At 36.2% G+C, this 72089-nt stretch overlaps 2 non-coding genes and 3 pseudogenes across 2 annotated transcripts; 4 read left to right on the top strand and 1 right to left on the bottom strand.

Annotated features, from left to right (window-relative positions):
• Positions 1 to 8604: 8604 nt before the first annotated feature.
• On the bottom strand, positions 8605 to 8711 carry LOC148555452 (small nucleolar RNA R71). Its single transcript, XR_015888303.1, has one exon. It is a non-coding gene; the product is annotated as a small nucleolar RNA R71 (small nucleolar RNA).
• Positions 8712 to 34605: 25894 nt separating this feature from the next.
• On the top strand, positions 34606 to 34712 carry LOC148555451 (small nucleolar RNA R71). Its single transcript, XR_015887006.1, has one exon. It is a non-coding gene; the product is annotated as a small nucleolar RNA R71 (small nucleolar RNA).
• A 3673-nt stretch (positions 34713 to 38385) lies between these two features.
• On the top strand, positions 38386 to 39070 carry LOC148555450 (uncharacterized; annotated as a pseudogene).
• A 6746-nt stretch (positions 39071 to 45816) lies between these two features.
• Positions 45817 to 49404, top strand: LOC148555449 (uncharacterized; annotated as a pseudogene).
• A 166-nt stretch (positions 49405 to 49570) lies between these two features.
• Positions 49571 to 53415, top strand: LOC110262465 (uncharacterized; annotated as a pseudogene).
• The last annotated feature ends 18674 nt before the right edge of the window (positions 53416 to 72089 follow it).

Here is a 72089-nt window from a genome sequence, read left to right as displayed (position 1 = left end):
TGCCAAAACTATTCAGAAACAAAAAAGCCACTAGCCCCGCTCATCTAATTGGAACTGAGCTTCATTGATATTTGGAATTTATTGTATTTTCTCTTCTTTTTATCCTATTTTGTTTTTAGTTGCTTGGGGACAAGCAACAATTTAAGTTTGGTGTTGTGATGAGCGGATAATTTATACCCTTTTTGGCATTATTTTTACATAGTTTTTAGTATGTTTTAGTTACTTTTTATTATATTTTTATTAGTTTTTATTCAAAAACCACATTTTTGGACTTTACTATGAGTTTGTGTGTTTTTCTATGATTTCAGGTATTTTCTACCTGAAATTGAGGGACCTGAGCAAAAATCTGATTCAGAGGCTGAAAAAGGACTGCAGATGCTGTTGGATTCTAACCCTCCTGCACTCGAAGTGGATTTTCAGGAGCTACAGAAGCCCAATTGACGCGCTCTTACTTGTGTTGGAAAGTAGATATCTTGGGCTTTCAAGAAGTATATAATAGTCCATACTTTACTCGAGATTTGATGGCCCAAACTGGTGTTCAAAGCCAGCCTAAAACTTTCTGGCGTAAAACGCCAGAATTGGCACCAAAACTGGAGTTAAACGCCCAAACTGGCACCCAAGATGGCGTTTCACTCCAAGAACAGCCTATGCACGTGAAAGCTTCAATGCTCAGCCCAAGCACACACCAAGTGGGCCCCGAAAGTGGATTTCTGCACTATCTGCACTTAGTTACTCATTTTCTGTAAACCTATGTTACTAGTCTAGTATAAAAACAACTTTTAGATATTTATTTTATATCTTTGGATCACTTTTGATCTTTGATCATCTTATGTAACTTTGACACTTTGGAACCTCCATTGGAGGCTGGCCTCACGGCCATGCCTAAACCTTTTTCACTTATGTATTTTCTACGGTAGAGTTTCTATACCTCATAGATTAAGGTGAGGAGCTCTGCTGTTCTTCAAAAATTAATGGAAGTACTATTGTTTTTCTTTCAATTCACGCCTACTTCTTCTCCAAGATATACTCTTGTACTTAATTCAGTTAAGTCAGAATGAAGGGGTGACCTGTGACAATCACCCACTATCTTCGTTACTCGCTTAGCCAAGATCCGCGTGCCTGACAACCACAAGCGGTCTACATGATGTTCAACGTAGTCATTGGACGACAGCCGGAGTATATTCTCTTGGATATCTAATACACGGACCGAGTCCGTGAGATTAGTATCTTCATAGTATAGGCTAGAACCATTGGCAGCATTCCTGAGATCTGGAAAGTCTAAACCTTGTCTGTGGTATTCCAAGTAGGATCTGGGAAGGGATGACTGTGAAGAGCTTCAAACCTGCGAATGTTGGGCGCAGTGACAGTGTGCAAAAGGACAAGGGTCCTATTCCGACGCTAGCAGGAACCGACAGATGATTAGCCGTGCGGTATCTGTACCTGGTATTTTTCATCCGAGACGAGAAATCCGATAGTTGATTAGCCGTGCAGAGATCGTACCTGGTATTTTTCATCCAAGAGGATCATACAGCTTGCCATGGAAGGGAGCACGCATGGTTGGAAGAAGATACTAGGAAAGCAGAGGTTCAGAAGCAACAAAGCATCTCCAAACGCTTATCTGAAATTCTCATCAATGAATTACATAAGTACCTTTATCTTATTTTCTGTTTTATTTATCTTTTAATTATCAAAACCTCATAACCATTTGAATCCGCCTGACTGAGATTTACAAGATGACCATAGCTTGCTTCAAGCCGACAGTCTCCGTGGGATCGACCCTTACTCACGTAAGGTATTACTTGGACGACCCAGTGCACTTGCTGGTTAGTTGTGCGGAGTTGTGAAAAGTGTGAATCACAATTTCGTCCACCAAGTTTTTGGCGCCGTTGTCGGGGATTGTTCGAGTTTGGACAACTGACGGTTCATCTTGTTGCTTAGATTAGGTAATTTTATTTTATGTTTAAGCCTTGTAATTTTATTTTTGAAAAAATTCAAAACAAAAAAAAAGGGGTTTGTTCTTCAGAATTTTTAAGAATGAATTCTAGAGTTTCATGAGATATGTTGAAGCCTGGCTGGCTGTTAAGCCATGTCTAATCTTTTGGACTGAGGTTTTCACTTATCTTTGCAGGAGCCTTTTGGTTCCATCAATTTGGCTGTTGTATGTAATGCTCTGCTAAAGCTTGGCTGGCCATTTGGCCATGTCTAATTCTTTTGGACCGAAGCTTTAGACTAACATTGCATGATTCCTGGAATTCTTATTAAAAATTTTGTATTTCTTTATTTTCTTTTTCCAAAATAATTTCGAAAAATACAAAAAAATTTAATAAAACCATAAAAACCAAAAATTTTGTGTTTCTTGTTTGAATCTAGTGTCAAATTTTAAGTTTGGTGTCAATTGCATGTTTTAACTTTTCTTAAAATTTTCGAAAATATATGCATTGTGTTCTTTCTTGATCTTCAAGTTGTTCTTAATGATTTTCTTTGTTTGATCTTTAATTTTTCTTGTTTGTGTCTTTTCTTGTTTTTCATATGCATTTTCAAATTCATAGTGTCTAAACATTAAAAATTTATGAGTTTGGTGTCTTGCATGTCTTTCTTTTCTTAAAAATTTTCAAAAACATGTTCTTGATGTTCATCATGATCTTCAAAGTGTTCTTGGTGTTCATCTTGACATTCAAAGTGTTCTTGCATGCATTTTTTGTTTTGATCTTAAATTCTTATGTTTTGTGTCATTTTGTTTTTTTATCTCTCCTCATTAAAAATTCAAAAATAAAAAATAATATCTTTCCCTTATTTCACTCATAAAATTCGAATTTTGGGTTGATTTAGTCAAAAAAAAGTTTTAAAATTTAGTTGTTTCTTGTTAGTCAAGTCAAAATTTCAATTTAAAAATTCTATCTTTTCAAATCTTTTTCAAAAATAAAATCTTTTTCAAAAATAAAATCTTTTTCATTTTCCTTCTTAATATTTTGAAAAAATTTAAAATTGATTTTCAAAATTTTTTTCTTATTTTTATTTCATATTTTCAAAATTATTGCTAACAATTAATGTTTTGAGTCAAAAATTTCAAGTTGTTACTTGCCTATTAAGAAAGGTTCAATCTTTAACTTCTAGAATCATATCTTTTAGTTTCTTGTTAGTCAAGTCATCAACTTTAATTTCAAAAACCAAATCTTTTTAATTTCCTTTTCAATCTTTTTCAAAATAAATTTCAAATCATATCTTTTTAAAATTTCAATTTCAAAATCTTTCTCTAACCTCTTATCCTTTCAAAAATTGATTTTCAAATATTTTTTAATTAACTACTTGACTTTTTGTTTGATTTTAAAAGTTTACTATTTCTTATCTTTTTCAAAACCACCTAACTACTTTTCTCTCTCATTAATTTCGAAAACTAACTAACAACTTTTTCAAAAATCTCTTTAATTAATTAATTTATTTAGTTTTCATGTTACTTTTTTTTCTTTTCTTAATTTTCGAATTCTAACTTAATTAATTAAAGAAAAATAAAAATATTTTTCTTCTCCCTCTTTTTAAAATTCGAAATTCTTCTCTCTCATCTCTCTATTTATTTTATTTATTTACTAACACTTCTCTTCTTCTTATAATTCGAACCATCTCCCTCTCTCTGTGTTCGAATTCTTCTCATTCTATCTCTACCTCATTCTTCTATTCTTCTACTCACATAAAGGAATCTCTATACTGTGACATAGAGGATTCCTCTTCTTCTCTATTCTCTTCTTTTTCATATGAGCAGGAACAAGGATAAGAACATTCTTGTTGAAGCTGATCCTGAACCTGAAAGGACTCTAAAGAGGAAGCTAAGAGAAGCTAAAGCACAACACTCTGGAGAGGACCTAACAGAAATTTTCAAAAAAGAAGAAGTTATGGCACCCGAAAATAACAACAATGGTGGAGATGCAAGGAAGGTGCTTGGTGACTTTACTGCACCAACTTCTGACTTCTATAGAAGAAGCATCTCAATTCCTGCAATTGGAGCAAACAACTTTAAGCTTAAGCCTCAATTAGTTTCTCTAATGCAGCAGAATTGCAAGTTTCATGGACTTCCATTGGAAGATCCTCATCAGTTCTTAGCTGAATTCTTGCAAATCTGTGACAATGTTAAGACCAATGGGGTTAATCCTGAGGTTTACAGACTTATGCTTTTCTCCTTTGCTGTAAGAGACAGAGCTAGGACATGGTTGGACTCACAACCTAAAGAAAGCCTGAACTCTTGGGAAAAGTTGGTCAATGCTTTCTTGGCCAAATTCTTTCCACCTCAAAAGTTGAGCAAGCTTAGAGTGGAAGTCCAAACCTTCAGACAGAAGGAAAGTGAATCCCTCTATGAAGCTTGGGAAAGATACAAGCAATTGATCAGAAGGTGTCCTTCTGAAATGCTTTCAAAATGGAGCATCCTATGTATATTCTATGATGGTCTGTCTGAATTGTCCAAGATGTCATTAGACCACTCTGCTGGTGGATCTCTTCATCTGAAGAAGACGCCTGCAGAAGCCCAGGAACTCATTGAAATGGTTGCAAATAACCAGTTTATGTACACTTCTGAAAGAAATCCTGTGAATAATGGGATGACTCAGAAGAAAGGAGTTCTTGAGATTGATACTCTGAATGCTATATTGGCTCAGAATAAAATATTGATTCAGCAAGTCAACATGATTTCTCAGAGTCTAACTAGAATGCAAGCTGCATCCAGCAGTACTAAAGAAGCTTCCTCTGAAGGAGGAGCTTATGACCCTGAGAATCCTGGAATGGAAGAGGTGAATTACATGGGAGAATCCTATGGAAACACCTATAATCCTTCATGGAGAAATCATCCAAATTTCTCATGGAAGGATCAACAGAAGCCTCAACAAGGCTTCAATAATAATAATGGTGGATGAAATAGGTTTGGCAATAGCAAGCCTTTTCCATCATCTGCTGAGCAACAGACAGAGAATTCTAAGCAGAGCCTCTCTGACTTAGCAACAATAGTCTCTGATCTAACCAAGACCACTCACAGTTTCATGATTGAAACAAGATGTCACTGGACAACTCTGCTGGTGGTTCCTTACATATGAAGACAACGCCTGAAGAGGCTAATGAGCTTATAGAGATGGTTGCTAATAACTAATATCTATACACTTCTGAGAGAAAACCTGTGAACACCGGGACTACTCAGAAGAAAGGAGTCTTGGAGGTGGACACATTGGACACCATTTTGGCTCAAAACAAGATCCTACCCCAGCAGATTAGTGGTGAACCAATTCGAATTTCCCACAGCTTAACCGGCAACTGCACCGGGTCATCCAAGTAATACCTCAGGTGAGTGAGGGTTGATCCCACGAGGATTGTCGGACTGAGCAAGCAATGGTTGTCAAGTTAGACTTAGTGATTCCAGGGCATTTTGGCCAGTTTCACTGACCTTTTCTTTATTGTTTTTAGGGTAGTTTCATGCATTTTCTTAGGGAATAAGCAAGTTTTGGGTAGAATTTCACTTACATCTTGATTCAAGCATACATTGTGCACTTTACATGATTTCATGAGGATTTTACATGAATTGTATGACAAATTGGATGATGCATTTCCCATGACTTGGACTAGAGCTTTGATGCACTTTATTACTTGATTTCAGGACAAAGGAAGCAAGGAAGAACCACATTAGTATCCACGTTAGTCTAACTAACGTGACCTCTAACGTGGAATGGGAGCTAACTTGCAAAGTTAATGAGAAAAGTAATCGCCAATAACGCCCTCGAAGCCATAATAGCCCACGTTAAGAGTCACGTTAACTAAGTTAACGTGAACTCTAACGTGGAAGAAAGAAATGAAGTCAACGTTAGTGACACTTACCTTTGTCACTAACGTTGGACCAAGCTCACAATTGGCCACGTTAAGAGCCACGTTAACTTAGTTAACGTGGACTCTAACGTTGAGAAGCAAAAGAGAAGCCAACGTTAGTGACACTTACCTTTGTCACTAACGTTGAGCTAAGCCACAATGAGCCACGTTAACTCCCACGTTAACTTAGTTAACGTGGAAGCTAACGTGGAGGGAGCAAGAATCGCCAACGTTAGTGACACTCACCTTTGTCACTAACGTTGGAATGAGCCAATGTGAGCAACGTTAACTCCCACGTTGACTTAGTTAACGTGGAAGCTAACATGGATAAGGGAATAATGAGCCAACGTTAGTGACACTCACCTTTGTTACTAACGTTGGAAATGGCTATCATTGCTACGTTAGAAGCCACGTTAACCTAGTTAACGTGGACTCTAACGTGGGAAGTAGGGGCACATTGGAACGTTAGTGACAAAGGTAAGTGTCACTAACGTTCTCGAAGGATTGGCAAGCTTACGTTAAGAGCCACGTTAACCTAGTTAACGTGGACTCTAACGTAGGGGGAAGGGAAGACTCTCAACGTTATTGGGAAAGGTGAGTCCCAATAACGTGTGCGAAGGACCAAGAGGCAACGTTAGTGGTCACGTTAGTGCCACCAACGTTGAAGTTGATGTGGACCATCCCTGGGTGAGGAACGTTAGTGAAAAAGGTGATTGTCACTAACGTTCTCGAACCCACACTCTCACTTAACGTTAACGCCACTAACGTCCTGAGCTAAACACCCTGCCTACTTCACACTTTCTCTCTGCAAGTAAAGCTAAGCCCACTGCAGAAGATAACTGCTTCAAACTCAAGATCCAAAGGCCCATATCCAAGACTTGAAGAATCAACTAGAAGATCAGAAGAGTAGTATATATAGGGGTAGTTTTGAATTAGAGAAGGAGCTTTTTGGGGGATTGGAAATTGGGAACTACTCTCTGTATAATTTACTTTCTCTGCACTTCTAGTTCTAATTTTTCATGATGTATTCTCCATCTTTATTTTCTATTTCCAGAGCTATGAACAACTAAACCCCTTTCATTGGGTTAGGGAGCTCTGTTGTAATTTGATGGATCAATACTAGTTTTCATTACTCTTCTTTTATCTTTTCTCTTTATTTTACTAGAAAGCTTTCAATCTTCATCCAATTGGGTAGTTATCTTGGAAAAGAAGCTATTCATACTTGGATCTCTTCTAGAAGAGGAATGAAGAGATCATGCTAGAAATGCTTTCTCATGTTGGACCAAATTGGGTTTGGTTGGATATGGTGACTATAATCCTACTAACACTTGATTTGGAAATGCATGTGGTATAAGCAGTGACCATACTTCATCTATTCTCATGAGCAATTGACCAAGGAATTGGCTATTGATCAAGATTTGAGAAATTGAATTGCCAAGGAATTGGAATTCGATCACTTAAGATTGCCAAGGAGATCAATGAATGCATTGATTGAGGAAGAGATGAAAATGAACTTGATCCAGAGAATGCAACATCTTCTAAGCCCAATGAATCCCCATCTCTGATCTTACCCATTCTCTTTAAATTCTGCAATTTACTTTTATGAGCATCTTCCCCATTCCCATTTACAATTCTGCAATTTACTTTCCGTCATTTACTTTGAGCTCTTTACTTTCTGCATTTACATTTTCTACTATTTACTTTCCCGCCATTTAATTTCCTGCAACACTCAAAGCAAATTCTGCTACGCTCATCTAGAACATTCCTCTAATTAAAGTTGCTTGACCAATCAATCCCTGTGGGATTCGACCTCACTCTATTGTGAGTTTTTACTTGACGACAATTCGGTACACTTGCCGAGGGAGATTTCTTGAGAGACAAGTTTCCGTGTGCATCAAGTTTATGGCGCCGTTACCGGGGATTGATTTTGTATCAACAATGATTAAATTGGAGGATAACTAGATTGAGCATTTTTTTTTCTTTTGTTTGATTTAAGTTCATTTGAGTAATTTACTTTCTGTTCAGTTATTTTCTTCCCTTCCCACTACCTATTTTCTTAGTTGTTTACGATTCAGTCCACTAACCCACTAACTGTTTGATATATTGCATCACTCACACTAACAGCATTTCTAACAAGAATAGTCTCTGCCTCTAGTTCCTTGCTTGTGCCTTGTTGGTTGTATGACAGGGAGAAGAAGCAGGGATTCAACTTCATTTGATTCTGAACTTGAGAGGACCTTCCTTAGATTAAGGAGGGAAGCAAGAGGAAAGAGAGTAGTTGGTGCTGAAGAAGAGGAAGAGTACTCTGAAACAGACATGGATGAAAACATGGAGAACCATCATGAAGACGAGGCTCACAACCATGGCAGAGAGGGTCTAGCAAATCATGCTGGGCAAGAGAGAAGAGTTCTGGGTTCTTACATCAACCCAAACCCAGGAAACTGTGGGAGTAGCATCCAAAGGCCAACCATACATGCCAACAACTTTGAACTAAAGCCACAGCTCATCACCCTTGTTCAGAACAACTGTTCATTCGGAGGGAGTATCCAAGAAGACCCCAATCAACATCTAACCACCTTCCTGAGGATATGTGATACTGTGAAGTCTAATGGTGTTCATCCTGACACCTATAGACTACTTCTGTTCCCTTTCTCACTCAAGGACAAGGCATCTAAATGGTTGGAATCCTTCCCAAAGGAGAGTTTAGCAACCTGGGAAGATGTGGTAAACAAATTCTTGGCAAGATTCTATCCTCCTCAACGGATTAACAGGCTGAGAGCTGAGGTGCAAACATTCAGGCAGCAGGATGGTGAGATTCTATATGAAGCATGGGAGAGGTTTAAGGACCTGACAAGAAGGTGTCCACCAGATATGTTCAATGAATGGGTGCATCTACATATTTTCTATGAAGGCTTTTCTTATGAATCAAAGAAGGCAGTAGACCATTCATCCGGGGGATCTCTGAACAAGAAGAAGACCATTGAAGAAGCCATAGATGTCATTGAAACTGTAGCTGAGAATGACTACTTCTATGCTTCTGAAAGAGGCAACACTAGAGGAGTGATAGAGCTGAACAATGTGGATGCACTGTTGGCCAAAAATAAGTTTATTACCAAGCAGCTGGCTGACCTCACCAAGAAGATGGAGAGGAACCAAGTGGCAGTAATCACCACCTCATCAGCAACCCAAGAGGGAGTGAATGCTGAGGCAGAGGAGGAGCAAGAACAAGCCAACTACATTGGAAACTCACCCAGGCAAACCCATGATCCGTACTCCAAAACCTACAACCCTGGATGGAGGAATCACCCAAACTTTGGGTGGGGAAATCAACAAGATCAAAACCAAGATCAGAGACATCACTTAGTCATGCAAATCAAAAAGGGGTTTGGTGAATAGAAATTCACGTAAAGTAATAAACAAGAAAGTAAGAAAAGTAATTAAAAGTCTGGTGTGAAAACAATATAAGAAAACAGTTAAAGTTTGGGAGGTGTTTATCTTTCTGGATTAAAATGTCTTACCAACTATTTTAACAATGAATAATTCATTCTATGGAAAACCATAAGTGTCTAAACTTTAATCTCTTAGTGATTTAGCCTCCTCTAACCTTCATTAACCGCCACTCTCGTGGTCACTTAATTCCGATTAGAGTGTTAAGTTCGGAAAACTAGTTTAGCACCACGAAAACCCTAATTACCCAAGACTAACAGGATTATATGTCACGTATCCAAATTAGTTCATGCAATTATCAATTTAAAGGGAATTTTTTTTCAATCTGTAGTTCAAACGAGAATAGCTCTCTCGAAAATCATAAGAACTCATGTAGAAAAGGGTCATACTATCTTTCTACCCAGTTTATAAGATTAAGAACGAAAACAATCCTTAGAATTGAATCAAACATAAATTAAAATAGAATAATAATAATTCTAATCCATAGAAATAAACAGAGCTCCTAACCTTAACCACAAAGTTTAGTTGCTTATGAGTTACAGAAAAACTAGAGTTCTGAAAAGTGCGGAAGGAAGAAGATCCTAGACCTAAGTGATCTTTTCCTTTAAATACTAACCTAATTTGAAATGGAAATAAAATAGAATAATAAATTCTAAACCTAAAAGATATTGTTTGTAACTAAAAATTACAAAAAAAAAATAAAATATAACTAATAGGTGCTAAATCCACTTGAGAGGCCCACATGAGTGTGAATTCAAATAGCTGCTGGTGTTTAACGCTAGATTGGATGTTAAACGCCCCAAGGGGAGTACAACTTGTGCAAGATGAGGTCCCTTGCTGGCGCTAAATGCCAGTTGAGCGTTTAGCGCCCAGGGAGGGTATGGTGTTGATAGCTTTCTTCCTTTTTGCTCCAAACTCTGCCAAATTGTTCCGAATTTTACCTGAAATCATAAAAATACTAAACCAACTCAAAGTAGCATCCAAAAGGAATTTTTACACTAAAATCAAGTGAAACTAAATAAAATCTAACTAAAACCAACTAAAAAATGCTAAGAAAAAGGGTATAAGATACTCACACATCACAACACCAAACTTAAATTGTTGCTTGTCCTCAAGCAACCAAAATAATATAGGACCATGGTTTAGATCTATACTTTGATGAGTTAATTTTTGTGTAAAAATTCTAAATCGACGGTAACCTTATTTCACTAGTTTAGACTAAAAAAGATATGCCATATACAAATATAATCTACAATGCATCCCAGATTAATTGCAATACTGAAATATGTTCTATGGACAAGCCAAAGAAATAACACAGCAAACCATAAGTATAGTATGAACTAACCACAACATAAAACTAACATTAAGGCCATTGAAACCCAAAATTCTAACAAATAACTTGCATCAAATACTCAAGCAACAGTAATAGTATTATCATTTGTATAAATTTCAGAATAATTATTATCTAAATATCCAAACACTAAAATAGATAACCTTTCCAATCCAAAATCCTTTAACATTCTATAATAAATAATATTCAAATATGAGAGACAGATTCAATTTAAAAAAAGACACAAATTACAAAACAGTCGAAGGATGATAAAAATTGTGGAAGGAGGAGTGAATAATTTACCTTCACCACAAGGAGATTTTTTGGTAGTGATGTGAAGAACCTTAGTGGGCATCCTCACGAGTCCCTTCACCTTGAGGTGCTTGTCCTTGGCAGAAGCACGGGCAGAGAAGTCAAGCGGGACAACCAGAAGCGGCAGAAATAGAAGGGGATGCAGGTGGCAATTGAAGCAGCCACAAGCAGAGGAATCAGAGGCAGAGGTGAACCTAAATGGTCGTTCAAAAAGGGGTTAAGGAAAAAAGTGATTAGGGTTTTTTATTTTAAAAAAGGAAATAGGATGGAATAGGGAGAGAGATAAGGACAACCTACCTAGAGGATAGAGGAGAGACACAACTCCGGTGATAGAGGGAGTGGTAGTGGCATCTCTTCCAACGATAGCAGAGACAGATAAAGCAACTTCGTTTGAGACAATGAAACACGATACAGGCAACTTGAGCAGACGTTGGAAGAGAATAGGGGTGGGCAGCACTGCAGAGGGTGGTTGAAGGTAGTTGCAGGGGAGAGAGGAGAGAAAGGAGAATGTGGAAGAGAGAAGGGTGTTCTCGAGAGTGAGGGGAAAGGGCCGCGCATTTTGAATTTAAATAAGGTTTATCTGCCGGTAATTCCGATGGTAATGCTTGCACCAATTTTTCTTTTTTTTTTCTCCAAATATTTCTGGCGGATTTACTCTAAAAAATTCTAATCCAACAATAGCATTTTTACCCGATGAATTTATTGCCATATCCACCGGAAAATTCACCGGTAAACCCGCCGCTAACGTCCGACGCTAAATCCGATGCTATTCATCATTTTTCTTGTAGTAACCCTTGCTAAGTTAAGCATCAGAGTCCCTTGCAGGTACCACCCCCACCTTCACGAAGATGTTGGACGGCGGCACCTCAGCACCAACGAACACCTGACACAACTTTGAAAGGAGCTTGGATCTCACGTTCAGGTCCAAACCACAGTTTCAAGAAACCCTCGAAACAGACACCAAAACCAATGTTTTGCCATTATATATTATTATAGATTAGTTTTTGAATAATCTAATTTATAAAAAGGTCACATCTTTTTATTTATCCTAAAAGTTAAAAATTAAAATTAATATTAGTAATTTTTTATTAACAAAATCAAATATAAAAATAAACCTTGATAAAAAAAATAAAAATGCACAATTTTGAATCCCAAAATATAAAATAGTTATAAGATAAAAAAAATATTTAAATATAATTTTTTAAGGTACTCCAAAAACCTTAAATTTTATGCCTTCTTTTATTACTTATTTTACTTATTCATGGTTGTTTAAATTAGACTTTATAAATATTGAGTCATATTTTTTTAGACAAAAATAAAAAATAATTATCGAATATTTTTTATTTTTTATAAGAGGGAGCATAATTTTAATAATTAATATAAATTTTAAAAAATAGAATAAATTCATATTTATTTTGGTTACATTCAAGAGTGAATCATATGTATTTCTATAGTCAAGAAGTAAACTTAACTTTTTCTGTAATAATTAGTTTTTGAATCATCTAATTTTTAAAATGGTCATTTTTTTATTTATCCTAAAAGTTAAAAATTAAAAAAAAAATATTAGTACTTTTTTATTAATAAAACCAAATAAAATGTTAAAATAAACCTTGAATAAAAATAAAAGTACAAAATTTTGAATTCCAAAATATAAAATAGTTATAAGATAAAAAGATTATTTAAATATAATTTTGTAAAGTACTTCATGAATGAACTTAGATAAATTAATATATATAAAAAATAAACTGTAATATTCTGATGTAAGTCCTGTCCACTACAAAAATAAAATATAACACATAAATATACATGTTTTTCTTTAAAAAAAAAAAAAACAATAAATGATTTACGCAGAACTCTTTATTAAGGTTAATTATCCAAATTCAAATCTATTTTCTCAAATCACTTGTTGATCAAATGAAACTAAATATATTATGAAATTTTACCTTTTTCTTTAAAAGAAAAAAATTCAATAAATGACTTACTCAACATTCTTCATTAAGGTTAATTATTCAAATTCAAACCTATTTTCTCAAATCACTTGTTGATCATATGAAACTAAATATATTCCAAAATGTTACCTTTGTAATCGACAACCTTGAATATGAGACATGGAGTTTTTCTTTCTCTTCAAATTAGTATTATTTTAATATTGAGAAGATTTTGTATCTAGTCTTATTCATATCCAACACTTCAAAATAAATAAATAAATAAAATAAAATAAAATAAATAAAAAAAACTCTATAAAAAAATATTAATAGTTAGAAAAAACATAAAATATATGACAGAAAAAAAAATTAAAACTTATATGATCTAAGTGGTAGCAGAAGACAGAAAAAAAGTAATATATATGTTGACATAATGAAAAATTAAGTGTTAGTTACAGGAGGTTATGAAAACTATTTTTTTAACGTGAGACTAAAGGATTAAGTGAAAGAAAGATAGAGAAAGGGTAGTGAGTTTTTATGTTATGTATTGAGAAAAAAAAAAAGGAAAATTGGTGCGTGAAAGTTTTTTCAATTTGAAATAAGAAATGTATAAACAAAAATGAGGTAGGAGAAGATAAATTGTTTTTATAATAAATTGATTGTAAAATAGGTGAATTTTTTCTTTTAATTTGAAGTAACTGTAGAAAGTTGATGGAAGGAGAGAAATGCAAGTATTTTAAAATGATAATAATAACCACTTTTTATTAAGGAACAATATTAAAAAATAAAATTGAACACCAAAATCCATGTTTTGCTATTATATGTTACTAGCGGCTTAACAGGCATTGTCATGCCTATTTAGCTGCTTTTTTTTATTGGATTTAAAGTTGATTATTTTAATGATTTTTAAAATTTTAAATTTGAATAATATAAAAATAATTATATAGAGTAGTCAATGATAATATAAAAATGATAAAATTAAAATAAACATATATTATCTATCTACAAACAATGACAATATGAAAACGTTTTAATTAAAATAAACATATATCACCTATCTACAAATATCATAATTCATAAAATAGTTATCACAATAGTATCTTATCTTTTTCAATTTAACTCAAAGTCAAAAAAATAAATATAAAAACACGATTGTTTATAAAAGATGAGCAATATTAAAAAATTTTATGTTTTTTCTTTGTTTAGAGACATTTTTTTTTAAGTGGTAAGCTAAAGTATGGATATGTATTTGAATAATCTTTCATGTGCCTACAAAAAGTGCAAAGAAAAAAAAATAATTATGTCTTTTTTTGGGACTATAAATCAAACTATAAGAAAAAACGTTAAGATAATCCTAAAGTAATTTCTGAATTTGTACCGAGTAAAAATCTTTAGCAATTTCTCATACATCTCCTTATCAATAAATTCTTGAGCCTTGAAAAACTACAAAATTTAGACATCAATAAATATATCATATGCCAATACAAATTTCATTAATAGAACATGTAAAATTGAAATTTCTTGTTTGGCATTGGGTTTCCTACATATGCACAACAAAAGAAGTCATTAAACCCTCTATAGAGCATTCAAATCTATTTTTATCCGATATTACCTCTATTTTGTGCAATTTCTTAATTTAATGATAGGTACTTGCAATGTTGTTCTTTACTGACATGAGTTGGTTTCGCTTTTGTCAGTTTATTGCTGGAAAAAGAAAAAAGTTTAATTTATTATCACTGGTATAAAATTATTTTTTGCAACTTTATTCAACATGGGAAACATAATCTTCATTGCAATCTCAGAGCAACTTTTTAACATTTTAGACATAAACTTTTTTCCTTTATATAATAGAAGAAGAAGATAGAAGGGGATAGATAATAGTCATATATATAACATTTTGATTATGATGATTTACCTTATATGTTTTTGGAGCAGTATTTCCTTTTTTATCATCTTCCAGAATTGAGTCTTGTTTGTTTTAACCATACCTTCCCAACCAATAGAATAAATTTGAAGGGAATAAACCTATTAGATAATATATGATTATGATTACTAACATAGAAATAGAAGTATGTATATTTAATGCAATTTTCACAGTAATTAATTAAAAAAATTACTTTATTGTCTATTAGTTCAATTGGTACAATTGATTGCTCATCTTTCCATGCACTCTAGAGACTTTGGAATCCTTCTTCCTATAATTGATATTTGTTAATATATTTCTAGTATATCTAATATATCTCAGTTAATGATAATTAGTACGTACCTGTTGCATAAAACAGATGTTCAAATTCGTTGTCTTTATCTCCTGGTATATATTGACGAGCTTCTTTGAAATCAATTTATCTATTAAAAAATATAAGTCATTAGTCGTCAATAAATTGAAGTTTGTACATAAAAATATTTATAACAATGAAAAAGATTTAAAGATTAAAACTATATGAAGACTAAATTGTACCAAGAAGTAACTACACACACATTTACTAAGAATATAAATTACCTATGGTGAAGGTAACAATATTTCTTTGAAAACCACATTTCTGATAAATTCTCCACTTGTTCCATCTATTTTTTTTTCTTTGACTAATATTTTTGTAGTTGACTGAGAAACACTTTGAGACAAAGCAACATATAATTGGCCATGGCTAAAGACATATTTAGGGAGATAGATCCCTACTTTAGGAATGGTCTATCCTTGTGATTTGTTTATTGTTATTTTAAAACTCAACCTTACAAAAAATTACTTTCTAATAAGTATAAAGGGCAGTCCTGAATTCTCTATTGTTTTGTGCTTTATCCGAGGCAAGAAAGCTCTTTTTCCACAGTGATGACCGGTTAAAATTTCTACATCCAACATATTTTGAAAAGTTCCAGGATGATGATCGAAATTCACTATATCACTATAATGAACCCGTCTTTGGCAAGTATACCAACTGTCATCAAGTAATAACTCACTATGAGTGAGGTCGAATCCCACAGAGATTGATTGAACAGTTTTAGTTACTGGGTAATTTAGTCAAGCAAATCAAGAATAATTGTGAGTGCAGAATTCTAAAATGCAAAATAGTAAATGACTTAAAATAAAAGAAAGCAATAACGTGCAGAAATGTAAATGACAAGAATGTAAAGTGCTGAAAATATAAATGACTGAATTGTAAATGGGGAGGGGGTTGATAGCAGAAATTAAAAGAAGCTATAAAAGAACAGGGAAGATAAGAATAGGGAAGATTCATTGGAGTTGGGAGATATTGCTCTCTTTGGATTAAATTCAGATCATCTCATCTTCAATCATACAACTCATTGACCTCTTGGCAGTCATGATTGATTGAACCCCAATTCCTTGGTGATTCAATCTCTCAAATCTTGATAATCAGCCAATTCCTTGGTCTAATTGCTCATGCAGAGAGATAAGCTTGGTCCCTGATTTTACCACACATCTTCATAGATCCAAATATTTGGGTAGATTTCATGTCACCATATCCAATCCCAAAATCTAGATCTACTCGATGTGAGAAGGGATTTCAAGCATGGTTTTATGATTCCTCTTCCAAGGTTCACATAAAACCCAATTTGTATTCAACCTCTTTGCCAAGATGATTGAACACTAAGCATGAAGAATGAAATTTCATCTAGCAAATCAAAGAGAGATGAATAGAAGAAGAAATTCACTATCAATTAATCCATCAAGTACAATAGAGCTCCCTCCCCCAATGAGAGGGAAGTTAGCTGCTCATAGCTTCAAGTGCAAAAATAGAAATTCAAAACTGGAAAATAAAACTAAGTAAAAAAGTAAAAGAAAGGTAAAAGATCCAAAAGTTCCCAAAAAGGACCTCCTTTCTAAATTCAAAGTACCACTTATTTATCCTAATTCACTGGCTTTTCAAGTGTACTTGCTAGTTTCTTAAAGTGGGCCTTTCACACCTTCAGTTGGTATAACTCTTTTGCCTGGAATATTCTGCTCCCAGGCTAGCGTAGCATTTTTCAGAAAGGCGTAGAGTTCGTGCACTCACGCGTACGGATCATCCACGCGTGCGCGTCATTCAGCTTTATGCACTTGTCACGCGTACGCGTCACCCACGCGTGCGCGTCATCTTCAGCGCTTTTGGAAAAAGCGTAGCGTTCGTGCCAAAGGCGCTCTTCCACGCGTACGCCTCGTCCATACGCACGCGTGGTCTTCCAAAGATATCATTATCCCTCGTACGCTTTGTCCATGCGTATGTGGGACCTTGCAAAAATAGCACTTCACGCGTACGCGTCGCCCATGCTTGCGCATGACCCTTCGAAAATGTAACTTTCACGCACACAAGTCAACCACGCGCACGCGTCAACCACGCATATGAGTCTCCAGCCAAATTTTCCCACTCTGCTATCGCAGACGTCTTTTGGTAAACACAGAGCGCCAAAGGCGCTCTTCCTGGGCTTTGGAGCGCTCTTGGACGAGCGTAGCACCAAAGGCGCTCCCCTGTATCCAAGGCTTTCTCTGTTTTTTTTTTCTTTTTCTTTCCTTCTTCATCCTTTGTTACTCTTTTCACCTGAAATTCAAGCAAGACTCATTTCAAAGTAATATCCCATAAATTCATCTTATAGTTCATATTATTGCGTCACTTGAATGAGAGTTTACCAATTCTATGATCCTTTTTGATAAGAGAAAGAGGTAGATGATGTGAGTCATCACAACACCAAACTTAAATTTTGCTTGTCCCCAAGCAAATCAATGTGAATTGTTCTAATTGATTAAGACTTGAACCTTTGTGGGTAGGGTGCCTTTGGTATATAGGGCTTTAAAACTTGTTTTGGTGGGGCTGGAGCATGTACCTCTTCTTCCTCCTTGATTTCTGAGTCATTTGCAGCCTCTTCTTCTTGTAAGTTGTGACTTGAGGATTCCTCTTTTACCACTTTTTCACTTCTTAATGTGATGGCCTTGCATTCCCCTCTTGGGTTAGTCATGGTATCACTTGGGAATGCATTTGTGGACATTGGTATCTTCTTGGATAAGTATCCAAATTATGTTTCTAGATTTGTGATTGCTGCCCATTGGTTCTTTATGTTGGATCTGGCCTCCTCTTGGATTGCATCTATCTTTTTTTCAGCTTGTACTTGTCTTTCTGCAGTTTGTACTTGTCTCTCTGCAATAGTAGTAATATCCACTGCTAACCGTGTCATCATGGCTTCCAATCTTGCAAAATTGCCACTGTCATCATATGGTTGTGGGATTGAGGTTGATACATTTTGAGAATGGTTGCTGTGTGATTGTTAGTTGGATTGGTAGGGGGTATTATGTGAGTTGTAGTAGGGTCTATGATTGTTAGATTGATGGTTGGGGTTGTTGTACTGGTTGGAGTGGTATAGTTTGTGGTCTTGGGTGTGGTTTTGTTGGTTTTTCCACCCAAAATTTGGGTGATTCTTCTAACTTGGGTTGTATATTTTAGCATTGGGGTCATATGGTTGTCTGGATGAATTGTTCATATAGTTGGCCTGCTCCCATTCACATTCAACTTCTGGATTATCTCCTTCTTGCATAGGTGCTTGAGCATTGATGGCTGAAACTTGAATCTTCTCCATTTGCTTGGTTAGGGCTGTCAATTGAGCTGTTATCACCTTGTTTTGAGCTAGCAGAGCATCCATCTGGTTGAGCTCCATTACTCCCCTTCTTGGGTTTCTATCAGAGGCATAGAAGTAGTCATTATTGGCCACAGTTTCTATAATGTCTATGGCCTCTTCAATTATCTTCTTCTTATTGAGAGAGCCTCCAGAAGAGTGATCTAATGCCTTCTTTGATTCTTGTGACAATCCTTCATAGAAAATGTGTAGCTGTACCCACTCATTGAACATGTCCGGAGGGCACCTTCTTGTCAACTCTTTGTACCTCTCCCATGCTTCATAGAGAGTCTCCCCATCTTGTTGTCTGAATGTTTGTACCTTAGCCCTCAATTTGTTAACTCTTTGAGGAGGGTAAAATCTCGCCAAGAACTTATTCACCACCTCTTCCTAAGTCGTCAAACTCTCCTTTAGGAAGGATTTTAGCCACTTTGATGCTTTATCCCTGAGAGAAAAGGGGAACAAAAGTAGTTTATAGGTGTCAGGGTGAACACCATTAGCCTTCACTGTGTCACAAATTCTCAAGAATGTGGTTAGATGTTGGTTTAGATCTTCTTGAGTATTTCCTCTAAATGAACAGTTGTTCTGAACAAGAGTGATTTGCTGTGGTTTGAGCTCAAAATTGTTGGCATGTATGATGGGTCTCAAGATGCTGCTCCCACAATTCCCAGGATTGGGATTGATATAAAACCATAACACTCTCCTTTTTTGTGGGGGAGCATGGTTGCCCACTACTTCATCCGGGTGATTGTGTGCTTCACCTTCCATATTTTAAGTTGGATTCTCTTCTTCTTCTTCTTCACCAACCACCCTTTTGCCTCTTGCTACTGCCTCTCTTTTCAATCTCAAAAATGTCCTCTTAGGTTCAGAATCGTAGGAGGTTACAACTCCTCTCCTCCCTGTCATACACAACACAGAACACAATCTAAAACAAGGATGAACACCCTCTTGGGAGAAGGGTGGGTGAGTCAAGTTAGTTGATGCAGAGCATCAAACAGTTAACGTGCTTCTTGATAGAATGGATATATAAACAATGAACAATTGGAATTTCAGTTGCAAAGAAACTAAAGAAAATAAGGACTAAAATTAAAGTAATTAACAAGTAAAAAATAAAATGCTTAATCTAAGTACCCATCAACTTAATTATTGTCAATTCAAAATCAATCCCCAGCAACGGCGCCATAAACTTGATGACCAAAATTCACTATATCACATAATGAACCCGTCTTTGGCAAGTATACTAACTGTCGTCAAGTAATAACTCAATATGAGTGAGGTCGAATCCCACAGAGATTGATTGATTGAACAATTTTAGTTACTGGATAATTTAGTCAAGCTAATCAAGAATAATTGTGAGTGGAAAATTCTAAACAGCAAAATAGTAAATGACTTAAAATAAAAGAAAGCAATAACGTGCAGGAATGTAAATGACAAGAATGTAAAGTGCTAAAAATATAAATGATTGAATTGTAAATGGGGAGGGGGTTGATAGCAGAAATTAAAGGAAGCTATAAAAGAACAGGGAAGATAAGAATAGGGAAGATTCATTGGAGTTAGGAGATATTGCTCTCTTTGGATTAAATTCAGATCATCTCATCTTCAATCATGCAACTCATTGACCTCTTGGAAATCATGATTGATTAATTCCTTGGTGATTCAATCTCTCAAATCTTGATAATCAGCTAATTCCATAGTCTAATTGCTCATGAAGAGAGATAAGCTTGGTCCCTGATTTTACCACACATCTTCATAGATCCAAATATTTGGGTAGATTTCATGTCACCGTATCCAATCCCAAAATCCAGATCTACTCGATGTGAGAAGGGATTTCAAGCATGGTTTTATGATTCCTCTTCCAAGGTTCACATAAAACCCAATTTGTATTCAACCTCTTTTCTAAGATGATTGAACACTAAGCATGAAGAACAAAATTTCTTCTAGCAAATCAAAGAGAGATGAAGAGAAGAAGAAATTCACTATCAATTAATCAATCAAGTACAATAGAGCTCCCTCCTCCAATGAGAGGGAAGTTAGCTGCTCATAGCTTCAAGTGCAAAAATAGAAATTCAAAACTGGAAAATAAAACTAAGTACAAAAGTAAAAGAAAGGTAAAAGCTCCAAAAGTTCCCAAAAAGGACCTCCTTTCTAGATTCAAAGTACCACCTATTTATACTAATTCACTAGCTTCTCAGGTGTACTTGCTAGTTTCTCAAAGTGGGCCTTTCACACCTTCAGTTGGTACAGCTCTTTTGCTTGGAATATTCTGCGCCCAAGCTGGCATACCGTTTTTTAGAAAGGCGTAGGTTCGTGCACTCACACGTACGCGTCATCAATTCGCGCACGTCATTCAACTTTTTGCCCTTGTCACGCGTACGTGATGAGTTCATATTTTTCGATATATTTTAGCTTGATTTGAATAAATTTCATCACATAAACTCACACTTAAGTACCAAAATAGCATACATTTGTGTTATCTCCCTAAATTTGGACTTAAATGTGAAAACGTACATTTTTGTGTTTAAATTAGTGATTTTAATTCCACTTTCATGCCATTCGATGCCGTGATATGTTTTGTGAAGTGATTTCAGGTCATTTAGGCAAGAATGGATAGCCAAAAGTGGAAGCAAGCATGTACAAGGGAGAACACATGAAGAAAACAAGGAAAAGGACACATAGACAAGTGTGTGTGCATGCGCACAAGTACACGCACAAGAAGGATTTAGCATGTGTGCGTGCGCAGAACCCTCTGTGCGTATGCACAGGTCCTTGCACGTGGTTTCATTAATGAAACACATGATGCGCGATTTCTGAGGGCTTTTGGCCCAATTTTGGAAGGCTCGATGCTGAATTGGAGTGCTATATGAAGGGGATATCAACACATATGCATGATCATTACTTAGTATGAGGTTTTATTAGGTTTTAGTTTTAGTTAGAATTCATCCTTAGGAGTAGGAGTAGTGTAGATAGCAATTGCTCTCCTAGGATTTTTTATTGTAGCATTTTATAGCAAATTTGATCTTGGATTTTGCTTCTTTAATTGTAAGTACTATTTAATTCCTCTTTAATTACATTATCTTTACTTTCAATTTTCTTTGGTTTAAGCACTTTGTTAATATTTGCAATTTTGAGTTCTTGAAGTTTTAATTGATGAATTTAGTGTTTTATGCTTTCTTTATGTTTGTTTGGATGTTTATTGTTAATTTTGTGAATAGTTGGTTATAGTTTTCCATTTTCCTTTACAATTTCTTATGTTTTGATTTTATGCACACAAGGTGTTTGTGAAAATGCCAACCTTAGAATTTGAGTAGATTTTCACACCTTGGCTTGGGATTTGAGTTCCTAGGATACTAGAGTTATGATGTCCGACATTTAGTGGTAATTCTTGGGTAGTTAGTTGACTCTTGTGTCCATTGAAGCTAGCTCTTTATCAATTAGTTTGGTAAGTTAGCTAGGACTTATGGATTAAGGTCAATTATGCTTGGTTGACTTACTCCTCGATGTTAGGGGTTAACTAAGCGAGATTGACAAATCATAATTATCATAGTTGTGGTTATGGCGATAATAGGATTCCTTGGATCTTCTCATTCTCACGTCAAGTCACTCTTTATTGCATTTATAGCATTTTCACTAAGTTTTGATCTTGTTCTCTTCACTTGCATTAATTCCCAATTTTGATAATCTCTTAGTTCTTTTAATCTTTCGTTCTTTGATTTGGAAACCACTCTGTTAGCCTTAACAACCGAAAGTGTAGCACTTCCAATTGCATTCCAAGGGAGAATGACTCGAGGTTTCATTACTCTCGGTTATTTATGATTTGAAAATCTAAACTTTGATTGATGGTCGATTATTGGGTTAGGACTATACTTACAACGCCAATTCTATTTTGAGATAAAAATTCCTAACCCGCTCTAGGCACTCACCAAGTTTTTGGCGCCGTTGCCGGGGATGCAATCGGTGTTATATTTTTTGTTGTTGTGAATATGTTAATAGTGTAAATAGCACTTTTGGTTCATTGTTTGCTTTTGTTAGTAGGTTTTTTTTTATATTTTCTTTATGACTTTTTCACACCATTACCCCAATGCACCCCAATGGAACCCAAACACTTTCCTTTCTAGTCACCAATTCTATACACCATCGCATCACTACATACAAAACCAAGACCCTCACCCCCATGAGTTTGATTGTCAACCTTCATCACCTCAATTTTCATCTTCATATATGGATCAAGCCACACAAGAAGCGCTTTTCATGCTCATTTGAGAACAACAAGAGTTTCGGAAGAAGCAAGAGCAAATTGTGTCTACTTTGGCGGAAACTCTTGACCGGTTAGCTTCATTGTGTTCATGCCACAACCAAGAAATTTTAGTGGATGAATGTGTAGAATCAAGTGTAAAGTGTGGAATGGATGAAGAATTGCAAAATCAAGTAGAAGAAGATGAAGTTTCCTTAATTGAATTTGAAGGATCGATGTTGATGTGGACTTCACTCAACCTCCAATTTTTGACTTGAGTGATGATGAGGAAGATTTAGAGGAGGTTGAGGAAGATTTTAGCTACCACGAAGTAAAGGTACATACACAAGAGCAAAATGAGTGGGTAAAGATTTCTTCAACAAGCTTCTTAGGGCCACATCAATATGCCATCTTGGAGATGGATTATCAACTTCAAACCCTTCTTGGAGTAGTGAATGGTGGAAAGAAGAATGTTAATTGGCAAGGAAATAGAAAGTTTATCAAGGAAGCCAATTCAACATTTGGAGCTCAATTATAGTGCAAGAGTCAATTTAGTGGATTCCAGAGAGTGTACAAGTGTGTTAATGGTAATCCAAGACAAAGTTCATCTAAGTGCAATAATGAAAATCAACAAGAAGATGAACAAGAGGCTAGAGTATGGGATCCAGGCATTGGTTTCAAGAGTCAACACTTATGGATCCTAGTTGTTAAATCAAGAGCAAACTTGGTTGGAGATTCAAGGAGGAGTGGAAACACAAGCCACCCTAATAAGGATCTCCTCAACAAGTCCAACTTAAGGACTTTAAACTAAAGTGCTAGGTGGGAGACACCCCACCATGGTAATATCCTTCCAACCCTCTCTCTCTTAGCTTTTAATTCTTGAATAAATGGTTACGTTGCTTAATGTATCTTAGTTGCATTTTGATGTTTGTTTGGTAATTTTGATGGAATAATGTGTTTTTGGAGTTTTGGCATGTTTTAGGGCCTGAAAACCTGTTTTGGAAATCAAGTTGGTGCCCTTAAGGCACTAAAAATTTTACAGAAACAGAGTTCTGTGTGTACGCACATACTTGTGCATTCGCACACTTCCCCTGTTTTTCACCATCTGTGCGTACGTACAGCACTGTGTGCGCGCACACTCCTAAACACCCAGTCTGTTCGTAGCACTCGCACTACCTGTGCGTGTGCACCCAACCTTCTTTTCTTTCTGTGCGTACGCACAACTTTATATGCGCACGCACACTCACCGCTATACTACCCTTTCACTTCAAAAAAAAAAAAAGAAAAACCTTACTGTGCGTGCGCACGCACAACCTTTGGCAAACCCTTTGTTCGCAGCACACGCACCCCTTGTGCGTGGGAACAAACCCCCTTCTTTCCCCTTTTGTGCGCCCGCACACGAACTGGTGCATGCGCACAGACCTTAATGTCCCTCTATTCGAAGTGCCCGCACGCTGCTGTGCGCGCGCATAACCCCATTTTCTCTAGTGTGCGTCCGCACACTACATTGTGCGCACGCAGAAACCCCTTTTCGAACGTTAATTCGAAAGGAACCATCGCGCCCTATCAGTTTCCCCAACCCTTTTCTTCCCTTCTTCTCTGAAACTTAGCATACCCTTCTCCAACCCTTCAACCCTAACCACCCAAACCGCCACCCAACTTCCCCCGTCCGATGACAACACCACCGGCGATCACCATCGCGCACACTCTCTCTATTCCTTCTTCTCTTTCTTATCCATTTTCCCATTTTCCCTTTCTTTTACCGCGCTGTCACCCTGTCTCCGCGATAGTAGCCCTAGCCCATGCCATTCCTTAATCGGCGTCCTTCAAGCGCCGGCGAATACCACCAATAGAGGCGAACTTCTGTGCCGCTGCAATCCTTCCGTTCCCCCTCCTTCCTGTTTTTTCTCCCCTTCTCCTTCAAAGTGCAGGTTCCACTCCATTTCCCCTCCCTATTTTCTATTTTCACTTTTATTTTTTGCTGTTTTCCTTTAATTCTGCTTTTTAGTGATTAGGAGGCCTTAGGGTAGATGATTTCTGTGTTTTGGATTGAATGTTGACTGCTGATTGAATTTTCTGGGTTGTTTCATGGTTGAAGTTGAATTGATAATGCTGCTTTAATTTCTGCACACAACCTGCTTGATATATTGCCTGAATGAGTATTTTTGATTTGATTCCCTTATCTGATCAACATGGGCTTAAAATTTTGTTTCCATTTGTCACTTTTATTCATACTTGTGCAGTTTAGGAAGTTTTGGATGATGATTGATCATGAATTCTGATTATGTACTAAATGTTGCCCTAGTTTAAACACTAAACTGACCTTGAACTTACATATTTTGTAATCTGTTTGGTGTATTATGAGTGCATATCATGTTGTGTTAGTGGATTGACTGAATTGCTTACTCATATGTTTTTGAACATAAACGATCATATACCACAACTTGTGATGCACAAAAACTTGTCTCTCAACAATTTTCCCTCGGCAAGTATACCAAATTGTCGTCAAGTAAAAACTCACAATAGAGTGAGGTCGAATCCCACAGGAATTGATTGGTCAAGCAACTTTAATTGGAGGAATGTTTTAGTTGAGCTAAGCAGAATTTGATTGGAGAATTGCAGAAAATTAAAAGGCGGAAAGTAAATGGCAGGAAATGTAATTACTGGAAATAAAGGACTGAATGTAAATGACGGAAAGTAAATTGCAGAATCTTAAATGGGGAATGGGGAGGATGAACATAAAAGTAAATGGCAGAAAGTAAAGAGAATGGGTAAAATCAGAAATGGGGAGTTCATTGGGCTCAGGAGATGTTGTATTCTCCAGATCAAGTTTATTTTCATCTCTTCCTCAATCAATGCATTCATTGATCTCCTTGGCAATCTTAAGTGATTGAATTCCAATTCCTTGGTAATTCAATCTCTCAAATCTTGATCAATAGCCAATTCCTTGGTCTGATTGCTCAGGAGAAGAGATGAAGTGTGGTCACTGATTATACCACATGTATTCCCAAATCAAAATGTTGGTAGGATTATATGTCACTATATCCATCCAAACCCCAATTTGGTCCAACATGAGAAAGCATTTCTAGCATGATCTCTTCATTCCTCTTCCAAGGTTCCGAAGAGATCCAAGTATGAATAGTTTCTTTTCCAAGACAACTACCCAATTGGATGAAGATTGAAAGCTTTCTAGTAAGATCAAGAGAAAAGAAAGAAGAAGAATAATGAAAACTATTATTGATCCATCAAATTACAACAGAGCTCCCTAACCCAATGAAAAGGGTTTAGTTGTTCATAGCTCTGGGAATGAAAAACAAAGATGGAAAATACATTCTTAAAGTAAAATTAAAAGTGCAGAAAAAGTAAAATTATACAGAGAGTAGTTCTCCCAATGGCCAAAAGCTCCTCTCCTCTAGTTCAAAACTACTCCTATATATACTACTCTTCTGATCTTCTAGTTGGCTCTTCAAGTCTTTGGATATGGGCCTTTGGATCTTGAGTTGAAGCAGTTTGGAATCTTCAGTGGGCTCAGCTTTACTTGCAGAGAAAGTGTGAAGTAGGCATGGACTTTAGCTAGGACGTTAGTGGCGTTAACGTTAAGTGAAAATGTGGGTTCGAGAACGTTAGTGACAATCACCTTTTTCACTAACGTCCCTAGCCCAAGATGGTTTACGTTAACTTCAACGTTAGTGGCACTAACGTGACCACTAATGTTGCCTCTTGATGCATCGCAAGCGTTATTGGCGTTCACCTTTGCCAATAACATTGCTCTTAGCCCCCATTTTCTCACGTTAGAGTCCACGTTAGTATAACTAACGTGGCTCTTAACGTGGGCATGCCTTAGCCTCGAGAGCGTGAGTCACACTTACCTTTGTCACTAACGCCCCAAACGCCCCTTCTCACGTTAGTGCCTCATGTTAATTGTCTTAACGTGGCCACTAACGTGGTGGTGATTGCCATCTCCAACGTTAGTAACAAAGGTGAGTGTCACTAACGTTGGCTCATCATTTCTTTCCTCCACGTTAGCTTCCACGTTAATGCAATTAACGTGGCAACTAACGTGGCTCATGGTGGCTTGGTCCAACGTTAGTGACAAAGGTGAGTGTCACTAACGTTGGCGATTCCTTGCTCTTCCCACGTTAGAGTTCACGTTAATGTAGTTAACGTGACTCTCAACGTGGCCAATTGGGCTTAGTCCAACATTAGTGACAAAGGTGAGTGTCACTAACGTTGGCATTGTCTTCCCTTTTCCATGTTAGAGTTTACGTTAACTGAGTTAACGTGACTCTTAATGTGGCCAATCGCCAATTTGGAGCGTTAGTGGTATTCACTTTTACCACTAACGCTTGAGCTCCCTTTCTCTCCACGTTAACTACAACGTTAATGTAGTTAACGTGGCAATCAACGTGGGCCATGATGGTTTCGAAGGCGTTATTGGCAATCACTTTTCTCATTAACATTGCAAGTTTATTCCCATTCCACGTTAGTGGTCACGTTAATTAGATTGACGTGGCTGCTAATATGGCTCTTCCTTGCTTCCTTTGTCCTGAAATCACGCAAATAAAGTGCATCAAAGCTCTAATCCAAGTTATGAGACATGCATTATCCAATTTGTCATTCAATTCATGCATAATTCTCAATAAATCACATGAAATTCACAATGTTTGCTTGAATCAAGATGTAAGTAATTATCTACCCAAAACTTGCTTATTAACTAAGAAAATGCATGAAACTACCCTAAAACAGTAAAGAAAAGGTCAGTGAAACTGGCCAAAATGCCCTGGCATCACAACACCAAACTTAAAGCTTGCTTTTCCCTAAGCAAGTATTGAAACATGAGAATGATGAATGAAATGATAAGGAAATGAGTCATTATTGTGGAAGTCATGTCCTTGGTTTTATGGGGTTTCATGCATAGCAACTTAGGTTCATTCCTTCATTGGCTTTCAGACCTTTACCATGCCCTGGAATACTCACTTGATTGCACCCTATGAGACTTTTATTCATTGATCCCTTTGTCTTTTCAGGGTGTGATTGTGTTCTTTAGACTAGGTGCTCTGTAAGGGGGCGACTCTTTAATATAAGCTTTCAGCCAGCACTCCCGAACCAGTTGGTTCAAGGTGCTAGGTGTTAAGACACCCCTAAGGACTTACTCCCTCAAGTCTCTTTCCCCCATACATTCACACCACAGGCACATGGTTTGTTATTTTTCTTCTTGAGACCTTGGTGTCCAGCACCTCTTTGGGTTACTAAGTGCTCTGTAGCAAGGGTTACTCTTGATAGTGGACTTTCAGCTGATAATCCCAGGTTAGTTAACCCAAGTTACCAAGTGATAAGGCACCCCTGAGAGCTTATTCATCCAAGTATATCCTTTGCACAGGAGCACCACAGACACATGCCTTAAGATTCAACCCTTGGTGCCTAGCCTTATTTCTTACTCTTTTTCTTTATTTCTCAACTTTCATTTTTCTTTCCCATTTTCTTATTAGGATCTTGTTATTTAGCTAGTCTCATGGGGTGTGTTTCAAGCATATGATTCAGGACAGATAGTTGCCTTCCTACCTTGTTGGTGAACCAACTTAGCTAAGTAATTACTACACCACAAGCTTAAGAACTTACTCCACAAATTGAACATCACTCTGGTCTTTCATAACATCTTTTTTATTTGACTTAAAGGACAAGCATACAAGTAGGCAAGGTGAAAATGCAATAGTGACATTAGACTAGCAATCATAGACCCAAGCAATGAAAACTTAAAGGCAGAATTTAAAATCCTTAACTACCATGGAAACATGTTCTATTTCATACATGATTTTCCTTATTTAAGACTTGAAAAAGATGGGACAAAGAGGGAACTCCACAACCTTTTACTCATGGGGGTGCTCATGCTCTCCCTCTTGTTTGTCCTCTTCGTGTCTTTCTTGAGTGCTTGAACCCCCACTTCCCTTGCTTTTTCCAATCAATTTTTTCCAGAAGCCAGCATCTTCTATCTTCTTTTTTAATGTTTCCTTCTGCTGTTTCACCTTCCTTTCCTCTTGTTCTGTTAGATCTTTTTGGACTGTATCATACCTAGGGATTGCAGAGTGCAAATTATGCATATGCCCAGACATATAGTTCAACTTGGCTTGAGTGTTTATGTTGAACTCTTCCCTATGTAGTTATTGTCCTTTATTGAGAACGCTGAACTCATTGAATGCTTTTGTTTGAGCTAGCTGGCGTTGGTTGAGTTCTTGAAGGCGTTTATCTTGACGCTCTTGCCTTTCAGTCACTTGATTGATGGCTTGAGTGAGCTGGGAGTATTGCTCCTATTGCTGCTCCATTTGTTGCTTCTGCCACTCCCTCTGCTGACCCATCCAATTAGAGAGCAGTTCTTCTTAATGATCCATCCTTTGGGCTTGAATGTGCAGTTGTTGTTCTTGTCCCTCCATATAACTCCTTGCTAGCTCCTCAATGGCTCCGTGAATGTGATTCAAGTTTATGTTGGTTGGATCATAGTACTCTTCTTGCTGGTATTCTTCTTGATGAGATTCTTCTCGGTGAGGTCCTTCTTGTGATGTTCTTTTCCCTATTTGAGGCCTTCTTTGTTGTTGGGCGGGTGCCACATAAGTTATATGCTGTAGCATAACTAACCTCCCAGGGTTTACCCAATTTGGATTGATGTCCTCGAAGACTACCTTGGCTTTCGTACACAGTCTATGGATGGTGCTGGGGTACCAAAGTCTAGCACCCGGATTATTCTTCTCGGCTGACTCTTGAATCTCCTCAGCTATAATTTCGTGCACATTGATGCCTCCACCCTTTATTAAGCAATGTACCATAGTAGCTCGAGTAGTGTTAACCTCAGAATTGTTCGCGGCTGGGAGGATAGATCTCCTCACGAGCTCAAACCATCCCTTGGCTTCCGGGATGAGGTCTCCTCTCCGGATGAACCGGGGTCTCCTATCCGAATACCTTTCCCAGTCAGATCCTATAACACACATATCATTCACAATTTCTTCAAGTTCATCATTGTTGGGGCCATTACATATTCTTACATGATAACTGGGCTCATCAAAATGTGGCGATTTTAGCTGAAGAGTCCTTGTTATGGCATTGGGGCTGAAGTCCACCTCTGTTCCTCTCACATAACTTTTGAAGGTGGGAGCCTTGGTTTTGTCTTCTCTGACCACATTTGCATAGAACTCTTTGATGAGGTTTGCATTTATCTTTGCTTCTGGGTTCGTGAGCCTTTGCCAACCCCTTTGTTCAATCTTCTCTCAAATCTATGGGCACTCATCCTCGTTGAACTGGAATGTTAACTCAGGCAATATCTTTTTGAGCTTTATCCGTTCAAATTCGAGTTCATGGAATGCAGTTTTGAATCTCCCTTCATTGAAAGGGATGCTCTCCATCGGTTCCTTCCTCTTTTGCCTCTTGGAGCTCGATGATGCCATGAGTAGGAGTTGATATGTGAAGGTGGGGAGTGTGTCTTTGATGGGGTAAAAGGAGTTGGGTGCCAAAAGTGGGAAGTGTAAAGGATGGAAATTGGAATGTGAAAGGGAGTGTGGAATAAGAACCACTTATATAGAGAGGTGGTGAGTGAATGAAAGGTGTGGATTGATGGAGTACGTGTATGATGAACGGATGGGGTTTAGCGTGGGATAAACACAAGGATCATCAACTTTATGATGAGGTTGGTTCGATTTCCAAGCGTGTCATTCTTTCAATGTTGCATGGCAACATTTCCCAATGCATTCCCCTTGAAGACACGTGTATAGTCCTCTTCTTTTGAAGTGGCCGAACCTTTCCTCCTTCAATTGTCCCATTAATTTTTCTACAAAACAAAAGAAATGTGATTAATGAATTTGTGGATAGTAGTGGCAAAATTTAAAAATGGGATAACTACTTTTTAAAGTTTTTGTTTCTAACTAACTAAGTGCTATTCATGAATGCAAACCAACTGACTATTTAATTGTCCATGTTTGCAACATTGGTGACACCAAACTTAGTTTGTGTCCATGTGGTGTACAAAGTTTTGTTCAAGGTTCTAAGAGTGACATGATATGAATTGCGTTCATGTCCTCTTAGTGTGCCTTGAACACCAAACTTGTTCTTCACTATATGTTGCATAAAAGGATTCATTCAAGTATATGTCAGAGTTTAATTGAAATTCATGAACCTTGCATTATTAACTACTTAAAAGCATATAAAACATGGGTTGCCTCTCATGAAGCACTTCTTTAGCATCACTAGCTTGATGTTCTGACTTTGTCAGGGTGGTTGGTAATGCTTCAAATCTTCCCCCCTCGCAGTAAATCTATCTCCATTGGCTTCATCAAGGATCTCCACATGTTCTAAGGAGAGAAGCCTGTTGATGGTGAAAACTTTAGGTAGCTGAGATGGGATGGTGGGGAGATGAGGTGGGATAACTGGAAAATAAGCTGAGATCACTTTATCCCCTGGAGAGAAGTCTTCTGTAGGGATCTTCTTGTTCCTCTACCTCCTTGGTGCCTTCTTCTTTGTTCCTTTTGATGTTGCCCTGCTCTTTGTGACCTCTTTTTCTAAGGAAATTTTGTTGCTGGTCTCATATGACTCTGGTGGTTTAGGTTCCTCCTGGTTTTCCTTTTGTTGTGACAACTGCTGACTGTCTTGTTCATCAACCAAGGGATTCCCAGGTGTACAGCTTGTGCTTCAATGCTTGTTTCTTCCACCAGTGCTTTGTCGTGCTCTCCCCTTGGTTCCTTGCTTTCCTGATCTGCTTCTTATGAGGGTTTGAAGACATTGAATGCAAGTTGTTCGTCATGTATCCTCATTATTAGCTCTCCTCGCTCCACATCTATGAGTGCTCTGGCTGTAGCTAGGAATGGTCTTCCCAATATGATTGGGTGAAGGTGACTCTCTTCCATTTCCAATATGACAAAGTCTGTGGGAAGGAAGTAGTTCCCAACCTTTACCAACACGTTTTCAACCACTCCTACTGCTTGTTTTTGAGTTTTGTCAGCCAGCCTGATGACTACGTCTGTGGGCATTAGCTCATTAATCTGCAGCTTCTTCATAAGAGATAAAGGCATTAAGTTGATGTTTGCTCCCAGGTCACAGAGTCCTTTGTCAAACATTGTTTCTCCTATGGCACAGGGGATGTGAAAACTCCCTGGGTCCTTCCTTTTTGTAGGCAACTCTGGTTGAATGAGAGCACTGCACTCCTTATTCATCACTATTGTTTGCCCTCCTTTGAGTGAGCTTTTCCTGGTCAGCAGCTCTTTCATATACTTAATGTATGAGGGCATTTGTTGGAGAGCCTTGATGAATGGTATGTTTACATGAAGAGATGCAAACATATCAAGGAAAATTGAGTATATTCTCTTTTCCACACCACCCTTGAGTCTTTGGGGAAAAGGTGCATAGAGTTTCAGCATCTCCTTCTGTGTAATTTTGGTTTCTTGGTGACCCTCTTCCTGCTTCTCTGTTGAAGTATCTCCAGAGTGTTCGAAGGGTTTGTTCAGCTCTTCCTCAGTCCCTGAAAGAACTAGAAGATTGATGGTTTAGAGGTTATAGTAAACTCTCGTCGTAAGTATAGTTACTAAACCAAACAATCAACCTTTCTTACAAACATTTTGGTTGTCACAAGTAACAAACCCCTAAATAAATTGATAACCGAAGTATTCAAACCTCGGGTCGTCTTCTCAAGGAACTACAGGGAAGTATGTTCTTATTATTAGTTATGGAGATTGTAAATTGGGGTTTTGAGAATGAGGAGGGAATGATTTAACTAACAAATAAAGTAAATGAAGAACAAGCAATTTAAATGGCAAGTAAAATAAATAAATGACTGTAAATACTTTTGGCAAGGTATGAGAAATTAGAGGTCCTATCCTAGTTACCCTTATCAATGATGATGAGAATTTAATCTTAATTCCACTTTGTTAACCTTTACTAAGATAAAGGAAGGTCAAGGGATTAATTGGTTGATCTTCGAATCCTATTTATTTCCTAAGGAAAGATTGGGATTATTGAAGTTCAATTCAATTAACAAAGATAACAATTACCATTCATGTTTGAGTTTGATAACTCCTGAATTACTGATTTCTTAACCAAGATCAAAAGAGAGGAAAGTAAATCTACTGGAATAAAAATGTCTTCAGATGGGAATAACAATAATGTAAATAAGAGAAAGCAATATTAAACTGAAATACCTCAAATAACTTTAATTCAAAAGAGTAATCTGTAACATGAATGTAGTATAAGCCAAATAGGCAACATAACTAATATAAGCATTAAAGTATCTAAAAGTAAGAGATAAATATAAAGTAAAAGAACATTAAACCTGGGATCGAAAGTCACTCCTAAAACTAAGAGAAATCCTAAATCCTAATCCTAAGAGAGAAGAGAGAGGAGAGAACCTCTCTCTAAACTAAATCTAAATCATGAAAACTAAGCTAAAGCCGTCTCTCTCCTTGAACGGATGCATTCCCTCACTTCATAACCTCTGGTCTATGCCTTCTGGACTTGGATTTGGGCCAAAAAGGGCTTCAGAATTTGCTGGGAGTGTTTTCTGCAATTTCTGGTGCGTAGCCTATGTCACGCGTCCACGTGGGTCACGCGGTCGCGTCATTCGGAGTTTTCCTTGTCACGCAGTCGCGTTAGTCATGCGACCGCGTCATATGTGTTCTGCTTAAGGCGCGCGGTCGCGTCAGTCATGCGGTCGCGTCGCTGCTTCTTTGCTTTTGGCATGCGTCCACGTCGTCCATGCGATCGCGTGGATGCCAGTTTCTTCATAAACTCCGTTTTATGCTTTCCTTCCATTTTTGTATGTTTTCTTTCCATCGTTTGAGTCATTCATGCCTTAGAAGATCTGAAACTACTCAACACACTAATCACGGCATCGAATGGAAATAAAGTTAATTAAAATAATTAATTTTAAAGCATAGGAAACATGTTTTTCACCTACATCACATAATAAGGAAGGGAAAGTAAAACCATGCAATTAATATGAATAAGTGGGTGAAGGATTGAATAAATCACTCAAACTAAGCACAAAATATATCATGAAATATGGGTTTATCAGTCCCCTTATCACTTATAGTGACCATCTTGCAGTCTTCCCATCTTACTTTCTTTACTTCACCTCTCGGGTTTTGCTCTGTGTCACTTGGGAAGCTGTCAGTAGGTTTGAGAATCTTCTCAGAGAGGTATCCCACTTGAAATTCTAGCCTCTTAATGGTGTCTCCCTGGTTTTTGATATTAGCTCGCACCTGCTCCTTGAACACCTTGTTCTCTTGGAGTTCCTTACATATGCCTTCAAGTAGGGTCTCAATCCTTGAGAGTCTATCTTCGAATGATGGTGAGTTGGAGTTTGAGGGATGAGAATGGCCATTTTGGTTTTGATATGGATGTTGAGAGGTGTTGTTAGGTGGATGCTGATATGATCTCTGTGTGAAATGTTGGTGAGCTGCATTGTTGTTGGGGTTGTGACGTCTCTGATCTTGGCCTTGATCTTGTTGATTTCCCCACCCAAAGTTGGGTGGTTCCTCCAACCAGGATTGTAAGTTTTGGAGTATGGATCATGGGCCTGCCTAGGTGAGTTTCCAATGTAGTTGGCTTGTTCCTGCTCACCCTCTGCTTCTGCATTCACTCCTTCTTGGGTTGCTGATGAGGTGGTGATTGCTACTACTTGGTTCCTCTCCATCTTCTTGGTAAGGTCAGCCAACTGCTTGGTAATCAGCTTGTTTTGGACCAGCAATGCATCCACGTTATTTAGCTCCATTACTCCTCTAGTGTTGCCTCTTTCAGAAGCATAGAAGTAGTCATTCTCCGCAACAGTCTCAATGACATCTGTGGCTTCTTCTATAGTCTTCTTGTTCAGAGATCCCCCAGATGAGTGGTCTACTGCCTTCTTTGATTCATAAGAAAGACCTTCATAGAAAATGTGTAACTGCACCCATTCATTGAACATATCTAGCGGGCACCTTCTTGTCAAGTCCTTAAACCTCTCCCATGCTTCATAGAGAGTTTCACCATCTTGTTGCCTGAAGGTTTGTACCTCAGCTCTTAACCTGTTGATTCTTTGAGGAGGATAGAATCTCGCTAAGAATTTGTTCACCACATCTTCCCAGGTTGTTAAACTCTCCTTCGGGAAGGATTCCAGCCATTTAGATGCTTTGTCCTTGAGTGAGAAGGGAAACAGAAGCAGTCTATAGGTGTCAGGATGAACACCATTAGACTTCACAGTATCACATATCCTCAGGAATATGGTTAGATATTGATTGGGGTCTTCTTGGATACTTCCTCTGAATGAACAGTTGTTCTGAACCAGGGTGATGAGCTGTGGCTTTAGTTCAAAGTTATTGGCATGTATGGTTGGCTTTTGGATGCTACTTCCACAGTTTCCTGGGTTTGGATTGATATAAGAGATTAGAACTCTTCTTTCTTGTCCATCATGATACACTGGACCTTATCTGCCATGGTTGTAAGCCTCTTCTTCATGATGGTTCTCCATATTCTCATCCATGTCTGGTTCAAAGTACTCTTCCTCTTCCTCAGCACCAACAACTCTCTTTCTTCTTGCTTCCCTCCTTAATCTAAGGAAGGTCCTCTCAGGTTCAGAATCAACAGAAGTTGAAGCCCCGCTTCTTCTACCTGTCATATAACCAACAAGGCCAAAGTAAAAGGGAGATAGAGAATATTTTTGTTAAAAATACTGTTAGTGTGAGTGATGCAATATATCAAACAGTTAGTGGGTTAGTGAACTGAATTGTAACAAATACGAGAACACCACAAACAGGTAGGGGTAAAGGGAAGAAAATAACTAAAACTGAAAGTAAATTACTCAAACAGAATTTAAATCAAACAAAAGAAAAATGCTCAATCTAGTTATCCACCAATTTAATCATTGTTGATACAAAATCAATCCCCGGCAACAGCGCCACAAACTTAATGCACAGAAACTTGTCTCTCAACAACTTTCCCTCGGCAAGTATACCAAATTGTCGTCAAGTAAAAACTCTTAATAGAGTGAGGTCGAATCCCGCAGGGATTGATTGGTCAAGCAACTTTAATTGGAGGAATTTTCTAGTTGAAGCTAAGCAGAATTTGATTGGAGAATTGCAGAAAATTAAATGGCGGAAAATAAATGGCAGGAAATGTAATTACTGGAAATCAAGGACTGAATGTAAATGACGGAAAGTAAATTGCAGAATCTTAAATGGGGAATGGGGAGGACGAACATAAAAGTAAATGGCAAAAAGTAAAGAGAATGGGTAAGATCAGAAATGGGGAGTTCATTGGGCTCAGGAGATGTTATATTCTCCGGATCAAGTTCATTTTCATCTCTTCCTCAATCAATGCATTCATTGATCTCCTTGGCAATCTTAAGTGATTGAATTCCAATTCCTTGGTAATTCAATCTCTCAAATCTTGATCAATAGCCAATTCCTTGGTCTGATTGCTCATGAGAAGAGATGAAGTGTGGTCACTGATTATACCACATGTATTCCCAAATAAAAATGTTGGTAGGATTATATGTCACTATATCCATCCAAACCCCAATTTTGTCCAACATGAGAAAGCATTTCTAGTATGATCTCTTCATTCCTCTTCCAAGGTTCCGAAGAGATCCAAGTATGAATAGCTTCTTTTCCAAGACAACTACCCAAATGGATGAAGATTGAAAGCTTTCTAGTAAGATCAAGAGAAAAGAAAGAAGAAGAATAATGAAAACTATTATTGATCCATCAAATTATAACAGAGCTCCCTAACCCAATGAAAAGGGTTTAGTTGTTCATAGCTCTGGGAATGGAAAACAAAGATGGAAAATACATTCTTAAAGTAAAATTAAAAGTGCAGAAAAAGTAAAATTATACAGAGAGTAGTTCTCCCAATGGCCAAAAGCTCCTCTCCTCTAGTTCAAAACTACTCCTATATATACTACTCTTCTGATCTTCTATTGGCTCTTCAAGTCTTTGGATATGGGCCTTTGGATCTTGAGTTGAAGCAGTTTGGAATCTTCAGTGGGCTCAGCTTTACTTGCAGAGAAAGTGTGAAGTAGGCATGGACTTTATCTAGGACGTTAGTGGCGTTAACGTTAAGTGAAAATGTGGGTTCGAGAACGTTAGTGACAATCACCTTTTTCACTAACATTCCTAGCCCAAGATGGTTCACGTTAACTTCAACTTTAGTGCACTAACGTGACCACTAACGTTGCCTCTTGATCCATCGCAAGCATTGTTGGCGTTCACCTTTGCCAATAACGTTGCTCTTAGCCCCCCTTTTCTCATGTTAGAGTCCACGTTAGTATAACTAACGTGGCTCTTAACGTGGGCATGCCTTAGCCTCGAGAGCGTTAGTGACACTTACCTTTGTTACTAACGCTCCAAACACCCCTTCTCACGTTAGTGCCTCACGTTAATTGTCTTAACGTGGCCACTAACGTGGTGGTGATTGCCATCTCCAATGTTAGTGAGAAAGGTGAGTGTCACTAACGTTGGTTCATCATTTCTTTCCTCCACGTTAGCTTCCACGTTAATGCAATTAACGTGGCAACTAACGTGGCTCATGGTGGCTTGGTCCAATATTAGTGACAAAGGTGAGTGTTACTAACGTTGGCGATTCCTTGCTCCTCCCACGTTAGAGTTCACGTTAATGTAGTTAACGTGACTCTTAACGTGGCCAATTGGGCTTAGTCCAACGTTAGTGACAATGGTGAATGTCACTAACGTTGGCATTGTCTTCCCTTTCCACGTTAAAGTTTATGTTAACTGAGTTAACGTGACTCTTAACGTGGCCAATTGCCAATTTGGAGTGTTAGTGGTATTCACTTTTACCACTAACGCTGGAGCTCCCTTTCTCTCCACGTTAACTACCACGTTAATGTAGTTAACGTGGCAATTAACGTGGGCCATGATGGTTTCGAAGGCGTTATTGGCAATCACTTTTCTCATTAACGTTGCAAGTTTATTCCCATTCCACGTTAGTGGTCACGTTAATTAGATTAACGTGGTTGCTAATGTGGCTCTTCCTTGCTTCCTTTGTCCTGAAATCAAGCAAATAAAGTGCATCAAAGCTCTAATCCAAGTTATGAGACATACATTATCCAATTTGTCATTCAATTCATGCATAATTCTCATAAAATCACATGAAATTCACAATGTTTGCTTGAATCAAGATGGAAGTGATTATCTACCCAAAACTTGCTTATTAACTAAGAAAATGCATGAAACTACCCTAAAACAGTAAAGAAAAGGTCAGTGAAACTGGCCAAAATGCCCTGGCATCAACTTGTTCTTTGAAATTCTTTTTGAACAATACAATCCAATTTCAATCAATTATTGCTTTGAACAAGAGTTATATGTCTGTGATTATTTTCAATCTTTTTAACATGAGTAAGTACATGCTTTCATTGTTGACTTGATTATTGCCTTTGTGCCAATTCTTGCTAAGTCTTTCAACTTCAAGACAAAATTTGCAATAACCAAGTTTTTGATTCAATTCACTTTCATTGATTATACCTAAGTTGTTTATACTTAGATTTTCAATTATTCCTTTTATTGCTACTTAGGTTGCTTGATTGTGGAAAACTACATTTTCCTTTGTGCATTTCACCTCTTTTGATTATGTTTTCTTCAATTAAGTATATGTTTACTTTATTGGTCCAATTTATATTGTTTGACTATTTCCTCTTGTGATTATTAATTGTTTCTCCTAAGCTGTATTTTGTTTTTGTCTTTTTCAGGATGCCTCACAAAGGAAAGGAGAAAGCCAACCCTTTGGCTCCTCCTCCTGCACGTCTAAGCACTCATCCGGACACTTTCGTCAATGAAACGGCCCAAGAGCAATACAGAAAATTAGAAAAGAAAGCCTTCCACTATAAAAGGAAGCTCAATGTACCGGATAAACATGCGAAACTCATTCATAACAGACTCGCTTTCTACCAGTGAAAATTCGTAGAATTCGACCCGGTGGAAATTGATGAACACCAGGTCAAAGAATTCTACGAAAATCTACTGAAGAGGGAGGCCACCACTATTTTTCTGAGAGGTGTCATGCTAGACACCTCTGACCATGCTTTAGAGGCCCTCCTGCAGATTCTGCATATTTCTCCGGCCAATGATGCTTATCCTAAAATAGTGAAGGACTTGACATCGAGCAAGCTTTCATTGGACGTTGTTCTGAAGAAGATTGGCCTACCAGAGGCCCGATGGGAATACAGCAGCGGTGAGAATGCAGTTCCACTAAGCATTGCATGCTCCGACTTAACTCCAGAAGCAAGGATCTGGCAGCAGATCATTGCCGACTACATCTTGCCGAGCACACATGCTACTCATATTCGCGTCCGTGTGGCCGTTCTTCTTTGGGCTATTCTGGAGGGGAAGAGGATCTCTGTTCTTCCCCTTATCAAAAACTTGATGTGGAAGGTGACCCAACAACAGAAGTACAAAATTCCATTCCCTTCGATGATCACCAGATTAGCTACTTTGTTTGGGGTGGAGAGACGTCCGACAGATCGGACGTCTGTCTACATCAGCAAACACCCATTCATACCATACGGAGAATATGATAGGCCACCTCAAAAGAAGAGGAAGACCACAGAGCTGCCATCATCATCTGAGCCCTCAACACCTCCTGTACTTTCCGTGCCTACACCTCGACTTCAGACACCTTATGAGCTGGGTCGGGAGATTTTTCGGACCCTCCACTGCTATGAGCGCCACAATGCGCGCCGCTTTCAGTGGATTGTGGTGAAGTTTGAGGGTAGAGACCCTGGACCACCTCCTCTGGATACACCAGAGCCCAAGCTTGAGGCTAAGACCGAGGAGGCAACAGTGGAGGAGCCAGTAGTTGGCAAAGCTGAGGAGAGAGCAGAGACGGCATCAGAGCCAGCTGAACCGACCATCCAAGAGCTGGCAGCTATAGCTGAGCCGAGAGTGGAGACCACCACAGAGCCTTCCTGAGCTATCATTGTTTATCAGTGACATCAGCACCCACCACCGCCAGACGGTGGAGCTTCTCACAGTTGACCCCCCGGTTTAATTCTTTTGGCACGGAAGGCCGTGCATAATTTATGTGTGGGGGAGGATCTACGATATTTTGAGTGTAAACATTCTCTCCTGAACACTCTTTATTTAGTTTATTTTTGACTTTATTATGATATTGTAGATATTTTTAGTACTTTGTCTTATGCTACATACTAGTATTTTGATCATTTGTATATATGTTAGTCGTTTCTGGTTTATCTCTAGTATTTCATTTTTAGTAGAAGTATATATATATATATAGTGCTTTATATTAATTGGTATATAGTATAGATTTTGGTTGTGAATGGATGATGTGAATAGCATATGCCTAGTTCAATTTTGATCCTAATTGTTCATGTTAATTTTTGCTTGTTGAAAATTAGGAAAGAACTAGGAAATTTTGAAAATTGCATCCATCACATACATACATACATACATATAGGAAATAATTTTGGTGAAAAACAATGAAAATTTTCAAGAATTTTGTTTCAAGGGCATTCTATTGAATTGATTTGGAAAATTGTTTTTGAAACTTGCTTGAATGCCTTTTATAGAACATAGAAGAGGAAAGAACAAATACCTTGTGAGTTTTTTAGCTTGAATGAGTGGTTACACCTTTTAACCACTATTTTTATTCACTGTGTGCTATATCTCTTCTATGATTGTGATCTAGGTTTTGCTTAATTCTTTATTTCCAATGATTGATGTTTTGAATACATTGAGCATGATTGAGGCCATCTTTGTATAGCTCACTAACCCATAGAGACTTACCCTTTGCATCTACCTTTGTTAACCCCCTTTGAGCCTTAATTGACTCCATTGTTTGTAATATCACCACATTACAACCTTAAGTAGAAAATCATGAATTTACCTTGGATTGTATCCTTGATTAGCTTAGGTTGAGAAATGTGTTTCATTTAAGTGTGGGAGAAATTTGGGGAACATTGGTAGTGATTGGAAAATGTTTGTTTTGGGTACTTCAATGAAAAATTTTGGAAAATGGGTGCATTCATGTATGGACTATAGAACCATATGCATTTATTTTGAATGAAAAAAAAATTAATCCAAAAGGGGACAAAAGTCACCCCAAAGAGAAAAGAAATGAATAATGAATGCATATGTGATGCAAATGAAAGAGCATACATGAAATAAATCACATGTATAAGGTGCTTGTTACAAAAAATGACAAGTCTTGATAAGAATCACACTACAAAAAAAGGCTATATTGTAGGAGTTTGTTAACGAAAGTTTTAAAAAAATCCTACAAATTTAATTTTTAAAACAAAAAGTTATCTTTTATTTTGTTAAGAGTTTTATTAACAGCAGTTTTTATTTTGAATAGTAGGATTTTTGAAACTCCCCCAAAACTAAATCAATTCCCCAAACAATTTGGCAATGCAAAAAGCTCTTTCTTCCCGCGAAATCCATTTTCCCACCTCGCTAACACCCTTTTCTACTCCCACTCTCCTGATATAGTAACTGCTTCATTCTCCATTGTTCACATTTCTTCATTGATTACTGCTGCTATTCGCGATTATGCCCTTGCAAGTCCCGTTCGTAATCCTGCTGCAATTAGCGTTCCGATTACTGTTATTGTTGGCGTTCCGGTTCCTGCTACTATTCGTGTTTGCGTTTGTGTTGCTACTGATGTTCGTGTTCCATTGCTGCTGATGTTCACGTTCTTAGTTGCAGCTGTTCTTCCATAAAAAAGGTATGTATATGAACTAATTAGGGTTTATAAACTATTTATCCCCTTTCTGATTTGTGCTTTGTATGACAATATCATGAATTTACGGCTCTAAATTTAAGTTTAATTGTGTTTCTATAATCTTTAATTCCATTTCAGTGGGTAATTGATATTCCAATTTTTTTGTCTTCTATGTAATGGGCACATTATTATTATTATTATTATTATTATTATTATCATAGTGAATTGCTGATTTCTTTTTTGGCTTTTGATTGTTGAAAAGGAACGAAAAAAGAAATCTACAAGCATCTTAATCAATTTTCCAGTTCGAGCTCCTTAACGAGATTTCTTCAAATTTTGCCATTTCACATTTTCTCATTTGGCTTTTATTTTCATAGTATTGATACTAACACAAAATCAGTTACCACTATTGATTGAAAATTGTTTCTTATGGTTACCGTTTTATGAATTTTGGATTTTTTCTTAGTAATAACTACTGGTTTTTCTTATAGTTCATTCCTGTTTCTTTTTTTTTTCTTCTGAATTTTGATGTATTATATGTTGCAGGTCATCATTGATAAATATACAAGGGCAGATTCCTTACATTGGACAAGAAAAAGTAAGCTCTACCTATATGCATGGTTGATTTATTTTTTAAGATTATTTGTGTACAACAATAATGATCGGAAGAAATAAAACCTGTGCACTTTGAATAGCTAATTAATTACTAGCTAGTTTCAAATTTTGAAAAATAGCTATAGAATATATTGTTGGTAATGTATATTTCTTCAAAAGGTGTTTCTTCTGCATTACTTTCATAATATATATATATAATCCAAATTAGAGGAAGTTTACTAAGGAGAACCAGCTGCCTGAGCCAATAACTATTAATAATACTATAACTATTAATAAGGACGTAACTAGTTTTTCTTTGTAACTTTATTAACATATAAGGACGTAACTTGATTGATACTATAACTATTAATAATACTAGAACAGGGTAAACTTAATACATGAAGTATATATATATAATTGGAATTCTTATAATGTGATTAGTAATGGAAATTGGTACTATAATAATTGGGCATAGCTTTAAAAAAAACTTAGTAGAATATAATCAAATATATATGGCTTTTATTTTCTTTTTTTTTCTGCATCCACTTTACTGGTATTTAGCTAATTGAAGTTGACAAGAGTGGTTGAAGGGTCTTGATAATTTAGTTAATTCAATCTATTTGAAATCAAAGTATTTAAAAGCACTATATATAGAAGCATTGTTTAGTTTCATGCATGACTTGGTGTCCCGTTTCAAAGTAACTGTGTTTGGTTTGTATCCTATGTTCTGGTCTAGTTGTTTTGTATCACAATACTATGATTTTTTGTTTTTTCTTACACCTAGAACTATCCTTGTTGAAGAAAAGACTTCCCCACTAAATTATCTCAGCGATAGATCTCCTCCCTATATATTTTTAAACTAAAACTCTTCTTCAGCAACATCTTCACAAGCATAACTCCACTTGTAGCTATTATGCCCCGTGTAGTACTAGAAGGTCTTCTTTTTTCTTTCTTTTATTTTAGATTTGGTTTTGAACCATAGGATATAATTCATGCATTATGCTCATACTTCCTTTTTGATATACAAGGTCATTAGTAGTTTTTTTTTTCTTATAAGGTAAAAAGATAAAGCTTAATTGTATGCATTTTTTTAGGGTCTTTCGTAGTTTATAAAATTTGTTTTTTGTTTAGTTTATTGTTTGCATGAAGTTAAGAGTAATAGTATCAAGTTTCTTAGAAATTGGCTTTTGTTCCTGTTGGTGCATTTCTGAATTATCATCAGATGCTGCTGTATTTTTTTTGTTATTGTTCTGCATATAGCATTCAACAGCAGAAACTGTATGTATGTATACAGGTCAAGAAATTAATGTTAGGTGTAACTGCAACTTGATTAAAAGAACAGTATTTCTAATTGTACTGAGAAATTAACAAATGAATAGTGGTTGGAGAAAACTGGGCGTAAGAAATCCTCTTTTGAAAAACTTTTAATTGTATGAACGTTTTGTTCTATGGAGTAATAGTAACTTCTTTCTTCTTTAATTTGGTCCACAAGGTTGGCTTATTCATATATAGCCGCTAGCAGGTGAAATTTATAAGAGTTGATATAAAATTAATTTAGTGACTTAGATTAACTTTATGGGCTTCAATTTCAAAGCTTACGTTTCATCATATCCATATAAGATGAAAATAACACATGATAATATTATGTGCTTTTATGGACTAAGCTAATTAATATAGCCATATATATAGGTCTGATATGATAAAATTTTAAACTAATTTTCAATTATAGCTTATCAAAAGTCATAACAATTATGTTAGATAACGAGTAGTTTCTAATATTAATTATTGCCTCTTGCTTTGTGTGTAGACAACTCCTAAAATTGATCACACATATTGATTGATTGCTGCTGCTAATCGCGGTTGTGCCCCTGCTACTCGCGTTCGTGTTGCTGCTGCTGTTCGTGTTCGCATTCGGGTTCAGATTTGTGTTGCTGCTACTGTTCGCGTTCCATTGCTGCTGCTATTGGCTTTCATAGTTGCAGCTGTGCTTCTATGCAAAGGTAAAAATTTGATCGCATATAATTGAGTTTAGTAATTTGTTAGTGTTATTGAATTTTTCCAATTTGATATTTGGCTTCTTGAAAGATGAAACTATATTTAGTGATTCCAAGTTCATTTGAAATAGAGAATGCTTCATGCTTCATTAACTTCGACCTTCCTCAGTTCCTAATTAAAATCTTATGAGAAAATTTGAAGCAAATCTAATCTTCAGGAATTAAAAGCTTTCAATTTTAAAAATTTTTTTTTCTTTTTTCCTCCTCTAGACCTATCATGATGTTCTAGATTGGTAGCAGTGATTTTTCTTACTATTCTTATACCAACAGATGAATTTTGCCATGACCTATGAGGTAGAATTCGGTGTTGCAGATTTGATTTGTGGGAATAGATTAGGGAAAATTAGATGCTAAATTCCTTTATAGAATAAAAAATGTAAAGAGTTAAATTGTGAATATAAAAAAAAAATAGAGATAGTCAATTTTAAATTATTTTGACAAGTCCATATGATGGAACTCTTCTTAAAAGCTGCATAGAATACCTTGCCATCTATATATACACGAGTCAGTGCCACAACCACTTACAATTATAATTATTAGCGGTAAGAATCATATTATAATTCCTTACTAATTAAAAACAAAATATTAGTTACATGCTTAAGACGCAGTCTTTTTTATTTAACTAATAAGCATATTGTATATAGATAATAATAGCAACCATTGATATTTATTTTCTCCTGTGATGCCTAAGATGTAACTTTTGTCTCGCTGTCACAGCTTTGTAATTAAATTGAGTTCAACCTCTCTTTGATAGTTGAAGTTAAAATAAAGAGAACATTTTTATTTGTGATAATTGTGCCTTTTGTTGCATTTTGTTATTTAAAATTAAAGTTTTCATTTGCTGATGTTCATACTAAACTATTTTTATCATTTTTTTTAAAATTGTTTTTGCAATATATAAGTAGTTGATTTGGCATACCTGTTGCTCCTATTTCACTGATACATTCAAATCTAATCCAAACTATTCAGTTGATTCCTTTTACAAGGTTATTCTCTGCCTCAATAAAGTAGTTACATGTTCTTTATTCTGAATAAAATAGTTATAGTTTTGAAATTCTATGTATATCATTTTTGGGATTTTATTTTTGAAATATCTATCCTCCTTTTTATGTTCTAGTCATTTTTTTTCTTTTTCTAGTTTTCAATTTATTTAGTTGATTGGCAATGACTGAGCTTCAAAAATATTTTTGAACAGCAAAAACTTTAACATAAAAAATATATAATAATATTCACATGAAAACAAAATGTATAAAATATAACTCATTTTAGAATAGTATTTTTCGAGTCTTGAATCGTTTAAAATATACAATAACTTAATTATAACTTAACTTTTTATAGCTAGAATGCTTGTCATAAAATATTATAATATTTAATTTATTGAATATTGAATATAGCTATGACTAAAAATTTAATTAAAAAACTAACCAAGTATAAAATAATACCCAATTAATTACATATAAAATAATTATTCAAATCCTTAAATGTGATATGAAAAACTATATTTGTTTAGAATTTAATTTAGAAGATTAAAACTTAAATAGTTGTAATCTGTTAAAATTTTCTATCACTTTACACCAATAAAACGACACCAATACTTAAAGAATAATTTAGTATTTCTGTGTAAAAAATTAAAAAAAATCAATGTGACATAAAATAGTATAAAAAAAATTAACAACTTATTATAATGATTACGATGACAAGATTTAATGTATTAATTACTTTACAAAAATAAATTACTTATTCCTTCTTTATGTTACAACTTTTTATATTTTTGGTTGAATAAATTAGTTACCAATGGATAGAACTTGGATTGAAAAACCTCGAACAACAAAGGAATACATGGATGGCATAATTGGATTCCTTGATTTTGCTTTTGCGAGAGCGACCATTTCGGATAGAATATGTTGTCCATGTCCACGATGTGTATTTGGAAAATGGCATAAAAGAGACACAGTTCAGGATCACCTGCTCTTAAAGCCATTTCCCAGAAACTATGTGATCTGGAATCGTCATGGTGAGATACAACCTGTTGAGCCAAGTAGTATAGAAGTGCAAGCGCCACCATCTCAAGAGAATCCGCTAAATACATTACTGCATGATGTATTCGGCCACCATGGGGATGAAGGTATAATGGGATTGAATGATGCAGTTATACCCGATGGAGATGAAGACATCGCAGATGGAAGATTACATGAGGGCTCCTTTGATGATGGTAGTGAGTTCAATGAATTTTTAAAAGACGGAAATGAAAAGTTGCACGAGGGCAGTAAATGCACAAAGTTGGAGTTTATAATCAAATTGTATCACATAAAGGTCTTGTGTAGAATAAGCGATAAGGCCATGACTATGATATTGACTTTGTTGAGAGATACTTTCGATGGAATACAGCTGCCTTCTAGTTTTTATAAGGCCAAGCAAGTAATTTGCAAACTCGGCCTAGAATATACTAAGATTGATGCTTGCCCAAATGACTGTATGTTATATCTAGATGACACTCCAGATAACATACAAGATACATGCAAGTATTGCGGTATATCTAGATGGATCCCTAAGAAAAAAAAAAGAAAAAGCAAGCTGCAAAAGTTTTGCGATACTTTCCACTGAAGCCAAGGTTGAAAAGGTTATATATGTGTAGCAAGACGGCTGAGCACATGCAATGGCATAATTCTGCACCTGCAAGAGATGGATTACTGAGACATCCAAGGGACGGTGAAGCATGGAAGAATTTTAATGCGATGCACACACTATTTGCCGAAGAGCCACGAAATGTTCGCCTAGGTCTTGCAACTGATGGTTTTAATCCCTTCGGAGCCTTGAGTTCTACTAATAGCGTTTGGCCTGTGTTCTTGATTCCATACAATCTTCCACCTTGGATGTGTATGAATCACACTTCTTTCATCTTATCAATGGTTATTCCAGGAAAGAAGTCCCCGGGAAATAAGATAGATGTGTACTTGCAGCCCCTTATAAATGAATTGAAAGATTTATGGATTGATGGTGTGGAGACATTTGACTCATCATCCGGAAACACATTTAGAATGCATGCAGCTCTTATGTGGACAATAAGTGATTTTCCTGGGTTAGGTATGCTATCTGGTTGGAACACACACACCGGTTTAGCTTGTCCCACTTGTAACTTTGATTCTTTTCCTTGTTATCTCCGTCATAGTTCTAAATGGTGCTTCATGGGTCATAGACGTTTTTTGGGAAGAAATCATAGATTTAGACTGAATCGTGTTCGTTTTGATGGAAGCACAGAGGAGCGTGGTCCACCTAAGAAGTTATTAGGTTCTGACATTCTTGAACAACAACAGGATGTTGAAACACGAGATCAGCAACGAGAAGAATCTCGTAGTGGTGGGAAAAGACCTCGACGAGAAGTTAAGCAGTGGAACAAGCGAAGCATTTTCTTTGATCTTCCGTACTGGAAAACCAATTTGTTGCGTCACAATCTGGACTTTATGCACATTGAGAAGAATGTGTGTGATAACATTTTGTACACTTTGCTTAATGACAAAGCAAAATCAAAGGACAATCTCAAGGCACAGAAAGATTTGAAAGAAATGGGCATAAGGCGTGATCTCTGGCCAAGTGACAATGGATCATATCATTTATCTTTATTTTCACTAACACGTGACACCAAGAAGCTATTTCTTTCGGCATTGAAGAATGTTGTGCTACCAGATGGATACTCAAGTAATATTTCGAGATATGTGGATGAAGGACAGAAAAAAATTTTTGGATTAAAAAGTCATGACTGTCATATTCTTTTGGAGGAATTGTTACCAATAGCAGTTCGTCATTTGCTGCCAGATCATGTTACCGCAGTATTGGCTGAGTTTGGCTCATTCTTTAAGATCCTTTGTGGGAAAAGCTTAAGTAACTCTGAACTTGACAAGCTCCAACAACGCATAGTGGTCGTCCTTTGCCAGTTGGAAATGTTATTCCCTCCATCATTCTTTACCGTCATGGTTCACTTGACGGTCCATCTAGTAGATGAAGCAAAGCTCGGAGGTCCAGTGCATTATCAATACATGTATCCAATTGAGAGGTAAAATATTTTGTATGATGAACTAAAGATCGTTAGAATTGCATCTCTAGTCATGTCATTTTTACTTGATTTTTTTATATTATTTTAGGGAGTTAGGCCATCTAAAATCCCATGTGCGGAATAGAGCACAAGCAGAAGCATCTATAGCCGAAGGATATTTAGCTGAGGAATGTCTCACTTTTTGTTCTCGCTATTTTGAAGATATAGAGACAAGGTTCAATAGAGCTAGACGTGTATGTGATGACCCGCTTGACAAGGGATGCTCAGAATCTTGTCTCTTTCCGCCGGTGGGTAAAGCAGGGAGTTCTGGTACAATTTTTACGTTGAATGAAAAGCAAAAGCTACAAGCCCATAGATATGTGTTACTAAATTGTCAAGCCGTCAAGGATTATGTGAAGTAAGTAAAGATAGAGGTTATTTGCAGTAATATATTCAGAATCTATATTCGTGAGTGACGTACTCTGAATCCAAATTAATTCCTAATGCAGTGAATTTAGAGAATACATAAGAAGAAGCTCAAAGGGAAGAAGACCGAACCCCACAGACATAGAGAAGAGAGTATTTAAGGAATTTGTTTCGTGGTTTGAAAAACAAGTTACTTAATTATTAGAGTTTATGAAATGGAAAAGGTGTTAAGATATAAACGTTTTAACTCTCATAACTTATCCCAATTTCAGATAATGAACCCAGATACCATAGAACAGTTGTCTACTGACATAAAATTTTTAGCACGAGGCCCCTTATCAAATGCAACGAGATATAGTGCTTATAAAATAAATGGTTGCACATTTCGAACTGTTGCTCGTGAAGAAGGTTTGAGGACACAGAATAGTGGAGTATATTTAACCTCTAGCACACCATGTGTTGCAAGTCGAGTTGACAAAAATTTAAGACAAGGTGATGTACCCTATTATGGCAAGTTGGAGGATATAATTGAGGTTAGCTATTATGGGCGATTCACTGTTGTTCTCTTCAAATGTAAATGGGCTGATTCCACTCGACATAGAGGATATAGAAGAGATCAATGGCATTTTCATTGTGTTAACTTTGAAAGACCAATTCATACCGGTGAACATGAAGAAGATGAGCCTTATATTCTAGCGTCACAAGCATCAATGGTATACTACGTAGATGATGTCGTTAACAAAGGATAGAGTATTGTTGTTCATTTAAAACCAAGAGATTTGTATGAAATGGGTGATGAAATTGAAGAGGCTGCAGATGAGGACGAGCCACATCAAGAGCAAGCTCTTGATCAATATTTTGGTAACAGTGATGAATACATTCAATTGGCAACAAACCACTTGATCGATGACGTAGTTGACTCATAATGAGAAATCTAAGGTTAAAGCTTATTTATATATTTGTTAATTTTAAGGTTATGGTTAATCCGTTGGCTTGTTCATAAATTTTATCTCTGGCCTAATTTTGTGTGAAATATAACATGCTTTTTGAGTTATTTTCTCTAACTATTTGTTGTTAAATTCATTTACAGCAATGCCGAAGTGTAAACGGTTTACTAATCCCCTGAGATCAGCTCCTCTACCTGAAAATGGTTTTGATCAGTCTAACGACGAGGTATTTCACAATTCACCTACGGATATCTCACCACCTAATCATGATTCACCACCTAATCATGATTCAGCAATACAAAGCAATCCGGATAGTAATATGGATCATTCACTGCCTAACCAAGGATCCCAAGAACATACTAGGCCCTTTGGTGGACGTCAATCTTCTAAATATTGGACCGTGGAGACAGTAGGTATGGTGCATAATAAACTTAATTTCTCATGCTGAGTTGCTAAATAAGTGCTTTCTATATAAATGCAAATTTTTATATTTTAATCTTTATATATAATATATTTTTTTTGTGCAATCTCTTGTATAAAAGTAGAAAAGTGATGCATTGATAGCTGAACATGTACCATGCCAATTTTTACAGGTCTAATGCTGATTATTTAGCTTTCTATGTGGCTATGGTTGAATAATATTAAAGTTTACTTATTTTGAGGCATATGATAAAGACTTCAATTGTACGGAAATGTTGCCCAAAATATTTTTAATAAAAATCTTAAAATATTTACCCAACTCCCGAGGCATAAAATGAAAATACGAAATAGTACTACTCCTATAATATTACTAGATGACAAAGTGATATGCATATGCATAGTTCTGGCTTTTGTGAAATCACATTATTTATCATCAAATCATCATGATCTTTTCCCTTTCAAATCCCCTTTTCTTTTTGTCCAAATTGTTATTTATTTATCTTCTCCTTGTAGTAATAATGAAAACTCGGTAGAAAAATAATGAGTGTTTGTCTGGTCAATATTGTAAATTGCTCTCTCTCTCTCTCTCTCTCTCTCTCTCTCTCAATTAGATGTCCATTTAATTAACTTTTTCGTTAGTTACTTTATAATTTAAATAATATAATGATCATATCCAATAATTAAGGTGGCTAAATTGCATTCTTAATTAAGTGATATCTCAATCCAATTAGGCCATTCGTAAGTAAGACTAACTTAATACAAGATTGTATTCCACTACTAAATCTTTTATGTTTTTCGGTCCACACTATATATATATATATATATATATATATATATATATATATATATATATATATATATATATATATATATATATATATATGTACTTACCATTTCGATACACCGAAGGAGAAGGAGCGCCATTTCGATATCAGGAAGTTATTCCCATTTTGCTCCTTTTCCCTCTATAATATAGCTTATCATCGCTGCCACCCACAGAGTCGTTTTGTTTCCTTTTGTGGAATGCGAATGTAGTATTGCTCTACCACCTAGTGGGATCAATCGGCAGTGGCTCAATTTGTTTCATTGATCTGCAATTTTGAATTTGGATTCTGAATGTTTGTTTCTCTTCTTTTCATGGTATTCTTCTTTCTGTGATTATATCTAGATGCACCGTGCTTTCTAACATTTTTGTCTCTTTTAAAACTGGTGGTGTACATAGATCAGATTCCTTGTTTTCTTATTTATCAAGTTTTGCCTTTATTCTTTATTAATTGAGATTTTGATTGAGGGTTTTCTAGATTCTGACGAGTTGCATTTGTCGTTGTCCATGGTTCCATTTTTTCCTTGATGTAAAGATGATTTTTTAAATAATTTATTTATGTATTTTTATTCAGTGATATATAGTTTTCAATTTGTTTATTTTTAGGATCTAATCCACAGCTGAACAGTGGTGCCCATATGATTTACACGAGTTGTTGATGAATTTGAAAATTTTCATTTTTTCTTAAGGTGTACTCATATGAACTGCGAAATATTCTTGATTCTTGGAGAGTTCGTTTTTATTTTTTTTAGGGGTACCTAACAAATGTTCTGTTGCAAACTTAGTCTTCTTTTACTCAAGTGATCTGTTTCTTTCTTGATCCTAGTGTCTAGGAGTGAAATTTTATTCTGTGATTTGTGTTGTCCTTTGTGTTACATGTGAATTCTTCATAATTGTTTAAAATTTAAAAGCTTTTAATTGTAAAATGTTTAAAAATTCTATTTTAAAAGTAAATATGTACTTACATATAATTAATTTTATATGCAAATACTTTGTGTTTAAATTTTTAATTTAGTTTAAAACTTTGGAAATAAAGGCACAGATGGAACTATTAAGACTAGAAGGCTAAAAGTTAAAGAAATGGATAACTTATCTAGAGATGAGCAAGTTGTTGTGAACTTTGAAGATCAACAAGCTATTGGAGAAGCCCAAGGTTTGCTTGCTGGATATCTAGGGACATTGGCAGTTGATTGTAAGTTATTTCCAATCAATTTCTCAAAGTGGTCAGGACCTTTAGGCATACCTCGATCTAGATTTGAAGAGTGTTTTAGTAACTTGCTGAAGGTATATATTTGAAATAATTAGTTTTACTAAATTCCTATTAAAATTTTCTATTGTTAATGATATCTTGTTATTTATGTATGATTCTTTTTTATAGCCAAAATTTCATTTCAAAATTTCTGAGGGCATTGCAAAGCGATATTGCAAATTGAGCCTTGCAAAAAAGTGGTCACAACATAGAATTAAGTTATGGAAAGAGTTCTATGATCCATGCATGAATAGACAAGCACTCATTGATAATGTCCCAGTCGGCATCGACAGAGATCAATGGGCATCCTTTGTTCAGTATCGGTTTCTACCTTCTACAATGGTAACATGCTAAAATTTTCAAAATATAATATTAATACGTAATCACTTTTCTAATCTTCATTTTTCTTTTTTTATAGGAGATGTGTAGGAGAAATAAGGAAGCCCGCAAGAAGCAAACAATTCCCCATACTGGTGGCTCGAAACCCATCTCAAGGAAAAGACATGAAATAGTATGAAGCATCAATCATTTTTTGTTTTTACTACGTTAAGATATGCTCTTTAACTTTTTTTTTTATATTCTTTTGTATAGTTTTTAGAAACTGGTCGAAAAATTAGCCGTGGAGAAATGTACATAGAAACTCATAAGAAGAGAGATGGGTCGTTTGTGACTGATGAAGCAAGGGATATAGCAGTAAGTTGTACTTTTTGGTCTATTTTAGTACAAAGTGTTACTTCAAAATCTGCCAAACCTTAATGTTATTTTGTTATATTTTTGTTGCTTAAATCTCAAATGCAGGAACAAATTGAAGTACTTATGACTCAAAATGAGAAAGATGAATCTGGACCATCTACAAATGATGCTATTGGCAAAGTGTTTGAGGAGGAGCATTCTGGTAGGGTGCGATGCATGGGAATGGGAGCAACACCTACTAATACTTTCAGAAATGGCAATCATCCTAGCTAGTTAGCTAATTCTTCAACTTCAATGTCATCTACTACCAATTACTCCCAAGCTGATTTTAAGCGTTTGGAGTCTAAATTTGATGGGACATTAGCTGCATTCAAGGCTTATTTTCTTGCTAAAGAAGGAAGAATTCCTGTTGAACTTACTAGTATATTTAACCATAGAACTCAGGTAAATTGCCATCTCTTGTCAAATCTATGTTGTACTAATATTTTTAAAAATTATGATAAATGATAACCGTTATATTATGCTAATGTTCTAGCATGGTATTAGTCTCGTATATTCTAACTTTTACATGCCTACTCTTACTAATTTGTTGTTCAAGTTTTTCACACAAGAAAAGGTTAATGCCTTTTTAACATTTTTTGTCTTTAAATTGTCGTTATAGTGTCATAGATGTGGAAATTTTTATGTTGACATTTCTATTTTTAATTTATTTTAGGCTAATGATGTTGAGAACGAACCTATTACACCGACAACAGGAAGAACATCATCAGGAGGAAGCAATGAAAATCGTGAAGACATTGTTTAGTATTACTTTAAAGATTGATTAGTTGTTTATTGTTGCACCTTTGTTAGGGTATTATGTTGCATTTTTTTATTAAACAAACTTATTCAAGTAGAGAACTCATTAGTGGTAGTTGTGAGTTTATATTATTTTAGCTTATTTAATTTTTAGGATTAGATATATAAAGACAGTGATGATTCAGATATTATACATTTTATTATAATATTAAAAAGTTATTATTTATTTTAATGGGTTATATTTTAGATTTATACTTTAAAGAATTTTATCTTATTAAATTTTGCATTCTAATAAATATTATATAAAATAAGAAAAAACTATATATATCATAGTGAAAATATTTTGGCATTACATTTCAAATTGTGGGAGTTTACAACTCCAACAAAAAAAATCTTGTTTTAAGTTTACCATATTTGCGGGGGTTTAAAACCCCCACAACATGAATAAAAAATGCTGCAACACAAAACTGTTGGAAGTCTTCGGAAACCGACGCGATTTAGTTGAAACCCCCGCAAACAGCGGGGGGCAAAAACCGCCGCAATTTGGATTTCAAAATTGCGTCGGTTCTGATAAAACCCCCGTAAAATATTGCAGCACACCTAACTGCGGGAGTTTATTAAACCGCTGTAATGCAATCTGCGGGGGTTAAAAACCGCCGCAAATTAGATAAAAAACCCCTGCAAATTAGCGTGTTTTTTGTAGTGTCAAGTCAAGTCGACTAAAAAAAATGCAAGGCATTAACAAGGAACAAATACCTTGTTATGTGATTATATTCACTAAAAACCATGATGAATAAATAGTTCAATTCAATTCACTAAATTCATTATGCACTTATAAAAATTTCACCTAATACGCAACATGTAAATGTGCAAATCCAATTAGGTGTTAGTAATTTAAGGCAAAGTATAAGTGCATTGATCAAATTCAATCAAGAAGCAACCCAATCAACATCAAGCAAACACTTGCAAATTATTTAATTAACAAACAACTAAAGCAAAATTAATATAATTGCTAAAGTAGAAATGAAATGAAAATAAAACAAAGCAAAGCAAGTAGAGAAGAGGGTGAAAGTAAGAGAAGAGAGAGGTGGAAGAAAAAAGAAGAGAAGAAGTAGAGAGAAGAGAAGAAAAAGAGGTGAAGTGGTGAGAAAACAGGGTCGTGCGTATGCACAAGTACGTGTGCATATGCACACTAGGTGGAAAATGCAGTTGTGCGCACGCACAACAATGTGTGAGTGCTGCAAACAAAAGGGGCATAAGGGTCTGTGCACACGCACAGAAGGGAAAAGAGGGGGTATTCCCATGCACAAGGGGTGCGTGTGCTGCTAGCAGAGGGGGTGTTGAAGGTTGTGCGTGCGCACAAGTCTATGTGCATGCACAGGTGGTTTTTTTTTTTTTGAAAAAAATGAAACGTCAAAATGGCCAGCTTTCACGCCTTCTGTGCATACGCACATAGGTCCATGCGCACGCACATAGGCAAAATAAGGGAGGTTGTGGACACACAAGGAGTGCGAACGCTCCCAACAGAAAAGGCATAAGCTGGTGTGTGCACGCACAAAAGGGTGCGCGCGCACAGAATGCAAAAATTGGGGTAGTGTGCATACGCACAGGTGTGTGCGCACGCACATGCTCTGTTTTTCTCAAAAAAAATTTTAGTTCTCTAAGGCACCAAACTTGAAATCCAAAATAGCTTTTTAACCCCAAAATATATTATTCATCGAAAACACATGATCTAAACTAAAATCTAATCAAATTAAGCTTGAAATTAAACTAACCCAAACTATTTACATGAGACAAAATGCAATAAATTGAAACTATGTACAAAGAGATGGTTAGAAAGGTGTTACCAAACACTTTTATTTAATGTCTTTAAGTTAGACTTATGGAGAGCTTTAATCTTGTGCTTGTATTCATCATGGAGCTTCCAACAATGCTAGAATCTCCACAATTCCCAATTGATTGCACCAAGCTTAGATGGAGTGTCCAACAGGCTATGAGCTCCCAACAAGAAAAATAAAAAGCAAACAAGAAAAACATATTCACAATAACCAAAGATAAGCAAGCAACATATGTACAATCAACCAAAAATAAGCTATACACAATATTCACAATATGTACAATAGCCAATAACATAGACCATTGCACTCCCCGACAACGACGCCAAATTTGATGAGAGGAATTTTTGCCGGTTTGGAATCAATCAAAACAAGAATTGATTCATTGGTAGCATAGTCCAAACCAACAATAAATTATCAAGATCAAATAATAAATTCAATACAAAATAACCGAGAATAATTAAACCTCGGGTCGTCTTCCCTAGGAGTTGTAATGAAATGTACAATTATTGGCTATGAGAGAGCATGGGGAATTGGGGATGAAAGCAAGAGAGCAAGGGAATGTAAATAGCAAGGAATTAAATGATCATGCAAGGAATTAAGAGGAAAGCAACTAAAGCAATTCAAATAGAAATCAAATAGAAAAAGGGCTCTTAGCAAGAAGTGGGTAATCTAGGTTTCCTATCCTAGTTATGGACCACAAACATGGCAATTGTGTGGAATCAATCTAGATTAGTCAATCCTCCTTGAGAATTAGTCAAAAGAGCATAATTAATCTCAATCCATAAGTCCTAGTCAACTCACTAATTACTTAGTAAAAGACTAGCTTCAATGGAAACTAAACCACTTAACTATTCTCACACAATGCGGAATGGACATCCACAACTCAATTCCACCCAAACACCCAATTTCTCAACCAAGAGTGTGAAAACTAAACATGTAAGAAAGTAAACATCAAAGCAATAAAAGTCAAAGTAATTAAAATGCAAGGAAATGAAACTTCAAATGCAAGAAACCTCTTGGCATGTAATTGAGAGCTAAGGTTACCTATCCTAGACATTGACCACAAACATATGATGATTATGAAGAGTTAATCCTACTTAGTCAACCTTACATCGAAGATAAGTCAAATAGGCATAGTTAATTTCAATCCATAAGTCCTATGTCAACACTAAGGGTCACATAGAGTCAATGGAGACCAAATCAACTAACTACTCTAATGTATCAAACAAGAATGGACATCAATGACTCAAGGATCACCAAAGTCATCAATTCCAAGCCAAGAGTGTGGAAAAACTAAGTGAAAACTAAGCCAAGCATTTTATCAAACACTTGGTGTGCATGAAAATAAAATAATATTAAATTGCATTAAAAATAAAAGCTAACTACCAAAAGCAAGAAAATGATAATACAATTAAAGAAAGCATTAAATGAACATAAAACATAAATTGCATTAATTGAAAATTAAAATTAACAAGAGTATCCATGAACATAAAAATGACAAAATAAAGGAAATAACAAGAGAGAAAGAAGAACAAAGATGCAATAACAATAAATGACAAGGAAAAGTAAATGAAAACAAGAATTAAACATAGAAATTATAAGAAATTAAACTAAGAAATCCTAGTTCTAGAGAGAAGGGGGAGCTTCTCTCTCTAGAAAAACTAAACAAAAACATGTAAAAACCTAAACCTAAGTTCTCCCCCTTCATTCCTATTTGCCTTGGTCTCAAATAGCTTCAGAAAATGAGTTGGATTGGGTTTTGGAGGCCTAAAAATCGACCCCAGTGATTTGCATTAATGACCTCACGTGCATGCATGCGTGCGTACGCACGACCTACTGTGCATACGCATCCTTCCACGAAGTCATCGTTGTGTGTGCGTACGCATCCTTGCACGAAGTCACCGTTGTGCATACGCACGTATCACTGTGCGTACACATCTTTGCAGCAGCTTCCAAATCTCATTTTTTCATGATTTCTCCCCCTTTTTAATGCTCTTTCTTCACTTCTTCAATCCAAACTTGCCTTGAAAACCTGAAATCACTTAACAAATACATCAAGGCACCAAATGGGATTAAAGTGAATTAAAATTGACCAAATTAAGCACAAAAGAGCATGTTTTCACTTTCAAGCACAATTTAGGGAGAAATTTCAAAAGCATGCTATTTAGATGAATAAATGTGGGTTTATGTGATGAAATTCACTCAAATCAAACCAAAATATATCGTAAAATATGGACTCATCACACACCTAGTGAGGGTTCGATTACTCAATTCTATGTTTCCACCTCTCTTATCATGCATTCTTGCAAGTTGCTTTATTTTGATGAGTTGAATTAATTCTTTAGATTTTGATTGCATTGGATTATTCCCTTTTCTTAGCCCTAAATGTCTATATACTTGCTTGGAATTTGATTGTTTGTTTTCACCAAATCAATAGGAAACTATAGATAGATATATATAGATAGTATATAATATACTTGCATGCATATAGATAGTTGCATTCAATAAGTTGGTGACCCCTTTGATTATTCTCCTTGTTTGGTTTAGCATGAGGACATGCTATTGTTTAAGTGTGGGGAAATTGATGAGTCCATATTTTCCAATATATTTTAGCTTGATTTGAATGGATTTCATCACATAAACTCACACTTAAGCACCAAAATAGCATACTTTTGTGTTATCTCGCTAAATTTGGACTGAAATGTGAAAACGTGGGGAAACAGCAAAGTGTGCGTACACACACATCTATGCATACGGACAGGTCCCTGCACGTGGTTTCATTAATGAAACACGTGATGCGCGATTTCTGAGGGCTTTTGGCCCAATTTTAGAAAGCTCGATGCTGAATTGGAGTGCTATATGAAGGGGATATCAACACATATGCTTGATCATTAGTTAGTATGAAGTTTTATTAGGTTTTAGTTTTAGTTAGAATTCATCCTTAGGAGTAGGAGTAGTGTAGATAGCAATTGCTCTCCTAGGGTTTTTTATTGTAGCATTTTATAGCAAGTTTGATCTTGGATTTTACTTCTTTAATTGTAAGTACTCTTTAATTCCTCTTTAATTACATTATCTTTACTTTCAATTTCCTTTGGTTCAAGCACTTTGTTAATATTTGCAATTTTGAGTTCTTGAAGTTTTGATTGATGAATTTAGTGTTTTATGCTTGCTTTATGTTTGTTTGGATGTTTATTGTTAATTTTGTGAATAGTTGGTTATAGTTTTCTATTTTCCTTTACAATTTCTTATGTTTTGATTTTATGAACACAAGGTGTTTGTGAAAATGCCAACCTTTGAATTTGAGTAGATTTTCACACTTTGGCTTGGGATTTGAGTTCCTAGGATACACGAGTCATGATGTTCGGCATTTAGTGGTAATTCTTGGGTAGTTAGTTGACTCTTGTGTCCGTTGAAGCTAGCTCTTTATCAACTAGTTTGGTAAGTTAGCTAGGACTTATGGATTAAGGTCAATTATGCTTGCTTGACTTACTCGTCGATGTTAGGGGTTAACTAAGCGAGATTGACACATCATAATTATCATAGTTGTGGTTATGGCGATGATAGGATTCCTTGGATCTTCTCATTCCCAAGTCAAGGCTCTCTTTATTGCATTTATAGCATTTTCACTAAGTTTTGATCTTGTTCTCTTCACTTGCATTAATTCCTAATTTTGATAATCTCTTAGTTCTTTCATTCCTTTAGTTTTTTTAATCTTTCGTTCTTTAATTTGGAAACCACCCTATTGGCTCTTGATAAACCACTATTTTATGGTTTATCTTGTGCTCAATTAAGTGGATTTTATCAATCTTTCATACACTTATTCATACTAATTGCATGGTTTTACAATTTCCTTTCTAATTTTGTGCTATGATTGAAAACATGCTTCTTTGGCCTTATATTTGCTAATATTAATCCTCTCTTATTACCATTCGATGCCTTGATATGTGTGTTAAGTGTTTTCAAAGACTACAGGACAGGAACGGCTTAGAGGATGGAAAGGAAGCATGCAAAAGTGAAAGGAATACAAGAAATTGAAGGAACTGCAAAGCTGTTAGCCCGACCCTCTCGGACTAAATCGATCATAACTTGAGCTACAGAGGTCCAAATGATGTGGTTCTAGTTGAGTTAGAAAGCTAACGTCTGAGGCTTTGATTTCATATATAATTTTCCATAGTGGCTGTACAGCTAGGTGACGAGAACGCGTGCTCCACGCGGACGTGTCGCAGTGACGAAAATCAGCGTGGCAGATTTCGCCCCCAGCGATTTCTGGGCTGTTTCTAGCCCAGTTTTCGACACAGAAAACACATATTAGAGGCTATAAAGTAGGGAAACCCATTCATTCATCAATCAAGCTTTAAAATACACAATTTTAGGTTTTTAGATGTAGTTTTAGAGAGAGAGAGGCTCTCTCCTCTCTCTTAGGATTTAGGATTTAGGATTTAGATATTTAGGATTAGGATTCCTCTCAGTTTATGGTTATTTCTTCATTCCAGGTTCAATGTTCCTTAATTTATGTTTCTCTTCTACTTTCAAATACTCTAATGCTTTTACTTGTTAATTACTTATATTTCCAAATTGGCTTATGAACTTTTCCATGTTATGATTTGAATGTTCTATTTAATATAATTTGAGGTATTTCAGAATTAAGATTGCTTTGATTTATTTATGTTATAGATATTTTCAATTTAATTTAAGATTTATTCCTCTTTTGCTTTGGTTAATTAATTGGAGACACTTGAGTTATCAAATTCCTTGTTGATTGAAAATTGGAATTCTTTGCTGAAAAATTTGAATTCCAATAACTCTAGTCTTTTCTTAGGAATTGACTAGGACCTGAGGAATCAAATTGATTCATCCACTTAACTTACCTTCATAGTTAGAGGTTAACTAAAGTGAGAGCAGAATCCAATTCTCATCACACCTGATAAGGATAGCTAGGATAGGACCTCAATTTCTCATACCTTGCCAAGAGATTTTATTAATTATTAATTTCTTTTTCTTGTTATTTAAATTACTTGTTCGCTATTTCAAAAACCCAAAAATATATCTTTTTATATAACCAATAATAAATCATACCTCCCTGCAATTCCTTGAGAGACGACTCGAGGTTTAAATACTTCGGTTATAAATTTTATTGGGTTTTGTTACTTGTGACAACCAAACTTTTGTACGAAAGGAATTCTTGTCGGTCTAGAAGCTATACTTACAACGCGATTATATTTGTGAATTTCTTTACTAGCAGAAATCAGTTTGTCAAAATGGCGCCGTTGCCGGGGAATTGCAAACGTGTGCCTTATTATTGGTTATTGTAAATATCTACTTTTAAATTAATTTTTTCGAAAAAAAAAATTTTCAGATTTTTATTTTAAAATTTTTATCTTATCTTAGTTTTAAATTTCAAAATTCAAATCTTTTTCAAAAATCATATCTTTTTCAAAATCTTATCTTATCTTATTTCAAAATCAAATTTCAAATTTCAATATTTAAATTCCAAAATTCAAAATTCAAAATTCAAATTTCAAAATTTAAATTTAAAATTTTAAAAATCAAACCTTTTTAAAATTTAAACCTTTTTCAAATTTTTATCTTATATTGTTGTTAGTGTTTCTAGTTTTAAGAGTTTATTTTCATTAATTTTTATTTTTAATTACTACTATGAATTCTCACCCATCTGGTTTCAAGTTTGGTTCTAATGTTGTTAGAAGGAATGGAAGCTATAACAGGAACATACATCAAGGTCAGAACAATCAAAGTTGGAAGGAGCCACGAGGATCTGATCAACCCTTTAGGCAACAACACCCTCCAAGATACCATGGACCACGACCATTCCACAATGCATGTCAAGACAATAGTTATGGTGGACCCTTTCGTGACAACCAACCTCTACCAAATTACTATAGTCAAGAACCATTCCAGGGAGCGTACCAAGATGATGGATATGGTGGACCCCCTTGTAGTTACCAACAAGGCCCACCATATGATTATGAACCGCCTCCTCAACACAACTCTGGACCACCATACTCACAAACCCCCTACTACCAAACATCATCACATGATTCTAAACTTTATCCACCATATCAACCACCCTATGAGCCATATGAGCCATACATAGATCCACCCCAATTCTGACCCAGTTACTCCCAAGGACCACCACCTCCATATACACCACATCCATATCCATCAATCCAAGAGCCTTATGATCATACTTATGATATCCGAGCAGAACAAGAGTCAAGGGATCGTCTCAAGGAAACAATGGATCAATTTCAAGCAACCCTGCATCAATTGGACCGAGCGATAAACCAAACAGCACCCGAAGCTTTCATGGCTAAGGAATCTCAATTTGACAGCAAGGAATTGAAGTGTGCTGTGCAACAAGTGGAAAAGATGGAGAGTGATGAACCACCCTCTTATCATGAACCTTTCCTCCCAAATAATGAGCCCTCACATCCACCTCAACCTTCAATACATGATACTATTGGTGTTCTTCTTCAAGGGCAAAGAGAGATGAAATGGGGAGTACTAGAATTCGCGACTGCCTTTACCGAGGTAGTAAATCGATTAGCTTCCCAACATCTGAGCACTCAAAGTACTCCCATGGCTACATGTGGAGAATCAAAAGAAGAGCGTAGCATGAAAGAGACACTAGAAACTCCGGTGGACAACGAGGAACATGGCTTTGTATTGGAACAAGTGGAGGAAGCCATAACAGTTGTAGAGGAAGAAGTGGTTGAAGATTTAGGAGATGCTGAACCTCCATGGGAATCTAGGATTGTAGAGTACCCCTCCAATAAGATTGAAATTGATGTCAAGAAGGCCAGTGCACAACCTCCATGGCATATTCCTTATGAAGACTTGGATGGGATAGATCAAGAAGTAAGTTCCCTTGGTGATGAGAATCATGCATCTAGTCCTCCTAGTGATAAATCTACATCCGCAAACAAACTCCTTGAGTATGAAGACTCTTCTCTGATTGAGTCTGCAAATGATGTGGAAGTAGAAGCCCTTCGAAAAGGATGGACGGGAGTTGAGTACGCTTTGTCAAGAACGTTGGAGACTTCTCCACCTAGGTTGTCGTCTACTCCTTCACTTGAGTGGGTAAAACTTATCTCTGTTCGTCTTCCTATCCCACTTGAGTACGATATTCTTGAAACGGATGGCCAACTTAGGAACCTTTGTGGCATTAAGCGTAAGAGAAGAATTTTTAGTGGTTGGAGATGCAAATCAAGGTTTATCAAGGTTGATACTTCAAGAGAAAGATGTAAGGACTCAACTGGTGATAATTTCATTAGATCTAAAAGAAGAGTTTGGTACTCCGTAGAGAATTTAGAATGCTTGCCACCCGAATGGAATCATCATGATCAACTTGAAGACGGGTGCAGAAACAAGATTTGGGATCTAGGCATATATAAGGATCAAATTTGGGAGCTCAAAACTTGTGACAAACTCCATCAAAGCTTGAGAAATTTACTTGGTATTGATAGAGCTTATTGGAAGTCCAAGCATTGGTGGAAGTTTCAGGATGAGTTCAAGCACAAGCCGCCATGACAAGGAGCTCACCAAATGTCCAACTTAAGGACTTTAACTAAAAATGCTAGGTGGGAGACAGCCCACCATGGTATAATCGTTCCTTTTTTATTCCTAATCTTATTTTATTTTATTTTTACTAGTGTTCATTCATAATTTTTGCATATTCACCTGCATTCTGCATTTGCATATGCATATTGCATAAAAAAAAGCACGTGGTCGTGTCGCTAACACGTCCGCGTCACCAGTGCGTTTTGAAGAAAAGAGAATTGGACAGCGAGTCACGCGAAAGCGTGGCTGGAGGCGCGCCTAGGGCACAACTATGCCCACGCGACCGCATCAATGACGCGGCCGCGTCATTTGGAAAATAGCCTCCCACGCATCCGCGTCACCCACGCGAACGCGTGGCCCTGCGAATTTGACGTAAATGAGTGTATGGCAGCAAGTTATGATGGAGTGAGGCTGGAATGGTGCTGGAAGCACCAGCCTTACCACACGACCGTGTGCCCCACGCGGCCGCATCATCCTCCAAAAATGGCCATCCACGCGATCGCATCAACCACGCGATTGCGTCACCCAAAAAAATTTTGGCAAAATGAGTTTGAGACAGAGAGTTACACGAACGCGTCGCTGCCCTCGTGCCATTTGCACAAATCAAGTCACGCGACCGCGTGACCCACGCGTTCGCGTCACTTGAAAAATATCACACTCCACGCGACCACGTGACTCACGCGTCCGCGTCACATGCGGCGCACAGAATATCCAGATTAGCCAAAATATCTTATCTTTTCTTTCCCAAATCCTAATTTTTCTTTTCCTTTATTATTTCTTTCTTTCCCCTTCTCCTTTCTCTACTCATTCTCACTTTTTACTTTCTCCTCCCTTATTTTTCACAACCATTATCAAGGTTCTTTTCTTTCTTTCTTTACTTTTCCTTTATTATTTTTATTTATGTTTTAATTTTTTTTCTTTTCACCTTCATCATCTATATTTTCTCTTCTTTTCTTTTCTTTTTATTCCTTTAATTGGTGTTAGATATTTAACTAGGTGATTCTTATCTTTTATATTTTGCTTGTGAATTATTGTGGAATTATTTGACAATTATATATCACTTTTCATAAGGGTTGCTTGTATGTTCAAATTTACTACTTTCCATGACATATTCAACATGCATGCCAAGTGTTTGTGAAAAAATCCGTATGGCATTGTGCATTATTTAATTTATTCTATTTTACTACTTTAATGCCTGTTTTTCACAAAAACCCGTGTATATTTTATTAATTAAATATAATTGTCAATACAAACAGGTTATTAGTTTGAATGACTTGGTAATCTAACTTGGACATTGAATGCTTGATCTATGCTACTCATGCCTTTGCCGGCATGCCAATAAACATCTTGCATTCAATTGCCATCACATGCACTTGCTATATTACCTTTGATGAACTTTTCACATGTAGTCTAGACCATGTATTAACGTATCCTTCTTTACCGTGCATTGATTATCACTTATCCCATCCCCTTCCTTGCTCTAACCTTTAAATTTTTAAAGTTACTTACTTTTTCTCTTTTCAGGATGGCCACCAAGAAGGGTAAAGAGAAAGCTACTCCCAAACCACCGGCAAGGAAAGGAACAAAAAAGAGCACTAACTGCGGAGCCACCCGTCCACTTGCACATCTTAGCATACACCGAGGATGGTGCAATCTTTAAGTGTGGGGAGGTCGATACCGATCTCCATGGGTTAGCTATTTTCTTCTCAACACCAATGTTTTATTTTCTTTGTTTGTTCATTGTTGCATTTGCATCTTTGATTGCATATTTGTTTGATTTTGTGCATTTAGTTACTACTTGGTTGAAGTAATATTTTCTTTTTCAAGAAATTTTTATAGTATTTCACTAATTTAAATTGAAAAATTTTTGTTAAATTTGTTTGAAGTTGTATTTGGAACATAGTTTAAAAAGCTAAGAATACACAACCCGTGAGATTTTGAGCCTAATTACATGGTTACATTATTTAACCATAAATATTTTATTCTTGTGTGTTTGCTTCTCTATGATTGTAATCTTTATTTTGTTTCATCCTATATGTCAAATATTTAGTGTATTTACATGCTTGCATATGATTGAGGCCATTATTTGTTATTAGCTCACTAATCCCAAATAAGCCTACCTTTTATATCACCCTTGTTAGCCACCTTGAGCCTTTTTATCCCCATTTATTCTGTTCTATAACCACATCACTAGCCTTAAGCAGAAAAATAATTAAATATCCCAATTGAATCTTTGGTTAGCTTAAGATAGGGATTGTGTAACAATTAAGTGTGGGGAAACTATGGGAACATGGGTTAATAAGGGAATGTGTTATGTTTTTACTTTGATAAAATATTGGGAATTTGGGTACCTACTCATGTGAAACTAGAAAAAAATTGAAAATCCATGTGCATTGATAATGTTATGTTTACTTTTACTTTTACTTAAGAAAAATAAAAAAAAAGAGAAAAAAATATTCAATAAATATTTAAATAAATAAGGGGACAAAATCACCCCAATGCTAAGTTAAGTTTAATAAAGATCAATGCATATGTGATACAAATTGAAAGAAAAGTTTATACATGAGTATGATATGAAAAAATGGGAATTTTGGGTAGCTAGGCATGAATTAGAATTATATAGAATATATGTATGTTAGGTGAAAGCTTAGGTTAATTAAAGATTCAATTTATAGCTCACTTAGCCATATATATACCCTCACCCTTATCTTAGCCCCATTACAACCTTGAAAAGACCTCATGATGTTTGCATTGGTATACTAAATATTTGTTGATTGGTTAGATGAAGAACAAAGTTTAGAAACATGATTAGAGAAGAGTAGAATGAATTACCCTATACACTTGAGAGATTAGAGTGCACATACACTACCAGTGAGGGTTCAATGCTTGATTCTATGTTCCCTGCTTTCATGAGCTATCTTCTTACAAGTTTACTTGTCTTTTATTGTATAATTTGAATTAGTGAAATCTGATTTATGTTTGTCTTGAAGAGCTTATTTACTTTTAACCAAGTAGGTAGAAATATTTTGCATGTAGTTGCATTCATATAGATAGGTTGCATTTCATACATTCTACCGTTCCTCTTCATTCTTTATAGCTTCTCTTGAACTTAGCATGAGGACATGCTAATGTTTAAGTGTGGAGAGGTTGATAAACCACTATTTTATGGTTTATCTTGTACTTAATTGAGTGGATTTTATCAATATTTCATACACTTATTCATACTAATTGCATGGTTTTACATTTTCCTTTCTAATTTTGTGCTATGATTGAAAACATGCTTCTTTGGCCTTATATTTGCTAATATTAATCCTCTCTTATTACCATTCGATGCCTTGATATGTGTGTTAAGTGTTTCCAAAGACTACAGGACAGGAATGGCTTAGAGGATGGAAAGGAAGCATGCAAAAGTGAAAGGAATACAAGAAATTGAAGGAACTGCAAAGCTGTTAGCCCGACCCTCTCGCACTAAATCGATCATAACTTGAGCTACAGAGGTCCAAATGATGTGGTTCTAGTTGAGTTAGAAAGCTAACGTCTGAAGCTTCGATTTCATATATAATTTGCCATAGTGGCCGTACAGCTAGGTGACGAGAATGCGTGCTCCACGTGGACGTGTCGCAGTGACGAAAATCAGCGTGGCAGATTTCACCCCCAGCAATTTCTGGGCTGTTTCTAGCCCAGTTTTCGGCACAGAAAACACATATTAGAGGCTATAAAGTAGGAGAACCCATTCATTCATCAATCAAGCTTTAAAATACACAATTTTAGGTTTTTAGATGTAGTTTTAGAGAGAGAGAGGCTCTCTCCTCTCTCTTAGGATTTAGGATTTAGGATTTAGATTTTTAGGATTAGGATTCCTCTCAGTTTATGGTTATTTCTTCATTCCAGGTTCAATGTTCCTTAATTTATGTTTCTCTTCTACTTTCAGATACTCTAATGCTTTTACTTGTTAATTACTTATGTTTCCAAATTGGCTTATGAACTTTTTCATGTTAAGATTTGAATGTTCTATTTAATATAATTTGAGGTATTTCAGAATTAAGATTGCTTTGATTTATTTATGTTATAGATATTTTCAATTTAATTTAAGATTTATTCCTCTTTTGCTTTGGTTAATTAATTGGAGACACTTGAGTTATCAAACTCCTTGTTGATTGAAAATTGGAATTCTTTGCTGAAAAATTTGAATTCCAATAACTCTAGTCTTTTCTTAGGAATTGACTAGGACCTGAGGAATCAAATTGATTCATCCACTTAACTTACCTTCATAGTTAGAGGTTAACTAAAGTGGGAGCAGAATCCAATTCTCATCACACCTGATAAGGATAGCTAGGATAGGACCTCAATTTCTCATACCTTGCCAAGAGATTTTATTAATTATTAATTTATTTTTTTTTGTTATTTAAATTACTTGTTCCCTATTTCAAAAACCCAAAAATATATCTTTTTACATAACCAATAATAAATCATACCTCCCTACAATTCCTTGAGAGACGACCCGAGGTTTAAATACTTCGGTTATAAATTTTATTGGGTTTGTTACTTGTGACAACCAAACTTTTGTACGAAAGGAATTCTTGTCGGTCTAGAAGCTATACTTACAACGCAAATTTATTTCTGAAAATTCTTGATCGCGCGAGAGTTTTGTTCGTCAGCCCTAACAACCGAAAGCGTAGCACTTCTAATTGCATTCCAAGGGAGAACGATCCGAGGTTTCATTACTCTCGGTTATTTATGATTTGAAAATCTAAACTTTGATTGATGGTCGATTGTTGGTTTGGGACTATACTTAAAACGCCAATTCTATTTTGAGATAAAAATTCTTAACCCGCTCTAGGCACTCACCAGTACACATCACCCACGCGTGCGCGTCATCTTCAGCGCTCTTCCACGCGTACACCTCGTCCATGCGCACGCGTCGTCTTCCAAAAATATCATCATCCCGTATTCGCTTTGTCCATGTCCATGCGTACGCGGGACCTTGCAAAAATAGCACTTCACACGTTCGCGTCGCCCACGCGTGCGCATGACCCTTCGGAAATGTCACTTTCATGCGCCCACTTCAACCACACGTATGCGTCGCCAGCCAAATTTTCCCACTCCGCTATCGCAGACGCCTTTTGGTAAAGATGGAGTGCCAATGGCGCTCTTCCTGGAGGTGCATAGCGCCTTTTGAGAGGAACGTAGCGCCAAATGCGATCTTCTGGAGATGAAGAACGTTCTTGAGAGAATGGAGCGCCAAAGGCGCTTTCCTGGGCTTTGGAGCGCTCTTGGATGAGCGTAGTGCCAAAGGCGCTCCCCTGTATCCAAGGTTTTCTCTGTTTTTCTTCTTTTTCTTGCCTTCTTCATCCTTTATTGCTCTTTTCACCTGAAATTCAAGCAAGACTCATTTCAAAGCAATATCCCATGAATTCATCATATAGTTCATATAATTGCATCACTTGAATGAGATTTTACCAAATTTATGATCCTTTTTGATAAGAGAAAGAGGTAGATGATGTGAGTCATTGATGTGAAGAAATTTTGTTGATCTAGAATTTCTCAATGAAATTTCATTGCAAGTATAGTTCTAAACCAACAACAAATCCTCACATCGAAATTTAATATGGTTGTCACTAGTTCAACCCCAATAAAATAATCGAGAGTATTAATCTCGGGTCGTTCTCCCTAGGAATTACAATGAAGTGCTTTGTTATTGGTTATGAAGGAATGTTTTGGGGTTTTTGCAATAATTAAGGAACAAGAAATGTAAATAGCAAAAGAAGTAAACTAATAACTAAGAAAGCTCTTGGTAAGGAATGAGAACTAGAAGTTCTATCCTCATTATCATCATCAATTGTGACAAGAATTGTCCATTGCTCCCACTTAGTTAACCTCTGGCTATGAAGGAAAGTCAAGTGGATACAATCAACTTGAGTCCACAAGTCCTAATCAAATCCTAAGGAAAGACTAGCTTTAGTGGCATTCAAGTCAATGAGCAACTTCCAATTATCAATCAACAAAGGAGTTTGATAACTCAAGAGTCTCCAATTACTCAACTCAAGCCAAGAGGAGAAAAATCTAACTCATAACTAAAAGAGACATTTCATCAAACACATAGAGGACAATAAAAGTAAACATCATAAATTGCAAGAATTAAAGGAAGCTATAACTAATCAAAGTAAGAACTTAACAATAGAAATTAAGGCAAACATCAAAAGACATGGAAATCATAAATTGCATTAAAAAGAAATGAAAATCAACAAGAGAGTTCATAAACTAAAATTGACAAAATAAAGAAATTAACAAGAGAATTAAAATACTAGAACAAATAAAGGATGAAGGAAAATTAAAGCAAAGGAAGAATGAGATCTATATCTAAAAGGAAGGAAACTAAGAACCCTAAATCTAGAGAGAGGAGAGAGCCTCTCTCTATAATTCTACATCTCCAACATGATAAAACCCAACTATGACTCTTTGGTTCATCCCCTTCAATTCTTGAGTTCAATAGCATCAGAAACGAGTTGGATTGGGTCCAAAATGCTTCAGAAAATGCTGGCCACGAGTTGCTAAAAATGGCCCACGCTGATCCTGCAATGCGTACGCATAGCCGACGCATGCGCGCTGCTTAACTGCATAGAAACTATGGCAAAATGCATATCATTTTAAAGTCCTAGATTTTAGCTTTCCAACGCAACTGGAACCGCTTCATTTGGAATTCTGTAGCTCAAGTTATGATTGATTTAGTACGAAGAGGTCAGGATTGACAACTTAGCGATTCCTTCATTTCTTCATGAGTTCTCCATTTTTGCATACTTTTTTTTCATTCCTTCAACCCATTCTTTGCCTTCTAATCCTGAAATCACTTAAACAAATATATCAAGGAATCGAATGGGAGGAAGGCGAATTAAATTTAGCAATTTAAGGGCCTAAAAAGCATGTTTTCACTCTTAAGCACAATTTAAGGAGAATTTGCAAAACCATGCTATTTTAGTGAATAAATGTGGGAAAAGTTGATAAAATCCCCTAAATTCAACACAACATAAACCACAAAATTGGAGTTTATCAGTCATCACACGACATACTAACCTTTTTTTACCTTCAACACATGAGGTGGCAACCCGCCTGTAGAAATTGAGTTAAGGTATTCTTGTTGATATAAATTATTAGCATATCCTTCTACCTTATCAAATGATACTAAACTTCGTTCTTCTCCTGGAAATTGGTTGATAATTATATCATTAAGCTGTTTCACATCATGATTTTTTGGCATCAATATTGCCCTTTCTACCATGTAAGAAGCATCCCACCCATGAGATTGTAAGTTTGGAAATATTTCTTCTATTAACTTGTGTAATGATGTTTCACCTTCCCACAGAATTGCCATATTGCTTGTATCTGTACAAAGTCTTCATGTATGATAGGCTCAATTCCATCACCACTACGCATAAGATACTCAGCAAAAATATGATCATTAGAAGATCGCATATTTGTCGCAAATGGAGAATTTGAGTGGAAGCCCATAAATGAGACTTAACTATAGAAGCTGAAATCATTTGTGACTTACTACCTTTCGGTACGACAGGCAGTACTTGGCAAAAATCTCCTCACATCACCATCACTTTTCCTCCAAATGGCATATCATTTGCTAATATGTCTCTCATAGTGCGGTTGGTGTGGGAAATTGTGATTCACACTTTTCACAACTCCGCACAACTAACCAGCAAGTGCACTGGGTCGTCCAAGTAATACCTTACGTGAGTAAGGGTCGATCCCACAGAGATTGTCGGCTTGAAGCAAGCTATGGTCATCTTATAAATCTCAGTTAGGCAGATTCAAATGGTTATAAGTTTTGATAATTAAAAGATAAATAAAACATAAAATAAAATAGAGATACTTATGTAATTCATTGGTGGGAATTTCAGATAAGCGTTTTGGAGATGCTTTGTTGATTTTGAACCTCTGCTTTCCTATTTCCTTCTTCCAACCATGCGTGCTCCCTTCCATGGCAAGCTGTAGGATCCTCTCAGTGAAAATGCTCCTGTACGGTTTCTGCACGGCTAATCAACTGTCGAATTTCTCGTCTCGGATGAAAAATACCAAGCACAGCTACCGCATGGCTAATCATCTGTCGGTTCCCGCTAGCGTCGGAATAGAATCCATTGATCCTTTTGAACACTGTCACTGTGCCTAACATTCGCAGGTTTGAAGCTCGTCACAGTCATCCCCTCCCAGATCCTACTCGGAATACTACAGACAAGGTTTAGACTTTCCGAATCTCAGGAATGGCTGCCAATTGGTTCTAGCCTCTACCACGAAGATACTAATCTCACGAACTCGGTCTGTGTATTAGATACCCAAGAGATATGCACTCAAGCTGTCACGTAATGACTATGTTGAGCTCAGATAGAATGGAAGTGGTTGTCAGGCACGCGTTCATAGAATTGAGAATAATGATGAGTGTCACGGATCATATCATTCTCCAGATTGAAGTACGAGTGAGTATCTTAGAGAAAAAGTAGGCGTGAATTGAAGGAAAAATAATAGTACTTGCATTAATTCATGAAGAACAGCAGAGCTCCACACCTTAATCTATGGGGTGTAGAAACTCCACCATTGAAAATACATAAGTGAAAAAGGTCTAGGCATGGCCGTGAGGCCAGCCTCCATTCCAAAGGTCTAAGGATTAAACGTCCAGAGACGTAAAGATTGATAGGAATACAATAGTAAAAAGTGCTATTTATACTAAACTAGTAACTTAGGTTTACAGAAAATCAGTAACTAAGTGCAGATAGTGCAGAAATCCACTTCCGGGGCCCACTTTGTGTGTGCTTGGGCTGAGCATTGAGCTTTACACGTGCATAGGCTGTTTCTGGAGTTAAACGCCAACTTGGGTGCCAGTTTGGGCGTTTAACTCCAATGCTGGTGCCAGTTTGGGCATTTTATGCCAGAAAGTTTTAGGCTGACTTTGAGCGCCAGTTTGAGCCATCAAATCTCGGGCAAAGTATGGACTATTATATATTTCTGGAAAGCCCAAGATCTCTGACGTTAGGATTTTTGCCAGTAAAGAAGTTCATAAAAACAGTCGCGTTGTAGATATAGTCTCTAAACCGACAGAAATCTCTTCGTACAAACGTTTTGGTTGTCACAAGTAACAAACCCCTTTAAAATTGATAACCGAGTATTTAAACCTCGGGTCGTCTTCTCAAGGAATTGTAGGGAAGTATGTTCTTATTATTGGTTATAGAGATTGTAAATTTGGGGTTTTGAGAATAGGGAGCAA

This window comes from Arachis ipaensis, chromosome B6, assembly GCF_059453495.1.
Source record: "Arachis ipaensis isolate K30076 ecotype BB chromosome B6, ASM5945349v1, whole genome shotgun sequence".
Classification (NCBI taxonomy): Eukaryota; Viridiplantae; Streptophyta; class Magnoliopsida; order Fabales; family Fabaceae; genus Arachis; species Arachis ipaensis.
This window is presented reverse-complemented; position numbering and strand designations above follow the sequence as displayed.